Below are 72,089 nucleotides of genomic sequence, written 5' to 3' on the forward strand. Positions count from 1 at the left end.
TTCTCCTTACCTTTCCTGAATATCACAAAAACTATTTTACTTTCTTATACTCCAGATCTATGATTGGCAAAGTTCTTTATGTCCCTAATACCCTTTAAAGTTCTTTTCTTTCTCTTCTTGGTAGTAATTAATCTGAAGACATCACCTCCTTCTAGACCTCTCAAATGGAGGATGCTCTTTAAATTATAATTATTATTCTCTTTATGGTCCTGCAATGTGTAAAGGTCCACTGCCTCTTCCAATCCATATATCTTCCACTTTCAAAAGCTTCAGATTTCCTGAGTATATTTCATCAGATGCAGTATCACCCATCTAGTCTGTCAATGCTATTGCCTTCAGGTTTCCTGCTTATTTTTGCACGGTTATTGCCAATCACTGAGCCCTGCTTTCCTCTTCATTTCTACCCCCACAATTCTTGCAAATCTGTCATCCATGGACATGACTCATTAAGTAACTAGTTATCTCAGGTCCTTGATTTCGCTTCCCACTTTCCTTCAGCTACTCTCATAGACACACCCAGAGACCTGCTATCGTAAAAACTCCACCTCTTTCAAAACTTTGCTTTCTATAGCCTCAAAATCCAACTATCTCTTCCACCATTCTAGTTCATTTATCCTAGGAATCATATTTTACCATTTTTTCACCAGATTATATACCCTAGGCTTCTAACATAAGGTCTTTTTTCTTCCATTAGTGATCATTATTCTTTTGCTTTTCATTTCCATTCCTTCTATGAATTTCAACAATCACTGAATTCAAATATTCACTCTCCTAAAGTTTCTGGAAATAATCATACGTTTAACTAACTGGTTTCATTTTAAATTCAAGAAAATAAACCTCAAGTGGGTAACTTTACCAAGCAATCCAACTGTGTCTCAATTAAATGTGTTTTGTTTTGTTTTGTTTTGTTTTTTTTTTAAAGATTTTATTTATTTATTCATGATAGTCACAGAGAGAGAGAGGGGGGCAGAGACACAGGCAGAGAGAGAAGCAGGCTCCATGCATCGGAAGCCCGACGTGGGATTCGATCCCGGGTCTCCAGGATCGCGCCCTGGGCCAAAGGCAGGCGCCAAACCGCTGCGCCACCCAGGGATCCCATGTGTTTTGTTTTGAATTCAGATAACTCTTTTGTATCTTCAGGTTTCTCCTCAAACCATCTGAGTCTCTTCCATTCTTCATTAATAGGTGATAAACTTGCTTCAAAATTCGTTTGAAAATGGATCCCATCAGATAAGACTTCCATCATCATGTGATCATGTTATTTTTATTTACATGTGGCTCCATATACTTCATCTAATTTTACTGTGTAAAATTGTTTGGTAAACAGCTGTCAAAGCCTATTTCTTTCATACTTGCTCTGGAACTCATTTTTTCTCTATTACTCATAAACTGTACTCTAGCAGTTACTGGAAGTGTGCAAATGTGTATATTTGATCACATATCTCTCTTGATTTTCTGTGTCATTTCTTTTCTTCTATTTACTGAAAAAAACATTTCACATGAAAAAGTGCTGAAACTGCCTTTCCTTCCAATGACATTTTAACTTACCTAATCCAGTTTCCACCATACTGTTTAGAATTCTTGTGAAGGTCAGATATGATTTTCAATGCCCAAACCAATGGAAGTTGCTTTGTTTGATTGATTGATTGATTGATTGATTGATTTAGCTTTGTCTTCCTTTTAAGCTACTGCTCAATAGTGTTTTATACAATTGATCTTGAAACAATTCCTGATATTCTTCACTGGATGCTACTTTTCCATATTCTATAATTCTAAAAATTCTTTTAAAAATAAATATTTAAAAAATAGCTTTTGAATAGATTGAATATACTAGGAAACATCCCTGGGTCCCTTTTTATGTATTTTCTTTTTCTTTTCTATCTGCATTCTTTCCCTAGATCATTTTACCTACATTTAACTTCAACCGACATACTTGTGACTGTCAAATATATATTTTACCTCCAATGTTTCTTAATGATCTAATTATATATGCAAAACTTACTGCATAATTGTTAGAGTTTGATGTCTAAGTCATCACAAAATAAATGTCAACAATTTTTGAATTTATGTACCAAATTTTATCCTCCATCATTTTTTTTGCCATTTTATGTATATGACCTAGCTAAGTTCTAGGATCCTTCTCTCTTCCTCTCCAATGATATCACCCTAATGCAAAGGACTTCGTCTTGTGGATAAGCATATCTAATGTCAGACGCAATAGATGGTACGTGATAGTTACTACGTAAATATTCTCAACTAAAAGAAAGAAATTCTACAGGGTTTTTTTTAGAGCTGTTATTTCCTTAAAAATAAGAAAAATTAAAGAGTTGAGAGGTTTTAGTTTTTTGTTGATATTCATTAAGTTGCAAGAAATAAACTTGGATAAATCTTTAAGAACGCTTTTGATAACAGTAGGTCAAAAAGTACATACTGCAAGGTTTTGTATAACAACCCAGTTTTGATATAAAAAAATCCAGGTTTTCCTTTTCCTTTAGCAATTTTCAGTGTGTTCTTTTTATCATTGTTACAACTGTCATAATTCCCAATATCACATCCTTATGTAATAATTATCCAAACAAGAAGCAAAGAGTGATGCAATGTTCTTTCTCCTTGCACTATTATAATATGAAGAGCCCGCTGGTCTGTGATATTCAACAGATAACACAACACCTTCGCATAAGTACCTTTGACCCAGATCCTCCTATTTGCCTCCCTTCAGTTCCCTCCCTCCTTAACTGATATGCTAGACACCCCACATGTGTTATTTGATTAAATGACTCTTTCAACATGCTGTGACAAATTTAATGAAACAATTTTTGGGGCGATATCTATGACTGTCAATTAGATTTCATATGCAATCAATTAGTTGAACTCCTACAGTTATGTAGCCTCTTTCTAACAAACAAATCCTTTTACTTCTATAATTCTGCTGCTTCTCCCATTACTTTACAAGCACCAAACTTTAGTTGGTGAAGCACTCTTCCCCAATGGTGTGAGCATTAATAAAGTATGATATATCTTTTTTTTTAAGATTTATTTATATTTATTTAAGAATGAGAGAGTGAGTAGGGGGAGGTAAAGAGCAAGAGGGAGAAAGAATTTGTAAAAGACTCCCCCCTGAGCATGGAGCCCCATGCAGGGCTCCATCTCAAAACCCTAAGAACATGACCTGACTGGAAATCAAGACTTGGATGCTCAACCAACTGAGCCTACCCAGGCAGTCCTAACCTATGATCTCTTATGCTTGCTGCTGGTCATAGCATTAGTGAAGCCATCCCTCTTTGTGTAAGGAACAGTGGAGCTGGATTTGATTCCTTTAGGGTCAAAAAATACAGCTACTCTCAGTTTTTCCTTCCATAATCAAGAAGAAAAAAATTATTTCAAGGGTCCTCAGTAGCTTCTCCTTATTTTTCATCAGCTATATCAAATCATCACTCTTTGTCAATAATTAGCAAGGGGAATGAGATTGCTGGAACTGAGTTTGGTCATGATTAACCTTTTAGGGCTTACCAACTGGAAGGAAAAAGAATTCTGCTAAGTAATCAGCAATGTCTGATACAATTACCATCGAATAGGGATTCCGAAATTTAACAAATAAAAATACAGGATAACCAGTTAAATTTGAATGTCAAATCAGCAACAAACATTTTTTTTTTTTTTAGTAATAGGTTTAAATGAAATTATTTAAGACAATTATGTTTACATATAATTGTACAAAAATTTATTCATTGTTGATCTGAAATTCAAATTTAACTAGATTTTCTGTATTTTTCCTAATAATCCTACATTTAGCCAAACTGTGAAAAAGCAATTTTTTTTCTTATATCCCAAATGATTTTTAAAATCCCTTTCATTCTATAAAATATTTGTCTCCCAGATAAGCCAAAGACTTCATACTGACACTAGTCAGGACTTCCTCTTTTGCCCCCTTTACAAGCATTTCCTTTGCTCTTATTATTTTGTATACAGGTTTGTTTTTATTTTTTTCTATCAAAAGCAGTGTGATGTTGAGAAAATCATTTAGGAACTAATTTCAGAGCTAGAACTAATTTCAAACTTAGTTGAACTGTTATCTATGTAACCAGGGCTATGCCACTGTTAAAAAGTATTTAAGTTGATACGAGATTAAAGTCATCTAAGATACCTTTTAGAGGATACCATAGGAATATATTATATCATTATTATACAATAAATACATACCAAGGAACCATTCATTCTGAAGCTTGAGAATCAAGAGTTCATTTTGCACAGTATTAATTTCTCCACTCACAAGATGTATGTAAGAGCTTCATGAAAAACAATATTGTTAATATTGTAACAGAAGGAGTTTCAGACTTCATGGTAGCTTCCAAGTGGCAATGCCATCAGCCATTTCATCAGCTCTTAAAACACACAAAGTTCAGAGAATTGTCTGCTCTGCTTATACAATATATTTTCTACCACCTGCTTTCCAAGAAATAATACAACCATTTAACCATTATAAGGAGAATCAATGTAACCAAATTCACATTGCTATAGAATTTCCAACAAAAACAAAAGGAGCAGTGACATCAAAATTTTCAGATGTTTCTAACTCCACTCTGCAATATTTTGTAACAAGGACGGCTTTGCAGGGCTGATTAACATTCCAGCTAATATTAGCAAACCTATCCTCTCAGGATATGATATTATCTAAGTTTATCCCCAACAAAAGTGTAATGAGCATGCTGTTAAATCAAGGAGCTCTCACAGATGGCCACCAAGGGCACTAGTATTTTTGCTAAGTTTATGTTATTATAGCCCTGCTGCAGGAAGGCATGATGAGCCTCTATGATTCACCTCATCAGGAGGCAGACTACCTCTAATTTTTACAATTTTTAAAGAAAAAAGAAAAGTTAAGAGAGAGGGGACACAGGGGAGATAGTTTCCTTTCTGAACCACAAATAAATTTGATCTAAGAGTCAGATGATTTAGGTACAAAAATAACATTGTGGAAAAGCAATAAACATTTGACAAAAGGGAAATATAGTCATCTAGAAAATGTTAGCTTACATTTGTAGTTTTATGTACCTTGAGATTTTCTACTTTCTAGTTTTTTTTTAATTTATGTGGTTAAAGGCCATATTAAACTTTTACATACTTTTATCTTACACACACAGCTAAGGGCAAAACTATATTAGCCATTAAAAGAAGATAATAGGCCAACCAGAGAAGATGTTATGGAAGGGAAACTACTTAGTATGATATTATGATGCTGGATTTATGTCACTGTAAGTTTGTCAAAACCTATGGAATATATACCACCAAGATTGAACTTTGGGAGCTAATGACGTGTTAGTGTAGGTTCATCGACTATAACAAATGTACCATTCTGGTGAAGGACATTGGTACTTGGGGAGGTTATACATGTATGAGGCAGGAGATATATGAGAATCTCTGTAGCTTCTACCTTATTTTTTGCTATGAACCTAAAACTGCTCAAAGTCTATTAGAAAATCTATTAGTGTAAGAAGTCTAAAAAACATCTAGTCTATAACTATAGTCTTAACTTTGGCATATTTGATAAATATGACCTTAATAACCCAAACTGTCATACTGATATTAAATGTGAAATTTTTTCTCAAAATTTTAAGTTGAATATATATGTATATTAACTCATAATATATTAAAAAATAAAGTGCATGCTTCAACTTTGAAACAGAAGATCTTTGAAAAAATAAGTTAGCAGTAGTGGGTAGGGGCAGCATACAATCTTTATAGAATATCATAAAATAAGTTCATTTTTAGAAGTTATACAAAATGTCACTTATAGTTTGCTTCTAAATATTATTTCCAAGGATAATGCTTGAAAATTGAATTTTAATTTGGGTAAATGTTCACAAGGCATGTTTTTCCATGGATATAAACACCATTTAAATTTAGTGCCAGTTTGCCATTACTTTCTATTCAGAACCAATAAAATGAGTTGGGGTCAGTCCCTTTCAAAAAGAATGAAAACTCAAAACATTAATTTACTTTCTTATTTATTCTTCAAATTCAAGATTAATAAAAAATGACCCTTTGCCTTCATTAAAGTTGGCTTATTTAAATAAGTATTGCAATTAAATTCTAACCAGCGAATATCAATTACTTGCAGATTAGGAATGAATTTATTTAAATCACTAGGGAAATTGATCTTATATGTCTTCTCAAACACGATAAGATTTTCAGCGTTTATTTCATTTGGATCAGATGAAGATCTGGCCAGCCACATTCCCTTTACTAATTTTCTTTCCTAGCCTTGAAAATTACGTTATATTTTTGGCCAGGTGTTTTAATATATTTTAATATATATGTACTGCTTTAGTAGTCTAAGCATAAATTAAAGCATAATCACATTTCTTGACACTTCTTTACAACAACTTCCTGATAATGCTTTATCCTTAGAGAGTACAATGATATTAGAGTTGGTTCATTTATGGTTTAATAGAATTTTTTGAAAATGGCTTTAAAATTATCTTTAATGAGTTGATATTTTCATGAGGCAGTTACAAATAGAATATTTTCTTTAATGTAAGTAAAAAAAATCAAAATCCGATTTCTTAAAGCTAATTATTTTCAGAAAATGCCTTAGTATGTGTCATGAAAGTTGTATTAAATAGTGAACAAAACACAATCCCTTTTTGCTGCTATAAATTGCTTACTTTATAAAAGATTAATATTCAGGGAGTTCTAGGCGAGTAAAAGAAACAAGAAAATAAGAAAGAGTGGGATGGAAAATGAGAGTCAAAAAAACAGAAAAAAATAAACTAGTTCACTTGAGGAATGGTATTTCAATTGAGAAAATATTTTCTGTGATAATTTGGTATTTTTAAATTCTGTATATCAGTACATATTTATTATAATATTTTTAGTTGTCTCTGTAGATATGATTTGTTATATAATGTGTGTTTCCTACAAATAACTAAAAATCTAAAGTCAAAATACCTAAATAATAAAGGTGTTTATTATCTCACATAATAAGCTCTGCTGGCAAGTTCACATCCCAATCACATTACTAAGAATCCATGTTCTCTCCATCTTCCAGTCCTCTCAGCCTTAGTAGGCTTTTACTTTCCTCCTGGTCCCTCAATTGCTACAGCAGCTCTGAGGATCACAACCATGTGCACTATTCCTTTCAGGCAGAAACAAACAAAACAGTCCTTCCACCTTCTTGTTAAAAATCAAAATATATTTCCTATTTGCCCAGAATATTTTTCTCCAATGCCTCATTGATAGAAATTTTGTTGCATTAGCTACCTAATTTAATAATTGGAAAGGGAGATTAAAATTACCATCATTGCTTTAGATTAGTTAGGATTCACTCCAGTGGCTAGGGCTATAGATGACATTTTTGTGAGGCATGCAAAAAAACATGGGCACATAAAACAAATCAAGGGGCAATTATTGAGAGAGAAGAAAAAATTGCCATTAGATAATCAACATCAGAGTCTACTGCCGTGCAAGTGTAACTCATGCCATTTAAAAACACTAAGAAATAAGTTGAAAGTATAAATGAAAAAAAAATACAGGTGTTACATAATGTAATTATTTTCATCAGGGCATATCTTAATAATCAAATCTCATTTTTTAACTTTAATTTATGTTATATAATTGAAGCATGACGATTTAAGCTATGATCAAATAAGAATACTTTTCTTTCTCATCACAGCTTATCTAAAGTAGTCGATTATTTGAGATGTGTGGACCAAAATGACTTTGACTCTTTAGAATTCAAATCTTAATAAGCAAGAAAAAAGAGGGAAGGAAGGAAGGAAGGAAGGAAGGAAGGAAGGAAGGAAGGAAGGAAGGGAAAACTAGAATCCTTCTCTTTCTACAGCATAGCACTTATTTCTTCCTTAGTTTGTGTTCTATGCCACAATCTCTTTATTTATTTTTAATTTAATTTTATTCTATTCTATTCCTTCTGTTTCCATGTCCTCTTTTACTCTCTTTTCTTCCTCTCTTCTTCCTTTTCTAAGGTATTTTTTGCCTATGAATGTACAAGCCAGTCTTTTTATGTATAACACTGGAGCAGTACTTAGTTAATCAAAATGATAATAATTATAATGATGGCAACCTGATAGGAAGAGGAGAATTATTATAATAATTTATGTGCCAGAGATTATACATGCATTATCTCATTTAATCCTACAAGTGTTTGGATAAGTTGATATTTCTCATATTTACTGGAAAGGAAAATTATAGGTAAGGGGATGTGACATCCTGCCAAGAATTACAAGGTTAGTATTTCAGGGAGGTATCCCAAAGCTAATATTCTGGTCTACTATACTTTTGTGACTTCCATGGTAGGTGGTCAGTTGAGGATACACAATTCAAATTAACTATGAACTTTTTGGTAGGCAAAAAGTATAGGATTGGAAGAAAACTGGAATGGAAACATTTTGCCCACTTCTGTTCCCACATAGATACTCCTTCTTAGTTAAGTCTTTTGGGATCCACTGTATTAACTGACACACAAAAGAACTACTTCCATCAACATGGTAGTTGTTTTTCTTCCCAATTGCCAGATAGGGAATATTCCTCTTTAGTAATTTCCTACTGCAATAAAAGTGACTTCTCATTGTTAAAGGCCACTGTCATGAAGCAAACATGTCTTCTATTTAAAGGAAGAAATCTAAGACTGATGAAATTCTGGAAGCAACTAAACATCAAACATAGTTCCCAGTATTATTCATATCAGTAAAAGTGAAGACCTTTTTAACTTGAAAGCAGGATTTACATATTTTAACAATTAGTTTACTCTGTGTGTCTTGAAAGCATATATGTTCCATTCATATTTGAGACACCTGGGGCTTACATAAAAATTAAAATGGACACTAAAAATTGTTAATGGAAGTAGTGACAACAATAAAGCAGTTTCCAGTAGTAAGTGTCAAAAAATGTGGACCAGTCTATCATTAAAGGCCAAGGTTTAAAGCATAGTTTTTGAGTGTGTTTTGAAAGTGAATTTGCTCATCTCAGACCATAGACCTTTCTCGGTTAAGACTTGGTATGGAAATTATTCTGGTGAAATAATAATCATTATGATAATTAATTGATTGCTTAATATGGGGAAGAGACCTAGTGAAGTATCATGTATCATTATTACACTTCTTTCTCACAATAATCCTGTAGGATGAGTAGGGATATTTCCCTTATTTTAGAGGATAAAACAGGAAAAAGTTTAGATAGAATGGTTTTTGGCAAGAATCACAGAGGTAAATTGTGTAGCAGGAGTCAGAGCCCAAGTCTGAAGTACCTAAGATCTCAGTATCTTCAGGTTTTTGTTTTACAAAAATAGGATTTCTCACATTCTCATCAGATTTAGCCAGAAATTCTTGGTTTTTATGAGAAAAGAAAAGTCAGATTATCAGCAGCTCTGGCTTCACCTCTGCTTATCTCCATGTCTGTTTTTCTCCAACAACTATAAGTGATTACCTAAAGCTTGCCAACGCCTAATATCCTTCTCAGCAAAGTGTTTATCCTGTATTTAGAAGTAATATTTCAAATACAAACACAAATGATTCAATTTACCAAGTGCCAGCTATTTGACATATGTGTAAGGTGTAATTTTATCTTTTAAATAGGTGAGTATCAGTACCCCTTTTTGATAGAAAAGTAAAAAACAAGACTCATTAGAATTAGGTTGCTCAAGATTACATGGCCTCATTCAACATTTAAAAATAGTTTTGAGGGTCTACCTAACTCCGGACTAGTTTGTGAGATTTCATTTACTGCACAAGGGGCTTTGTTTCCTTTCACTTTGAAAGGGTGTAGGCAATCAGGCTTATTCTACCTCTTTCCACTCAGCCATTTTCTTCCCCTACACTAATAGTCCTTGAAATTTCACACACAGGCATAACTGAAGTATGTGAGATGTTTTTCTTGATATAAAAATACGCCTAGTGGTAGGTGAAGAGTTTGTGCATCTAGAAAATGCAAGTTGGTTCAAGAAAGAAAAGTAATAGCGAATTTTTCTGAGTATTAGTTGAACAACCATCCTGTATCTTCCTTGGGGATACACAGTAGCAAAAGCACTGCTGTGTTTTGTTTTGCTTTTAAACAATTTCAAAGACATTGAAATTGAAAACAAATTTAAACTCACATAATAACAAGTGAGGTTGTTTCATATCATTGAGTTTTAATGTTATTAAAATAACTGTTTAGGTTGACAATGACCTTGGCAAAGTGCAAGAGTAATTTTGACATAAGGACACATTGATAATGTGTCATTCTATCAGTTAAGTCCGTAATTTCTCTTGATCACCAATGGGCAGTTCATTAAATTAAATGATGCTGCAGTAGAATGAAGCTGTTGAAAAGATGAAATGTTCTAAAATTGTATCTTGGTCTAATATTGTGAATACAAAGTTCATATTTTTGCATGTAAATAATCCAAGAACTCCAAGAGGGAGAATAAAAAAAAATACCTCCATTATTTGAATAATTTATATAAGACCAATCCATTCAGCAATTGAAATTTAAAATTGCATATAGATATTGAGTGGTATTGTCAAAGAAATATTTATTTTCTGTGTAATTAAATACCTGCATATCCAAATTAGCTTTTTTTGTTGTTGTTTTAATTTTTGAGACCAGATGCTTAGTACAAAATATTTCCTATTCTATTAAACAAAGTGTGAGTGTGATTCTTTTTTTTTTCTTCCTTGTCTTTTTATTTTCATTATATTGGACCACACAAAAATGTCTTAGAAAAACTTGTGTCTTTTGGTATTTGGAAGTGCTTTCTCTCTACGCCTCATGGATGTGCCGTAAATGACTCTCAATGATGAAGGAAATACTCTCTGTGTGCCATTCAATTGGATAGCTGCTAGCCACATGTAGTATTTCAGCACCTGAAAGAAAACTAGTATAACTAAGGAAGACATAGTCACATGTGGCTAGTGGCTATTGTATTACAAAATGTGAGTATAGATGACGATAAATATCCCCTTGAGACATATACATACCCTTTATTTACTTCCTTTATGCCCTGAATTGTGTGTGTATGCATGTGTGTGTATATATAACTTTGTTTTCTCACTACTTTCTTTGTATCCTTTAGTATGTCCAACAATGATTCCAAGCTCCTAGTATTGACACTTATGTGCCATATTATGCCAGGGTTGATCTGTATGATTAATGGTATATGATAGAACCTATGGTATGTCAATTCTGAGATTGATTTGGACTGTGACTTCCATCTTGGGCTATTTGCCTCTCTATTTTTCTCTCAAATAGCTTGTAAAGAACTGAGACTGACCAACAACCACATTAGTGAGCTTAGAAATGTCTACTTCAACCCTAGTGTGATCCAGAGTTGGCCATGGACCAGGCTGACAGCTTGATGGCAACCTTCTGTGAGACACGAGGCTGGGATCACCAGCTAAGCAGCTTCCATATTTCTGGCTCTCAAAAACTATGAGACAATAAATGTTTATTGTTTTAAACTGTTATGTTTGGGCACATTTGTTATGAAGCATAGATAAATACAGCAAGCCACCTGTTAATCTATGTATGTTTGTATACTGTGCTTAATGAATTACTTTATTATTAATTCTAATATCTTTCACAAGTAATTGCTTTGTATTTCCTAGATAGGCAAATATTTGGTCTTTCAAAAGTGGCATCTACTCCGCACAATGCTTATTATTTTTATTTCATCTTCTTATTATATGTTCAAGTAAGTATCAATGAATACAGTGAAATAATAGGGATGACCCTAGCAATGTGATTATGCAAAATATAATATCCAGTGCAATAAGAAATAATCAAAAATGAATTTGAGATATTATCAAATGTATTTTGGTATTCATTGAAATAATAGTTATTTTTAATCCTTACATTTGGTACATTGAAAGACCTATGAGTTATCTTATATTTTTGGAAAAAAAAAAAAAACTAGGTTTATTTTTGGCAACACAAATATCTGAATATTTTCTGTTTAAGCAAATGAAAGTCTTTTAATTTAGAAGTTATTATTGCATCATTAAATAATATCAATATTATTACTTCTAAAATTTCTTGAACAAGTATGCTTAGCAGGTGGTTTTTTTTTTTTTTTTTTTTTTTTTTTTTGTCTTTATGGTTGACACAAATGAATCCATTCTACCTGGAATTAAGGACTATATTTTCCATTCTTTCATGCACATACTTTTGTTATAGCATCAACAACAATGTTATATTTACAAAAAATTTTAACAAATGCTTGGACAAGGAGCAGGTTTTTGAAGGACTGGATTGTTATTTGAAGATATCATTTTTGTTTATTTATTTTTTTAAGATTTATTTATTTATTCATGAGAGACAGAGAGAGAGAGAGAGAGAGAAGCAGGCTCCCCACAGGAGCCAGATATGGGACTCAATCCCGGATCCCGGGATCATTACTTGAGCCAAAGGCCACTGCCCAACTGCTAAGCCACTCAGATATCCCAATATCTCATTTTTAGATCATTCAATTTTACTATATATTGGAGACTATCTTCCAGATTGAACATTTAGTTATCTTTTGAAGATCCTTTTATGATTCAGAATCATAAATCAACATTGGAAAACTTTCTTAAACATTGTTCCCTTGGGAAATAAGATAATCTATTCATTCATTCATTTATTAATTTATTTATATTTGAGTATAGTTGACACATAATTTTACATTAACTTCAGGCATACAACATAGAAGTCTGACAATTGCAATGCCAAATTATGGAATATCTGTCTAAACAGTTTCACAGGTAAATTTAATAAGACTGAGGTCAATAAAAGAAGTAAAAATGTCACCATTTTACTATCACAGAAAAGAAAAATCAAGTTCCAATCAACTAGTAAATGAATTTCTTTCTCCAAAGTACGCGGTATTGAATTAATAAAGGCAGTGTTTTTACAGAATGGGGTAAGAATTAAATCTGCCCACTATCTCGTACATTTTAGGGAAAAAAATTTCCATTTTCCCTGTTCCTTAATTTCCTTATTATATATTCTTTCTATACTTCCACCAGATACTCATTTGTTCTCAGCCTTTGGCAGTGACTGGAGTGCTTGTGTTCATAGGCCATGGATTGTATTTCTCCATTTCCACTTTGTTACATGACTCAGGTAGAAAAAACTATGTAGGCATTGGAGATTAGAAATGATAGTTCCCCAAATCCTATGTACTCCATAGTCAAAGTTCATCGTGTAGGTGGTGATTCCCACAGAAACAACAGATAATAAACATATCTGTGTCAATGAACTTGAAGTGAGCAGAATCAGCTGTTTGGAGTGGCTACTTCCTCAGAAGCATGATAGCCATGCAAAAAAAGTTCATATAACTGAGGATGCAAGAGTTTCCTCCAAATATTAGTAAATTGATACTATTTCTTGAAAAGACTAAATTTTAATGTGATTTTTAATGCACTACTTTGATATTTTATGCTATTCAGGATAGACTCCCTTCACAAACAGAGACATTTTTAAACTTCCAAGTAGGGAGTGAACTCTAAATATAGTTACTATTTCCTGGTGAGTTCCAAACTAACATCTTTGATGTTATGGTCAGCTCAAAAATATCACATTCCATGACATTTTAGCCAATTTAGAAGGCAGTTAAGGGCAGCCCGGGTGGTTCAGCGGTTAGCGCCACCTTCAGCCCAGGGCGTGATCCTGGAGACCCGGAATCGAGTCCAGCTCGGGTTCCCTGCATGGAGCCTGCTTCTCCCTCTGCCTCTCTCTCTCATTCTCTCTCTCTCTCTCTCTCTCTGTGTCTCTCATGAATAAATAAATAATTTTTTTTAAAAAGAAGCCAGTTAATATGTTTTTGCTTCTTTTCTAATTAACACAAAGGTACTTTATTTTTATTATTTGATGATTTCATATTTTACCTATTCACAATACAAATACAAGACTTAATCATCTAAAATTTCGACTCTTTCTATTAAACTGTTGAAGTGTGTTCTTTTTAATTTCCATGCAAGGCATAATTTAATGAGTTAGAATTAGTTCACAATTATTTCGGATCTAAGGAATAAATAAAAATTTCATTTAATCACCAATACAGGGACGCCTGGGTGGCCCAGTGGTTAAGCGCTTGCCTTCAGCCAAGGGCATGATCTTGGAGTCCTAAGTCCCAGGATCGAGTCCCACATCAGGCTCTCTGCATGGAGCCTGCTTCTTCCTCTGCCTGTGTCTCTCCTTCTCTCTCTCTGTGTGTCTCTCATGAATAAATAAATAAAATCCTTAAAAAATAATAATAATAATAATAAATAAAATAATAATAATAATCACCAATACAGCAATTCTTATAAAAAATGTATAAAGAGAAAAAGGGGGAGGGAAAGAGAGAGAAAGAAAAAGAGAGAGAGAGGGAGAGACTCTGCATTCATATGTAGAATATAATAAACCTATGTGATAGAAACTTTATCTGCCAACTTAGCTGGGCCACTGGGCAGCTAGTTGCCCAGACATGTGCACAAACACTATTCCAAATGTTTATCTGTGAGGGATTTTATGGATGAGATTAAACTTTGAATCAGTATACTGAGGAAAGGCTGGCTCTCACCCAACTGAAGGCCTAAATGGAATAAAAAGCCTAAGAGAGGACTCCTCTGATCTGATGGCTTTGAACTGAGACATCTATCTCTTCTTAGGAGGTCTTAGGAGTAAATCTGAAACATTGGCTTATCTTGGGCCTTGAACCTGCCAGCTTTCAGACTATAATTCACACCACTGGCTTCTTGGTTCTCAGGTCTTCAGACCAGAGCTAGATACATCACCTATCCCAGCTCTACAATTTGCTGACTGCAGATCTCATGACTTCTCGGCTTCCATATTGTGTGGTCCAATTCCTATCATGAAATTCTAGGATATATAGGATAAGAAGAAGTAGGAAATATAAGTTCTGTTTCTCTGGAGAACCCTGATTAATATAACTTATTTAAATGAAGTATCACTTTATACATAAAATATGATATGATGTATTTTGTTTTAGCATTTTTGTCTTAGGGTGGTGCACCTTCGAGGCATAAATGATTTTCTTACATATGATATTTATGTAAATTTATATTCAAATTTGCTTGGAGGAATTTTAAGAACATGTCTAGGGTTTGTTAACAATGGGTCAACTTTTTTACACTACCATCCTTCCTATCCGCACTAAAGCCATAAAACTCCTGTTGAGAGAATGCTGAAGACATATTTTGTTCACAGTATGAATTACAGTATGAATTACTCCACAATACTTAAAATATAGGAAGTGTCAAAGTCCACGTTTTTCAAATCAAAAGAAATCTTTCCCCCGGTTTCTAAAAATCGCTATGACAAGTAAATAATACAATATTAGTTATTTCTTTAGGATTCTTCACTTTGGATTGTCACAGGATCTAGATGTTTAAGCAATTCTCTATGCTGAGGGAAGAAATTTCTGTTCACAAAACCCTTGAGTCAGGTCAGCTATAGGGACTGATGTAGGTACAGTAATGATTCCCAGCACTACAAAGCTTATTAACCAGCTTTCATAGACAATATAGCCAATCAAGCATCCATGACTTACCACTTTCAGCGTGCTGGCTGCACCTGAGAGGTTGTATTTTAAATAACGTATCACATCTTAATACTTATTTCTATAGAAGCCTGCTTATGTATCTCTCAAACTCTTTTAAAAAATTGGGATGAAACAATTGTTCTATTTTTCCATGTAAATTATATCTTTCACATGTAATATTCTAAAGGCCCTAATTTACTTCTACAACATTTTTATTTCTCAGCAAAACTCAGCATACAATTTTCATTAGAAATTGTTTTAGAATTTATCTAGTATCATGTTTTTTGATAAATTTTTGATAATTTTAGGAGATTTTAAAAGTCACTTCTTTTTCAAAAGTAACTGGAAACTTAATAATCTTAAACAAAAATACTGCCCATATATACTATCTCTTACGCATTATTCAGTAACTACCATAGAATTACAGTCACTCACATAGAAAACTTAAACCTAAGTAAAATGAGCATAAGTTAGATGCATATATGAAAATCTAGATTAATTAGAACATAGGAAAATAGTCTGTGTATTCAGATTTTAACATCTTACATAGTGGAGTACATCAATTAAGCTATTTTTTCTGATAAAATGGAAATTGGTGTGTAGGTTTGACTTTACATTTCCTACCTTCCATCTATCGACTTGAGAAAACTATATAGACAAAATGCTTATCAGTTTTCTAGTTCTGAGAGGACTTAAAATTCCTGGAATTGAGAACACAGAATCTCTGAACAATGTATGCATATAAAACCTTGGAAGGAAATAGTAGTATGTTGGTGGAATTTTTATATGCCTTTATATTTCATATAACTTTCAGACAAAGACATGGTTAAGAGATCTCTGAAATTTAATTTCAACAATTGTACTGTGATCTAATTAAAAAGCTAGAAACCACAGTGCATGAAATGCAGTTATTGCTCAATAAATAACAGTAGAAAGAATAATTTATGGTTCTCAAGATTAAACATGATCTGAGCATATTTGAAATATAATAGGGCTATTCATCGTTGAATATATTAATTAGTGCAAATCTTTTAATTAATAAGCCTTAAAATGAGGCAATTTAAAATAATGGTTTTTGGTTGGAAGAAACAAATAGAGTTATAAGATTTTCAAAATATCATTAATAATTTGGAACTTAAAACAGTGAAGTGTTTTAAGTATATGACTTTGGCAGTGCAAATAGTGGGATTAAGGCCAAATGAACTGCCCATCAGAAAAGATTAATTTAGATAACATGTGGATCAGAAGATCTGAGTTGAAAGGTAATCAAATTGTATAATCAAAGTACTCTCTAGAGACATATAATCCAGCTTAGTTATATCTTGATCCTTAAAGTGCATGTCTTGTCAATTCAATATCCATCTTTAGATACTAAAAGAAAGGAAGAAAAAACTATACATCCTAGTCTTTTGTGAAAGTTCCCAAAGAAAACCTTCTTTCTGAATCACCTCATTGGTTCTACAGAGAAAATGTAATTTGTTGATTAAAGGATAGATCGGTAGAGAGATGTATGTAGAGATATAGAGACAAAGAGATGGAGAAACTGGTTATGAAATTAATCCATCCCTCACTGAATATACTCAACAGGGTTAGTACATATTAGATAATGAAAGTATATAACTTTAGATTATATAATCATACAAACATCATACATTTTCCTTTACAACCTATATAAATTTAGTAAGTTTCAAGGGCTTATCAAACAACTATAAACAACAAGGGAGACAATTGAAATGTTTTGGGATAGACTTTAATAAATTTAATCTCAATCTTATGTTTATTTTTTATCATTTTAGTATAAAAAGTATATACATATGAATATATATATATATATATATATATATATATATATATATATATCTTCCTATATGTGATACTTCTAAGTAATAATTTAAGGTAATATTCCTTTATCTATTTTTAGATGCATTAATTCATTAACATATAGATTCAATTATTCCTTTATATATCTGTTTATAGGTTTTTTTTTTGTTTTGTTTTGTTTTTTATGATAGTCACACAGAGAGAGAGAGAGGCAGAGACATAGGCAGAGGGAGAAGCAGGCTCCATGCACCGGGAGCCCGATGTGAGATTCGATCCCGGGTCTCCAGGATCGCCCTGGGCCAAAGGCAGGTGCCAAACCGCTGCGCCACCCAGGGATCCCTTTTTATAGGTTTTTTAAACACGTTACATACTAGTTGTAGGAACAATGATTAATTCAAAAAAGTATAGTCGTTATCCTCTGGTAGGATCAGTTTTTATATTTTTGAGGAGGAAACACATACTTTTGATCCTGATTTAAAATCAAATAACATTAAGTACCACAAAGAACACAAATGGGCATTAACAATATTTATTTTAAAATATTTTTATGATATTAAAACTTAGGGAAGCTCTTTATTGCTTATCACAATTATTGTCAAATCTAAGGGTGTGATTCGTTTGTCTGATAGGATAGGGGAGGACATTGATCTGGTTGGGAAAGGAAAGGAGAAAGAATATAGAGCATAACAGGATATCTTGAACCAGGTGATATATGGCATCTTGCCATAGTGTGAACTGGAGAAATCACCTCTGCTAAAGAAATAAGAAAGCATCAGGTGCCTGGGTGGCTCAGTGAGTTAAACGTCTGCCTTCAGCTCAAGTCATGATCCTGGGGTCCTGGGATGGAGTCTTATGTGGGGCTCCCTGTTCAGCAGGGAGTCTGCTTCTCCCTCTTCCTCTACCCCTACCCCCTGCTTGCTCTCTCTCTCTCTCTCTCTTTCTCTCTCGCTGTCTCCCAAATAAATTCTAAAAAAAGAAGTAATAAAGGATCATTTCCTAGTTATAATTGCTCCTTCTAATACTTAGGAAAGATTCCAATCTCCATTGCTGGGCATTGTCTAGAACAGTGAAATAATTAAAATAAATATTTTCAAAACTTACTAAAATCTGTTTAAAATCATTACTGCATATTATATTATATATAATAATTATTTTTATTTAATATCATTCAAGTTCATTTTATTTTTTAAGAGAGAGAGGAAGTGGGGAGAGGCAGAAGGGAAGAGAGAGACAGAATCTTAAGGCTCCATGCTCAGCATGGAGCCCGAAGCAGTGCTCCATATTCCAACCCAGAGATTAAACCTGAGCCAAGGTCAAGTGTCAGACACTTAACGAACTGAGCCATCCAGGTGCCTCCAAATTCATTTTATTCTTTAGTGAAAATTTTATATTTTCTGCAATTGTTAGACATATATTTGTACAGTAACGACAGAGATTATGAGATTAATTCTGGATGTCTCATAAACTGCTGAGATTACTGAAGTCTTCAGGTCATTAGTTATCTCAAAAAGTGGCTTTAAAAATGTGTAAAGAAATTTAACCATTAAATGGGTAGTTTATGTGGGTGAGGTTCAGGATGTTAAATGTTTATGATTATTTGAGAGAATAAAAAGCAATTTTAGGAAAGCCATCTGCTGATTATAATAATTTTAAAAAGCATTGTTTATTTTTACTTGTTTCCCTAATTTAGACCTTGTTTTTAAAAAGAATTCAATTTAGGGGCCCCTGGGTGGCTCAGTTGGTTGAGTCTGCCTTTGGCTCAGGTGATGATCCCAGGGTCCTGGGATTAAGCCCCACATCTGGCTCCCTGAAAAGTGAGAGGTTGCTTCTCTGTCTCCTTCTTTATCTTCCCCTGCTAATTTTCTCTTTTTCTCTCAATAAATACATAAAATGTTTAAAAATTCAACTTATTCCTGATTTTATACAGACAAAACTGCTAAACTGCTAAACAGTCCTGCTTTCTACTCCTTACCTCTCCCTCCAAAATATTAAATCACCACAGGCCAACCATAAAAAGCACATGTGCAAAATGATTCAAGAAATTAAAAGAACAATTACTGCTGTTCAAATGGATTTAAAGAGAATAAATCTGGACATGCAGAGTTTAATCCTTGGATGAACTAAACCTTTGGGGTCCAGCTAAAATGTTTGTGATACAAAGGCAGTTTTTTTTGATGACGTTGTAGTAATTCAAATTTATTTAGGTTAGATTGCTGTCTTCCTAAGGCAAGATACTGTTTTTACCAGCTCTTCTCAAAAATAGACTGCATGTGTACATCCTTGATTAGTGACACATATTAAGTTTTCATTTTATTCTTTGTTTTTAAATTGCTCCTTGCCAGAGGCAGGCATTTACGAAAGATTTCATTAAATGACATTATTCCATCCAAATTTCATGTGGAGGCAAAAATAAACTACTTTTTGTAACAGAACAGACTTGAAGATAATTTGTTTGGAAAATTTTACTTTCTTGAAATATGAAAGAGTATATATTTCATTTAAATTTAAATGAACTTGTAATTATTTTTTCACATAGTTTTAGGGGTAAACTCTAGATGGCAAAATTAATTTGGTGCCTATTTTTGCCCATATCATGGAATTTTCACAATGGTAAATAAATACTCACTATACTGGTTTTCTTGATGTTTCTAGTTATGTTTATTGAATTTACATAACCTTTTAAAACTTTCTGTCAGTTCATAAAAACACTTTTTAAAGTACAGAACACATATAAAAATATTTCTTAAAATAGCAATAAAATAATTTTTCATAGGATATGTTCAGCTTCAAGGAACCAAATGTTCTTGGGTCCCAACTCTCATCTATTTTAATGAGAGTAATGAGGATAAAACTAGATCGAAAACTGAAATGATAGTTTAAAAAAAGACATGTTTTTCTTTTCTTATCCCTTTTTTCATTCCCTTATCCTCATAGATATCTGTACCATATAGAATATTTGAAATTTCCAGCAAATGTAGGTATTTATAGAACAAGATCGATAATACTATTGTACATTCCATAAAAAGCAACATTTTAGTATTGTGCTGCCTCTTTTACAAATGAGAATATTTAAATTTTCCAGATGAAATATATCAGGACCCATAGCTGCTCACCAGTAAAGGTCATGCACGTTTCAGGGATATTGTTGCTATACTTAGAAGATGTGTTTGTAATCCAGCATGACCATAAAAATATCAGAATATAAGTAAAGTACCTGTTTTCTTCTATTTATTAAAATAAATCAGTATTAAAATACATTTCTCAGTTCTATTCCCATACAACAATATTTCAAAGCAATTTTGGCAGTTGATGTCTTATTTATCTACTCCCTTACTCTGTATTTTCCCTCAGTAGAAAATATGCTCCTTGAGGCCAGATATCTTAGCTGTATTGTTTCTACAGATCCTATATGACTAGAACGGTCCCCACAAGAGGATGGAATCAATCACTGTCAGATAAAACAGTACAAATGAATGATTAAATTAAAATTCGATTTTAATTGAATTTGTCAAAATTCAAAATTGTCAAAATTTTGTCAAAATTTACAGTCTTTTCTAGTCAAATGCTATGGTACTATCATTGTGTACTATTTTCAGTTTGTATTAATTCCAATTATCTGCAAAATTGGAGCAAAAATAAAATTGCCTTTAACTATGAATATTAGTTTCAATTTTGTGTTCACATCCATACAATTCCCTGCTTCTACATCAAATTCTATTTATTCTAAGCAAATTATTATACCATTTTGTGTCTTGTATATTTTCCAAGCATAAGGTAAAATAATGTTATGTATTTGTCCATCACTTGTGATTCTCAAGACATAACTCAAATCTAGGGTTTTCTTTTCAAGCTGTAAATATTGACATAGAATGCTATAATTTTGAAAAAAAAATCTTTTAAAATGAATTTTGAGTAGTCTTTTTGGATCCTTGAAGAACTAAATAAGTTAACATATTCATAATTCTGAGTGTTTAAAAATGTGACAAATTCCTTGTAGAATGATCTTAAAAATTAAAGTTCTATATATGTGTGAATTTGAAGCATTATATTTGAAAATCATGAGTGAATTAATCATAAATATTAAGCACAAAGTCAATAGGAATATGAATTAATAAGTATCAATTAACAAAAGCTACAAATAAAAGGCAAGTACCAGAAAAATATGAACCAAACTTCCCAGCTGAGCTACCTTATATTAAGTGATCCCAAGCCTACTTGAAATTCATGAGTGAGAACATATGACTGGTGTTTTAAACAATGGAGAGTTCAGAAATTAGTGCTAGGAGTGGAGTCCTCTTTTCATTTCCTTTGAAACTAATGCAAAAATAAGCAAACAAAACAAAACAAAAACCACACACACACACACACACACACAAAACACAAATAACAAACAAACAAAAAAAAATGAGTGAAAATAAAATTAAGAAGCCAAAGAAAATTCTCTGCTGGTAGGGAGAAGGACTGAATATTTACCAACTGTAATTTAATCTATCATATTTTGCTATTCTGGGAGGAAATCTGGTTATTTTCAGATAATTTTTGGATTTTCTGTGTCCATGAGAAATTAGGGCAAACTTGGTTTTTCTAAGTGGTATCAAAGAAGAACAGAAATGTTGGGGAAGGATAGTAGAGAATAGCTATAAATTATGGTATAGTATGAAATATAGTGGAGAAGGGCTATTTCAATATTTAGATGTCTAGATTTCTAGTAATTCTCTGAATATAGCATCTAAGGATGCTTACTTAGCTATATACATATATATATACATATATTCAAATGAATGAATATATATTCATATGCCACTGGATGGATGAAAAACATGCAGTGTATGTTATAATGGCCAGATATACTATACATAAGGTCACAGGGATAATTTGAAGAGTATCAACTTTCCTCCCTTGTTCATTAATGGCTTTAATTACTTTAACGGGAAAAAAATATATTGGTTTCTGTTTTAGTTTGCCAGGGTTGCCATAATAAAACACCACAGATTGAATCTCTCAAACAAGAGATTTATTTATCACATCTATGAAGGCTAGAATTCCAAAATCAAGATGTAAGCAGGTTTGGTTTCTCCTGAGGCCTCTCTCCTTGCCTTGAAGATGGCCATCTTCTCACTGGGTCCTCGCATGGTCATCCCATGGTCTCTTGTCGGTGTCCTACTTTACTCTTTTTATAAGCACACCTATAGGTTGGATTTCACTTTGTCTGAATTACTCCTTTAAGGGTCTAGCTCTAAATATAGTCACATTTTGAAGAACTGGGGTTCGGACTTCAGTGCATGATTTAGGGGTGGAGCAAAATTCAGCCTAGAAGTTCTCTTTTAAAAATTCTGTGAAATAGTAAATAATTATGAGAAAGGTAATCTGCTGACTTACATGGAATATCAGTGGTTTTAGAAAATTGTACTACATCTGGGGGCAAAAAGCACCTCAGACTCAGAGTGTGTGAGAGTGTGGAAAGTAACACAAAAAAGCCCTAACCAACACATTCATTGCCATACACCTGGCCTTTTTAAATTAAAATGAAACAAAAGAGAAAATAAAAAACAAAAAAAGGTTGAAGATAGATATTAAATCGTCAGAGACACTGTGTGAACCAGAGCTATATTTATTAGAGACTTAAAACTAAGCTTCTCAAACTTTGCTGTACCAAGAATCATGGAAAAATCTTATTAAAGGCTCAGGTTTCTGCACTCTAATCTCAGAGCGTCTCATTGCTATGCTAGATGGGCCCAAAAAATCTGTACTTTAAGAAGCATCCGAGAAAATTCTAATAGATTTAATCACGGAGCACATTTTAAGAAACAGTAGCATAAGTGAAACGCTAACTTTGGCTTATTCATTTATAGTGTTAATGCTCAACTCTCAAAAAAGGGATATGGTCTCGCTACTTTAATGCTATTTGTCTGAAGGAGTGTCCTTTATTAGTTTTCTGGCATGTTATTAATCACTCTCTGTCCTTGAAATTTCCATCTGTAAAATGGGGACATTAATAACACCTGCATTATAGATTGTTAAACAACTTAAAATATATATATATATATATATTTTTTTTAAATATATTTCTTAAGATAATGCTTCACAAAAAAGAAGATAATGCTTCACACATAATTACTCAATTAATCTTAGCTATTATTATATGGAGAAAGGTAGGATAAGGTATCACAGTAAAGCAAACTTAGGATATAGAATGTCTTTATTACCAGAAAGAAACAGACACAGTGTTAAATAGTTTTGAATTAGTAGACTAGAATTCTGAATGAAGATATTGAGGAAAGGTAAAAATAAATAAATAAATAAATAAAAACAGAACTTGAGTGAGGCAGAGGAAAGCAAGGGTGGAGCTTGTAAGTGGAACTTCAGAAATAAAGGAGAGTAGCCTTCACTGAGAATTTTCCACGTACCAAAATCCTTAGCATAAAATTCTTGAAAAAAAAAGTGGAACTGTATAAATACATTTTATAGTCCGCATTTTACCTACCAGAGTGCTAAATCTCAGAACGATGAATACGTAAATGTAAAAAAAAAAACAAAAACAAAAACAAAAATCCTGATAAATAGGAAGTAAAAGAAATCAAAATTTTGTCTGATTGATGCAAGAACCAACACCATTACAATAAATTTCTAGGAAAAAAACATGCCACCAAAGATCCTCTTTTTCTTATAGAATCAACAAAACCCAACTAATGCATCAACAATGAATTTTAAGTGACTTTTGAGTAATTTCTGCTCAAAAATCTTGCTGCCAAACCCTGAGCTACCCATTGCTTCAACCTTCTCCAACAATCAAGATACATAAAGAGAGAAAATAAAAATGAACACAATTTCTGTGTAATATGGTTGTATAAAATGAATTTTATTTTTAAAAAATTGGTGCACAATGCATATTCACTTTCAAAATATCTTTTGCCCAAGCAGGGAACACTGGGATTCAGTCATTGCTAGCTTTCAAAATAGTTGTTTATTTGAGTGCTACAGTCTGAGTGATGCTTGTAAATTTCACACAGCAAATGGTCCCATGATATAAAAATGAACCGAGCAATGGAATTATTAAAAGTTAAACGATTCCTATATATCATTTCTTGAACTTTGAATGGGTTGCTCCACTTCACTTAGCAACTGCCGAATCCCTTGTACAATGAACTGTAGAGGTAAAATTAGGGTATCCAGGAGGTAGAGAGTGCATGTAATTCATCGCTTTTGTGATTCAAAATTGTATTAATAAGAAATCCCACAGCTGGATATTTTGAAGTGGCAATATAGTAGCCTTGCTACAGGTCTTTGCGTAGACAGGGTTCAGAGAGCAGTTTTTGCACCAGGTATTACGTGTTGCTGTTAAATGGTCAGTTGGGTCTCTTATGGTCTGAAATTTGAATGGGCTGGACTAATTCCAACATCTGGGGTGATAAAGTTCATTTGAATAGGGGACCTGCAAATGGAGGCAGCCCCAGTGTCCCGGCCTACATCACAAATCTACACCTGTCAGACTGCAGTTATGGGAAATGCTTCGCTGTCAAGGAAATCTAATATACACCAATCACAATCCTACATCTCAGCTTTAGCTAGTTTGCCTTACCCTAGAAAATAGGACCTCCTGGGCTTATAAAAGCCTCACCAATTATGCCTATTTCCGCCTTGCCTCTCGTTGTCTGTAACATTCTATAAAACTCACTCTTGCCCCAAATCCCTTGGGAACAGTGCTCCACTGCTTGTGAGACACTCTACTCCCCTAACCCACGGACTGTTTTCCTTTGAGTAAAGGACATCAAATAGGTTACTCAATTGTTTTTGTTTTTTCCTTTTTATTTGACAGGAGCCTTGGCTGGGAAGGCCGAAACAACTCAGGATGGGTTCATTATCGTTTATTCTCAACACTGCATTTTTGTATGTTAGCGTGGTCTATTGAACAACATGGAAACATCGGGGTGGTCAGAATCTTTATATGTAGACTGGCTTCCCTAGAGCATGAATTTCAAAAGAAAGGAAGCAGAAGCTACCAGGCCAATCAAGCCTCGAGCCTGGAAATGGCCATCACTTGTGCCATATTCTATTGGTAAACAGTCACAGACCTCACTCCCTGGCCTTGATTCAAGAGAGTAATTATCCTCACTACTTGATAAAGAAGCAGCGATTCATACTGCAGAAGAATATGAGGAACAGGAGATATCGTTGTGACCATCTTTGGCTGGATCAAATCAGTGAAGGAGAACAACCATTAGCATTTTGGATTAAGAAATTTATTAATGGAATCAGATGTTATATGACTGTGGATCCAGGGTAATAATGATACGAACATAAGAGTTGAAGAAATAGGAAAAACTGTAGAATTATCAAGGAAATGTTGAAGCTAGTTACAGCTGCCTGCTAGGGTCTCAGCATGAAAGGGGCTGGTATAACAGTCTGTGGAGGGTTTTGGTTCTTCGTTCTTTGTGGCTACCATTTGCGCTCTGAGTTTTGCAACAGAGCATTTGGGAGTGGCCTTGAGGTTGTTATTGTTTAGCATGGTAGCCATCATAGGAAGCAGGGTTGGGTGAGGGCAGAGAAGAGCAGAGACAAATTGGAAAATATCTGTACCACTTGTTCTCTCCTAAGACAACATGTCTATCTCAAGCTAATGTCTATGTCTTCCCTGTGCCTCCCAAATACTCATCATCCATTGCAACATGGGAGCGCATAGGTAAGAGCTTCCTGGGATAGATATTTCCTGATATGATTAAGTTGGCCATAGAGCAACACAGTAACAGATCATGGTTTACAAACATGTCTGTCAGGATCAATTATGTAAATCTTGACTTAGAAAAAAATTATTGAATGAGGTTCTTTTTTTTTTTTTTGCTTTTATTTTGAGATAGAGAACCATGTACTAGTGAAGTATCACAATAACTATGTAGGTGCATTAGGTATAATTGAGTATATGGTCCACCACTCTGATACATTTTTATCAAGTGGCATCTTAACTTAGAAAAAAATTATTGAATGAGGTTCTTTTTTTTTTTTTTGCTTTTATTTTGAGATAGAGAATCATGTACTAGTGAAGTATCACAATAACTATGTAGGTGCATTAGGTATAATCGAGTATATGGTCCACCACTCTGATACATTTTTATCAAGTTGCTTTGTATTATGCTTTAGTATTAGTCACCTAACTACCTCTTTCTTCACTTGTTCAACACACATTTATTGAGCACTACTGCATGCCAGATATTGTGTACCTCTGATGGCTCTATTTGCAAAGTTGAAATATTTTCCTTTCTTATTTTATGTGAATTGCACATTGTCAAAAGCCATTTTTAATCAAGAATTCATATATTTGCATTGGATAATAATTTAGGGAAGAACTGTGAAAGGTTATTCAGGCAAAACTACTCCTAAATCACTGGTTCTCTCCATATTTCCCTGGTGTAGCTGGCACAATCAACACCAGTGCAATGAACCAGCCTGAATGATGACATGTCAACTCTCATTAATAGCCGAATTGATATACAAAAGTTCTGGGGAGTGTCTACATTAGTAATGGAAGTGGATTCAAATATGTTAGAAAATTGTTTCCCATTTCAATCTGATTTTTTTAAGTATGCGATTTAACATCTTGTAAATGCATTAGTGCTGTGAATACCACTGAGAAAAAAAAAACACATTTGTAAAGATTTCCTTGCCTTACTTTGTCTTGATGTGTAAGTTGAAAATTATTTTCACTTTTAGGAATATAAATGGTTTGACATTTCTGCTTGTTTTTTTTTTTTTTTTTCTTTTCACCTTTAATTTCCCACCAGCAAATCCCTTCCACAAGCAAGACAGAGAGGCCTACACCAATACTTTCAGCAAACTGGAGTACTGCTTGGGAACCATATTAGGCACTTTTTCCTTCTCCATATTATTGATTATCGTAACATCTTCAATCAGACAACAATCTATTTCAACTTCACACAAAGGAACTAAATTTAATTAGAGAGTAGAACTGAAAGCAATAGCATGAGAGAGAAAAAGAGGGGGATGATAAAGAGAAGGTTTATTTTTTTTTCATTATTATCTGTCAATTAGATATTAAACCATTGGATCTCATATCTGACCTCAAGAAGCTATCTTTTCCATATACTTTCTTTAAAAACAATAGAGACTATGTGATATTCTAAATTTATCTAAATTTTGGTTACTGAGACAATAGACCAATCAATGCTGAAAATAATACATATCCTTTGCTTTTTAATCTCAAAATGCATTTTTAAAAGTTATAACATGACTGTAACATTAAAGAAATTTTAGTCTTTAGGTCAGCAATTCTGAATTAAGAGAACACAGTCTTAAGAGATTGTATCTTCAGGACAAGTTAGTCCAAGAACTGCCTTAGCAGACATTTAAATATCAACTTTCTTTTTCATGAACTATTTTCCTTATTTCCTCTTTACAAATAACCAATGTACCTAAGCTCTTCTTTTCTGTGATTTTTAATTAACATCTCATGTTTTTCTTCTAAAATATAACCAATGTACCTAAGCTCTTCTTTTCTGTGATTTTTAATTAACATCTCATGTTTTTCTTCTAAAATTCAAAATTTGACTCCAAGAAATGACAGGTATTATTTTTACTGTATATTAAATTAGCATTACTTCTTAATTTTTTCATATTACTAGCTGATATAATTGAAACCTTCATTTCATAGTACATTTATCATAGAATAAAAAATATGACTTAAATTCTTTTGCCTCTTTTCTTCATGTCCAATGTCACAAAATGGCTATTCTCTTAGTTTAGTCCTTGAATTTTATAATGTAGATGATTTTCACAACAACCTCTTAACTGGTCTTATCACCAGTCTCAGTTCAACTTTGCTGAACCCTTTAAATATATGATCTCTTCCTACATATCCATATGTGTGTGCACACACAAACACACACACATTCCAGATCACTTGACAAGCATGTAGCAGAACTTGGACTTGAATACAAGTCTTTCTAATTTCTTAGTTTATATTTTTTAAGCAGAACTCTTACTTTTGTCTTCACACAAAACCTTGACCTCTGTGAGGACAAGAACTGTATCTTAATCCCCTTCAAATACTCCAGGCTTATCCTAGAGCCCAGAGCAGAGTTATAACTCAATAACTATTTAATAAATGAATCTATTTAAGTAGAAAAATCACATTGGGCTTTTCTTGCCGGATTGAGACTATTAACATGCCAGATTACCTACCCAGGGTGTAACAGGCAAATGCATTTAGTATGTACATGATTGCTTTATGTAGTAGCCCCAGGTGATCTATTCTAGGGTCAAAGAGTAAAACTGTATGTAGAACATTTGAGCAATTATGAGAAATAGTTTGATGGTTAGAACTGCCAGTGATGTCGGCAAATTCCATTTGGGCAAAATGTGAACCAACCCTGTACCTAGCCATTAGGGAACAAACAAGAATGGGAAGGATTATTAGACTATACACTAGTTCAGGCCATTTTATACCCAAATAGTTTTTTTATCTTCTTTTATAACTAAATTCAGAAAATAACTCTACTTTTTACCGCAGTTCCACAAAGAGATTACAACAGAGAACACATTCATTAGATGGCACATCATCAATTTCTTTCTCTTTCAAGGATTAGTTTATTTCTTTAACTAATTTTATTCAAATAAAAGTGTTTAAAAGGTTTAGGGTGCTGATGACAAAATAGCAAACCTCTGGGGACAACTATGCATATTCTTGTCTCAGCTGCCAATGTTAAGACGTCCTAAAACATGGTCCAATAACATAACAAATCAAAAGTGACACAGTTAATTCAAGGAAAGGGGCCAGCGTACACTATGTAATCCTTTTTTTGCTGACTTGCACAAGAGCAAACATCAGTATGTAATGATGCATTATGACACAAAATAGCAGGGGTTAGGGGCAAGCACAGACCGAAATCTTTTCTGCAGCATTTATGAAAGATTCAGAGCCACTTACTGTTCTTTTTTGCTGGTCTAAGCATGAATCAGTTTAACAGCTCAATTTACAATGTTATTGCTCATGGAGGGGATAAAAAATATATCAGATGCTCTAAGAAATCTTTGTAAGTGAGAAATTAGTAATTTTCAATTGTGCACAGTGAGAACATTTGTTTTATTTTTTCAAAAGCGATTTGGTATTCTTTGAGAAAATGAATTTTTTTTTTTTATTTTACAAAAGGGCTAGAGCATTGGTAGGTGAATGTATTCAGACGTAAAAAATGAAGTAATTTCACATGGTTCTGAATTAGCTTCTGCAGAGTTAGAGTAATTTTAGGTTTATTTCCCTTTGTGAAACTGTAAACTACTTTTTATTCTTCTAGTGCAATATGTTTTAGATAGATTTGGGCATTTTAGAACAATGAGATTGATAAGTCAGGTGGTAATAATTAAATATCAAATAACTGAAGCAAATATTATTTAAATGGGTAACACTGAAATCAACTGAAGTCGATTTTCAGCCTGGTAAAAACAGTAAGACTTCTAGAAGAATCAGGTTACTTTAATTGAGAAGTACACAAGCACACAGGGCCCAATTCACACTCCAGTTTAAATTCCCAAGTTAGACAGGTTAAATTTGGCTCATTATTTTAAGGAGTGTTATACCTTAATTAAATAGAGCAGATATTTTTAAACTTGTACACGAACATAAAGAGATTGGTAAAATAACTCTTCACTTGTAGGATTACTCATAATACAATGAAGGGAAAAAAAGCACCACAGTAAGTGCTAGGGGACCTGGGTTTTAATTCTGGTTTTTATACTAATTAGCTCTGTTACTAGATTGAGACTCACTGTGAAGGATTTATTTCTCCTCAGTGAGGCTCTGCTTCCAAAGTCTAATGCAGATTTAAGGTTTCAGATCCAATGATATCTCAGGTCTCTTTCAACTCGAACATTCTGGAATTTTGTGATACTACTTTTGGATGCAGTTATTATTCCAAAAATTGCAGAGAACATTCATATTGGTCATTGCTTCAAAAAAGGTGGAAGAAAAAACAGGAGAGAAGTTTTGCATTCTGAGTTCGCAAACGTATTCGTATTTAAAGCCTCAAGCAGAATGATATGAAAAACATGCTACTTCTTGGGTGAATTTTTACAAATTCAGGTCAAGATATTTTATCTTGGAAATGGAAGACGCAGCAGGAAAACATTTACCCCTTATAAAGACTGGAACCTGCACGGTGGCACAGAATTGTCTGTTGAAGAAGGCCTCTCTCTTCTGAAGGATAGTTTTGGGTCCTAAAGTGGCCATGTCCAACTGGGTGGTGATGGGGAAGTGACTTAATTTGAGTGGATTTCATTTTCCTTGTTGTTTTTGTTTTTTGTTTTTTTTTTTTTTTCATTTTCCTTGTTTTAAAAAATGGAGGTACTTAGATCTTTTATTTATTTATTTTTATTTATTTATTCATGAGACACACAGAGAGAGGCAGAGACAGAGGCAGAGGGAGAAGCAGGCTCCCTGAGGGGAGCCTCATACGGAACTCGATCCCAGGACTTGGATTCATGACCTAGGCAAAGACAGACACTCAACCACTGAGCCATCCAGGTACCCCAGAGGTAAGTAAATCTAACCTACATAGTCATTTCAAGAATTATATGAAATAGAAACTAAGTGAGTTTTAAATAAAGAAACTAAAAAAGAAAAAAAAAAACCCTAAATGCCATGCACTACAAGATGTTTGTTAAAGGTTAATTGATTTTCTCTTGCAGGTCATCTTTACCTAAGTCACTTCATTGTTTTGTTTTTATTTTTTATTTATTTATTTTTTGAGCTATGTTATTAGAGCTGTTTGATGGGAATGTTTCAATGTCCTAGAAAGTAGAAACCACTTTTTCCCACTTCAATTCACCAAACCATTTCTTTCAAAGTAGATTCAGACAAGCCTGCATTTAAAAACTCAAAGGTGAGTGCACTGTGAACAGTACAGTATTTGGGAGGGAAAAAAAAATAGTATCTTCTTCAAAGAACTCTCAACACAATGTTTTGGTGCCTGCAGTGAAATTCAACTGAACACTGTTAGTAGACCTGTAAATGCTAATCACACTGAGAATTTTTCTGCATTGGAACAATAATACATAATTCTGGAAGCTAGAGGCAGTTAATTCTATTGCTCTTGTCAGATGGAATTACTGGAAAAGCAGCAGCACTAGGCCAAGTGGAAAATAATGGTTACAGTTAAATACATTGTATGTTTTTATATAATTTTTAATGAAGTGCTAGTGTTTATATCTTGATGGATTAAAAAATGCCTCTGCCAAGATTTCCAATTTCTCTATCTCTTCTTCCATTTCTATATTGAGTTTCTATTCTTCATCTAATAAAAGAAATCAAATGCACTGCAAAGATACATTAAAGAATCAAAATATTTAATAATTATATATATATATAAAACACATACAACTTTGTGTGTTTGGCAGTAAAATTTATTTTTTGCATTATATTGTTCATGTTTTCATATTTGGATACATTTTTTACACATTTTGCGTTTTACTTGTGACTTGGCTTCCATCTGACAAAAGGATTAGCTTGTAATGTTTATGGCTAAGCATCGTACTGAAAGGAACATAACTCAGCATATTCATATGAGTGAAGTGAGCAAAGGTGGTGATGAAGCAAAGCGAAGCTCTGGTCAGCATTATGATCATACTAATTTGTGTCATGCTGGTATCTTCCACTCATTGGAGAGGACATGTGTCAATGTTATTTAAAAAGAAACTGTTAAGAACAAAATAATAAATTAAAGATATGCCTTGCACACCCTCTTAAAATGGTGGTTGTGTTGTGACCAGCTCTATTAACTCAGCATCAATCTGAAAACACTGTCTCTGACCTCAAGGAAGTCATTCGGTAGACATAGACGACTTAACTAGAGAACATTTGAGGAAGCACAAAATAATAGAAAATAAATTATTCTCAAGTGCTCAAGGGATGACAGATCATAATATATGACAAATTGTAATGAGAAACCTAGGGACCAAATACAACCTCTTAACAGTGAATCAATACAGGAACCAAAGTCAGGCAGGAAAATGAGCCTGCCATGATCCACACTTTACTCAGACCACCACATTCAAAGTTATATATCATTTAAGAACTCAAGAATGGAGGATATAAAGTAGCTTCAGGCAGATGGCATTGCGCAGCATTTCCTATTAGGCACTTCTTTAGAGAATGAAATGATGTCACTTAAAAATCTGATTCTCTAATTATTCTGCATAGCCCAATTGTTTAATGTTTTAAAGAGAGGCATTACATCAGTGTAACTATGCTCAACATTCTAAATTTCATCTGTATTGGCATTTAAAGATCCATCCTCCCTCCAAATAAGGGTTTTTGTTGCTGTTAGTTTTTTTTTTTTTTTTTTTTTTTTTTACGTTCTTTGTTTTATTTGGTTCTTTTTTTAAAAAATGCTGATGAGGAATTCCTGATGGATGGAGATGGATGAGAAGTGAAGGGGTTTGTATTCAGGAGGGAATGAGAAAAAAATGTGAATGATTTTTGGAGATATGCCTCTGGAAAAAGTGATACAAACACATTTTGCTGTGTCTACAAGCAAAAAGTGGGAAGACCTCACCATATATGAGTCTTTAGCTTAATGCAAAAAGAACCAGTTAATGGAAAAAGAACCATTGCCTGGCAAACTACCAGACTGGAAGCTGAAGACGAAGTTGTTTCATCACGGATCTGCTATGTGGAAAGGATCTGTGCAACAGGAGCGTCTGTAATAAGTGGCTGTGACAATGGAGGATGCACATTTAAGTTTCTCTAGATGTTCAAGTCTATGCTAAGTGTTTTTTGGACATCATCTCATATTATTCTCTCACGGCATCTCCAAGGTTTAGGTACTATTAAGATCAGCCCATTTTTAGACATGAGGAAATGGAGACACTGAGTGACAGCCAGTGGATCTCAGTCTTGGAGATACATTAAAAACACATGAAGATGATTTAAAAATATTGAATTTGGACTCTCTGGGAGGTGGGGGCAGGAGGCCCTGTTGTTTTTTAAAGCCCCTTTTATGGCTCTAATATAAAACCAATGTTGATAAGCACCAAATTATGTAATTTCCCCAAGTTAACACACTGAGGGCAGAGTCAGGATTGGCACCTGGTAAGGTAGATGCTTCATGATACATCCAGCTGTTCTGTATTTGGGGAAGCAACAGCAGGCTGGAATTAATAGTGCAGTTCATCCCTGTTCTAGAATTATGGCAGTATCTTAGGGCAGGTCCTCAGCATCCTGATCTAGGACACTTCTTCCTCAAAAAGCCTCCTGTGGCTTCTCATTGCTCTTGCTGTGAAGAAAAAATTCTTTTCACTTGGTCTATAAAGATGAAAGCCCTCAGAACCTGGCCTCATCCTAGCCCTTAGAGATGCTCCTCAGGCAGTGGTTTTCCCATCCCTCTGTCTCAGCATTTTCTCAGAGGCAACGGGCTCTGCTTAGATTATACTTTCTTTCCTTCTGCCCCAAATTAATCCCTACCCCACCTTCTAATTTTATTTCAAGGGTCACTTCTCAGGGAAAACATGATCTTCATGACTAGGTCCAAGCCTTCACCTTCCCCATTCTCTCCATTCACCTTATGGATTCTCTTAAGCTTCAAGTTCCTTTATCCCCGTTTACAGCTTCACTTGGCAACTACACACATGAGACTGATGGATGGAATTTTCTCGCAGCCATCTCTGTCCCTGGCCCTAAAGCAGTTACTTAGTGGGCACATTTCTATTTCATTTTCTTATGCCATCTTAAACTCCAGCTGTCTTACAGCAAAGTTTATCTTCTTGCTCTATAATGTAGTTCTCCTTAAGTTTTTATTCACTTTAAAAATGTCAGTATTCTCTTCATTGCCAGGGCTTGGGTTGTTAGAATACTCATGGGTCCTCTTTCATTCAGTACTTATGCTTACTTGGTCAACCTGGATAGTTTAACACTAAAAATATCTTCTTAGTTTCTTGTCTTCTTTCATTCCCACTGCCATCCCCAAGTTCAAGGCCTCATCCCTTCTAATTTAAACTACTACAACACTGCTCCACTATGTTGGGCAACACACATTGGAATCACTAGACTCATGGGTAGAGCTCATTGCAGTGATATCTGTGCCTTATCCCAGTTCAAAAGAATCTGAGCCCCTGGGGCTAAAGCTTTAGGGTTTGAAATTTTAAGAAGTTCCAGAAGTTCCCACATGATTCCTCTGTACACAGATTCCTCTGTTTGAGAATCATTAAACCAAAATAACTGTAAGCATTTTCTAATCCCAATCCTTTCCTGCTTCAGTTGAACATAGATGTTCCTTCTATATTAAAATTCCAAGGAATTATCCCAATAGCAACATACTCAAAGTAAAACAAATAAATTCTGAAACTTCATTGTAGGGTTATAGAATTAAGGATCCATTTAAGGTTTAGAAAGGATATTTTACTTCCTCTGTGTTGTTCCAGCTTATTTTTGTACATATATTCCACTCTTTCCGAGACACAAATTGCAAGACATATTTCTGGAGATTTTTCTCTTTATCAGGTTAGCACTTTTACACCTTTTTACAAATCAGCTTGCTTTTTTTCCCCACCTAAAATATGCTCACTCCAACATATGCCTCAAATTACAAACTTCTCTACTCACCTCAAATGAAATCTTTTAATTACTCCTTGGTGATCTCTTGAGTGGTGACAGCCAAGACTTTTACCAGGTATCTAAAATATTAATGACAACTTTTCCTTGTTTTTCCAACCTAGTTTTATCACATTTTCCAAAATATCATAGAGACTCCCAAAGTGACTCTCATCTCTCCTTTTACCTCATGTGTCCTATGGTTCCCAGTTCTAAAGAGATGTATCTTAATATATTTGAGTACTTGGTACAACTGCTGCTGCTAACTAATCCATCTAGCACCTTTCATGTTGGGAAAATTCAAATGCCACGGTCTTGGAGAACTCAATGAAAATGTTGTATCCATGGAACCCAAATGCCTCCCATGAGTTAACAATAATGTCCTAATCTGGAGAGCTTTCTTATTGAAGGATAGGAAAACTTCCTTCTTTTCTCTTTCAAATGACACTTTCTGCCCCCCCCCCCCCTTTTGATCATTCATGCTTTCATTTGGTTAAGATTTCAATGATTACTGAGTAATACCTCATCCCAATTTATAAGTGACCAAGGAATGAAAAGTCAGATTAATATAGATTAAACAATCATTATTGATTAAACCTGAACTCAAAGATGGAGTTTAGGTGCATGGCCAAATGGCCATGTAGCATTCACTTGAACTAGAATGACTAACTCAACCGAATAACTTCAGGTCTTCCCAATAGAATAAACTCCTTATTTGGTGGCAGAAATGCAGACAAGAATGGAGTTGCTGGACAAAAAATATTTCTTTCTCAGTCCTGATGTTCTCTCCTATTTGGGTGAATTCCCCACAAAATACTCCAAATTGATCTGTACCCCTCATTCACTTCTTTCATCTGATTAGAAAATTTGGAAAGAAACTACTTCTCAAGATGCTACCTCCTCATTCCCACACTCTCTTTTTCATTTTTTCTTATAATCTGTGTGTCTAGTCTCCCAGAAAGAATATGCATCCTATTTGCTTCCTCACACACAGGTATAAGTGGAAATTTCCTTTGGAAAGCACTCTGTGGACCAGTTTGTCCAGTGTTCTGCTAGGTAAGTCTTTAAATCTGAGCCACATTCTCCAGGATTTTATCAGGAATAAAGGCAATCTTACTAAAAAATGTTTGTGAAAATAGGCCATTTCTCTAGTAAAGAAGAAGAAGAAGAAGAAGAAGAAGAAGAAGAAGAAGAAGAAGAAGGAGAAGGAGAAGGAGAAGGAGAAGGAGAAGGAGAAGGAGAAGGAGAAGGAGAAGGAGAAGGAGAAGGAGAAGAAAGAAGAAGAAGAAGAAGAAGAAGAAGAAGAAGAAGAAGAAGAAGAAAAAGAAAAAGAAGAAGGAGGAGGAAACTATTTCACTCAGAATAAAGGCCAAAGCACACAAAGCAAGAATGGTCCCTGCCAGCTGTCTATTCTAATTCCCTTCTTACCCCAATTCTCTTCCGGGCAGTCAGCAGTCATCCAGGCCTTCTTCTTTGTCTGCAAACATGTAAGACGTTTATTTGACCTGCTCCTCCATCTAGGAATCTCTTCGTCTCAATAACTCCCTCAAGCCCTTAACTTTGCTGAAGCCTCATCTTCTCAGGAAGGCCTATCCAGAAACCCTACTACCCTATTTAACACGGCAACCCTGCCCTACCTCTGCACCCCCAAGTTTATTTCGTGTTGTACTCTTTACTTTTTTTTTCACATTATCATCTTCAAATACATTTTGCACTTCACTTATTTATTTTATTATTCATTAAATCTTTCTGCCAACTGAAAGTTACACTTTCAGGGTGGCAGTTTTGTATCTTTTGTTCCATGACATATCCTAAGCACAAAGAATAGTCCCTGGGAAGTAGTAAGTACACTGGTACTTACTTTTCTAAAAATGAGATCCAATTGTTTAAACAATGCCTAGTACAACAAGTCATTCCAAATGTAACAGTTGTGTGTATGTGAATTGCCAATATATTTGCTATAATTAAATCTATATATTTTTATGTCACAGAATGAATAAGTTAAGCTTCTAAACTCCCCCTGATGACTATTATGCGTTTGACAGAAATTTGTTGTACTATTATCATTATTGTTGGAAAGTATACCTATGGGTGAAAGGTTTTTGCAGATGAAAAATCAAAACTGAGAGTTGCATATTTGGTGGATTGGTCTGTGGTATCAATCAACTTTCTTGTAGTCTATTTACCTGTGCCAATTGGAGGTGCTTACTGAAATTCGAGGTGCTGAATGTAAGAAAGAACACTATTCTGCTAATGTCAATGCTGATGATAGGTTCTTTACTACAGTGTTCAAGTGTTCACTCACTCTCTTCATGGATGACAGACAGCTGTTATCGTGTCAGTGGTTTTCCGATTTTGGGTTCACACGTATAGTGGTGCATTTTTTAATTCAACAATCCTTCCTAATTCCTACCATTCCTGGTTAGTGCAGATATAGAAGCTCCTATGTTGCTCCAGCTTCTAGGTGGTATTGTTCAGCAGTTGTTCCTTAAGGACGAGCCTAGGCTCTGCTCGTCTAGCTATTTCCAGGATTTTTCAATTACCTAATTACTTGTAACAAAAAAATGTTATATTTAAAATATCTGGAGAAATTTCTGCTTCCTTCCTCCAATCTGGGATTTATTATCACATACCGTAAGAATTCTCAAATCATACCTCCTATTGTATTATGCATATATTGTGCTTTTGGCCCAAATGCAAGTTTCTCCTACATTAAAACTAAATCATTTCATTTGCATCCCTATAAAAGTCTTGATCATTCTTATTTTTTTAAGTCTTGATCATTCTGAAAAATAGTGGGTGCATAGTAAGCATTTACTTATTTCAATGAATGCATTCCAATACTCATACTATAATTGTATTTAAACAATAAATATTTATTAGCTACCTTCTGTGTTCTAGATACTATTCCATGTATAGAAGTAATGAAGTGGACATGATTTCTCTTCTTCAAAAAATATATGCTACCTAAGATTATTTTACACTCTATTTCAAAAAATGCTGTTACAGATACCTTCACTTTTCTATAAGACCTTTATAACAAAGCAACCCCACCTGTAGCATGTCCTTCTTACCACCGTGTGGGACTAAATGGCCAATAAAATGTAAAGTGCAGCATAGGCAATCATGTAACCTAAAAAATTTTCATGATAACTTATTGCAAATTTCACTTGACAGTTCACCACAACAATGAAAAACTGGCCCCTTGTTGTTTCACACAGTTCTTGAAAACCAAACAAAGGCATCGATAAAATGATCTGGATAAAAAGTTTGCAGTTCTGCTCAGACAGTAACTTTACCTTCCAGATGTGAGTCAGCCTAGGACACTACTTTGTCCTGCTCCTTGTGGGGCTCTAATTCTCAGGCAGGTAGTCAGGCAGTTCTGTATTCTGTTCTACTTCCACAGGTGTGTCTGGGAATGGGATCAGTATCTCTTCTCCACTTTCACTTTTCACAGCTTGCTGAGCCTTCATAACCTGGATCGATTCTAAAGCTGATGCAGAGCTTCTGCTTCCAAAGCTCAATGCATCCATACCACACCTCTTTGAACAGCCATTTGAAAAGTAGAGTTAATGGCACCTTTATTTTTTTCTTCAAGTTTTTATTTAAATTCTAGTTAGTTAACATTTGTGTAATATTGGTTTCAGTACTAGAATTTAGTGATCCATCACTTATATATAACACCTGGTGCTCAATACAGCAAATGCACTTCTTAATACTCAGGACCCATTTAGTCCATCCTCTGTCCACTTCCCCTCTAGCAACCTTGTTTGTTCTCCATAGTTAAAAGTCTCATAATTTGCTTCCCTCTCTTTTTGTTTTCCTTCCCCTATGTTCATCTGTTTTGTTTCTTATATTCCACATGAATGAAATCATACAGTATAGTCTTTCTCTGACCAACTTATCTCACTTAGCATAATACCCTCTAGTTCCATCCACATTGTTGCAAATGGCAAGATTTCATTCTTTCTAATGGTGAAATAATATTCCAATGTGTGTGTATGTGTATATATATATATACCACAACTTCTTTATCCATTTATCAGTTAATGGACATTTGGGCTCTCTCCATAGTTTGGCTTTTATTGATAATGCCAATTGGAGCGCATGTGACACTTGAAAAGAGCATAGAAGAAACCAGAGAGACCCTTACCACAGAGATAAAAGACCTAAAAGCACAGAAATAAACACCTTTACTTTTTAACAAACCCTCTTCACAGAGATTTCTCTGAGATGTAGCATCAATACCATCTAAATCCAAAACCACTGTTTTGGAATGTTTGTAAGTAGTCCCCAGAAAAACAAAACAAACAAACAAACAAAAAACTGAGCTTTCCTTCCATGTGATTTCATTTCACTGAAACTATCACCATTTGCCATATTGAAAGACTGAAGAATTTCAGAAGGTAGCAGTTTTGTTTCTCCTGGATTTGTAGTCTTCTCTACATTTTGCAAACTTAACATCATCATAAGTTCTCCTTTCATCTTTTCTGTTAGCACAGCATTCTTCCAAGTACAGAATGAGCAAAGCTGAGTGGATGGAGGAGTGGTTGGGATGGTCCATAAATAAAATAAGGCCAGATAGACATTCCTGATCCTGGACAATGGCTCTTCTATTTAATGGATCTGCTGCTAGATCCCATAGCTAACTACTGAGAGAGCAACAGGCTCTTCATTTGCAGTGGTAGAGGAAGAATTCAGCTTCTATGCCATACATAAGTAAAATCTTCTTAAATTCATGCCAGAGCTTTAGGAGTTTGTCTGCTGCACCATCAGGACCACACAGAGGAATGAGGTAGAGGGACCCAGTAGGCCCAGAGCTGGTCCCACCATTCAGAATTGCAGCCTCAGCAATGACAAATGACCAGGCTAACTCTAGGAGCCAGAGAGTGAGGACACTGGTGGGAAAAGACTCTACAGACTCTCCCCCCATGACCCTGCAACATCTGTTAGTTCTTGACATTTTTCTTATGAGGGCATATATATACAGATCAGTGAATTTTTAATTAGTAAGATATAGCCCAAAAAATGTCTTTATTTGTTCCTGTTGACACACGGTTGCCTTAATTTTACTCTGTACAATACATTTTTTAGCATTTTGGGTTTTTTTTAGTATCTAGACTCGTATCTTTCTCTAAGTCATTTTCATGGCATTCTTTTTTAAATGGTGATGATATGGTAAGTGCCAATATATTTTTTAAAATATTTTATTTATTTATTCATGAGAGACATAGAGAGAGTCAGAGACATAGGCGGAGGGAGAAGCAGGGTCCCCGCAGGGAGCCCAGTGTGGGACTGGATCCCAGGACCCCAGGATCATAACCTGAGCCAAAGGCAGATGCTCAACTACTGAGCCACCCAGGTGCCCCTCCAATGTCTTATTGTCTAACACTTTACTTATCAATCCTAAAATATCATGTAAGATCATATGTTAATACATAAATATATAACTGGTTACCCTCTGTGTTTTAAGTATTCATGGATTCATAACTAAGCATTGATGTGTTTTAATACTAGAATCAAATTCAAAAAGTGGTAATTAATTAGTTTCATATATTAAATGTTCCATTATGCATTATATCCCATTTTATTAGCTAGAATAATTGTTATATATATTAAATAATTCCATTGAAAATAGGAGAATTTAATATAAAATTGTAGTCAAAAATAGTTTATCTCATCCCCAGCGTTCTACCATTGTATTTCTTGTTTACATATGTATGTAAAGAGAGAGAGAGAGGTTGAGAGAGAGAGAGAGAGAGAGAGAGATATCAAGGGAGAAAGTATTTTAATACCTTTCTTGTGAATCTTCATTATGACACTAAAACATTCTTCCCTACTGGTTGCAGACAATTGAATATATCCTGTATGGCTTAATGATTTAATATTTTTGAGGGATCAAGGGAATAAGCAGGACACTTCTAATGCCATTAAATCTACGATTATTCTTACAGACTTTGTCTTCATGGTCATGACATCTTGATACCATGATCTTCAGGCTTTGGTATCATAAAAATACCAAACTGTTAACTCCTGAGTCTTGAACCAGATTCTCTCCTTCATCTATCATTGAGAGCATCAAGAAAATCATTGGTTTTTCTGACCTGTGTTGTCAATCGTTAATTTTCATACCTATTTACTGCAGAAGATCTTTTCAAGAAAATTCAAATATGACGAGCTTGGCCATTCTAACTTCAAAACTCACTTCAAGGTTTGTTGTTGGTTTTATTTATATATGTGTGTATATATATACATAGATAGATGATAGATGATAGATAGATAGATAGATGATAGATAGATGATAGATAGATAGATAATAGCTCCCATATACCTTAAGGTAAATATCGTCTTTCAAATTTTTTCCTTTGTTGACACCACCAAAGTTTCACTAAGATTAAATAAATTTTTACTTTTCTTGCACAATTTCAAATATTTCTGCTGTTTTCTGGAGCAGTGGGAAGAAGCTACAATTGCTTTAAACATATCTGAGTGTTAGCAAGACCACCAATAACCTTAGAGATTAAGGAACAATAGTCCTTTTAAATTGACACCAACCGTTTCTACTGTTACTATTAATGTCACCACCACTACACCTTTAATTTATTGCTACCTTTTTATACACTCTGCCTCAGTCCTTTGGGGAATTATCAATGTCAGAATATGTCTTGCCTTTTTTTTTTTTTCATTCCAGTTCCAATTCTTTATGAACAAGTGTAAATTTCTACAATTTCCACTTCCCCCTCCTAGTTTTTTCTTCCTCACCTTGTCTGTCTCCTTTTTATAATCCTCTGACTCCTCTTCTGTAGCTTAAAAGACCCTGTGTTTGCTCTGATAAATTTAGAAAGACTCATGCCCTTAAGGAACTCATCATCTACCAGGGAAAACCCAGTGATAAACAAGCAAATGTAATATATGTTGCCCACTGATGTCACCCAAAGGGGAAGTTGTCACCTATCTAAGAAACTTGATTGTTTCCAGGGGCAAGAATGTGACAACTTGTTTTCTCTGGGCTCTCTGCCTTGATGTCATGCCTGACATTTTCAGCATTCTGAAAATGGAAGAAGTATACGAATATTGTCCAGATTACAGAGAATGGAAAATCCTAAGAGGGCCATATCTGAGAAAATTGAATCTGAGTCAAGGGCTGAGCAAACCACAACAGAGAATTACCTAATAATTGTTCAAACTAAAAGCTAATAGTAGTAGAGCTCTAATCATACATTAAGCAAAGGTCTAACTATTCTAAGCTTTATATGTGTATTAATTAAATTATTAATGAAAATTATTTCCATATGAGGGAAGGGGGCCCTAAGAAGATAAACTTGCCCAAAGTTATATACATAGTAAGTGGCAGAGATGTGACATGAACCCAGAATGTGTGGCTACAGAGACAGTGCTCCTAAATCCCACAGTATATAATTTCTTCACACAATCTAGAAAAAATTTCTAGGATTCTATAAAAACTAATTGTGTCCGTACTCATATACCTAACATACATATGTTCACACACATAGAATATATGTATGCATGTAGTGTGGCATTCATATAGAATTCAACAGTTTATAAAATATTCTTGCATGTACAGTCTCAATCACAGCTACCACTCTTGATGTTAAATAATGTCACTATACATAAAAAAACTCTAAAACTTCTGAGTGTGAAGAAAGTTGTTCAAATTCACATGGTTTATAAGATTTGCCTCTAAGTCTTCCAGTTGCATAGCTGGACACTCCCTATCACTATATTAATATTCCTTGAAAACCTGATATAAAACCCAAATCAGAAGATGTAGCTGAGACTGATTTATTTTATGGATGGTTTTTTAAGTATTTGATTGAAGAAACTTGTCAGTTTTTCTCAGTTTCATCTATGCAGTGGAAATAGCTTATAGTAACTTATCTTAATTGAAACCAATTAGATTTTCAAAGATATTGTGGTTGAAATTATAACCACACTGTGATCCACAAATTGAAAAACCAAGTTCACTTGTATCTATCATGGCATAGAATTAGAAGGCTTCTAATACATAAAGACTTAATTGATCTAGTTTCTTCTCAAAGAATTCATATTGAAGAGAATTTGAGTTTTCCTTTTTATAAAACATTTCTGTTTAAAAGATACTTTAGTAAGCAGTATTTCTGAACTATTTATGACTCTTCTTTTGTGGCAATAAAAACAGAAATCAAACTGCAAATTTGTAGGTTCATTGAAAGGAAAACATAGGGTTTCAGCTTTAGGAATGACAGGTTCCAAGAGTTCAAATTTGTCTGCAGGAACTGCATTTTCTCAAATCTTAGGTTTACTTTTACTTATATCGCTTTTAGCCTCAAGTAGGCAGAGGCCTCCTCTATTCCAAGTTGGCAAGATGATCTCCGAATCTCTGTCCTCTTCATTTCAAAGCTACAAACAGAAACAAGGGTTCTCTTTCTCCATATTGCAGAAAGTATTTTGAAATTGAATCTTGCTGGACCACCTTCTGATCCTTGAATCATGAGGAAAATAGGGTTTGGTGGCTTTGGAAAGGAAAACGGGAGTATTTCCAATAGAGAAACATAATGTATGTATGCTGAGAAGACAAAACATATGTCCAGTATTGTGGTTAGCAAAAAGTGACCAAGGTCTTCTATTACACTGAGTCAAGATATAATGAATGATGGAAATGGTTATAAGTGAATGCATCTGCTTGAAAAAAGAAATTCAATCCAAGTTAGAAAGGCTTAATTTCTTAGTGTTATTTGATAATACAGTTAATTCATGACAGGATTTTTTATTTTATTTTATTTTATTTTACATATTTTAAATGATTGATTGATTGATTTTAGAGAGAGAAAGCAGAGAAGGAGCAGAAGGAGAGGGAGAAAGAGACGATCTCAAGTAGACTCCCTGTTAAGCATGGAGCAGAAGCGGGGCTTGATCTCAGGACTCTTGAGATCATGACCTAAGCCAAAATCAAGAGCCTGGCACTAAACCAACTGAGCCACCCAGGCATCCCTCATGACAGGATTTTTTTTTTTAATCATTCTCTTTTTTTAAGATTTTATTTATTTATTCGAGAGAGAGAGAGAGAGAGAGGCAGAGACACAGGCAGAGGGATAATCAGGCTCTCTGCAGGGAGCCCAATATGGGACTCGATCCCGAGACTCCAGGACCAAGCCCTGGGCCAAAGGCAGGCGCCAAACTGCTGAGCTACCCAGGGATCCCAAAGACAGGATTTCTTAATTAGCATTATGTATATACTCACTTTTTACATTCAGGGTATACATGTATATAGTAATATAATAGCAACATATCTGAGTTGATATGAAACAAATGTGTCTTTTAGAAGAATTCATGAATACAGTGGTCCTCCCTTATTTGTGGTTTTGCTTTTCACAGTTGTAGTTAACCACTGTCAACCATGCTCTCTTCAAAAGCAGATGATCCACCTACTGAGATATGGTCAGGTCAAAAGTAGCCTAACACTACATCCCAAGAGCCACGTCATTCACTTCATTTCATCTCATCATGTTGGGATTTTATCCTCTCACATCATCACAAGAAGAAGGGTGAGCACAGTACACGATCTTCTAAGAGGAAACCAGATTCCCCTAACACTTATTACAGTATACTTTCATAATAGTTCAATTTTATTATTTATCTTTTACTGTGATAATTTATAAATTACACTTTATTGTAGGTATGAATGTATAGGAAAAACAGTATATGTAGGATTTGGTACTACCTGCGGTTTCAGGTATCCACTGGGAGTCTTGGAACATATCCCACATGGATAAGGAGGAAATATTGTACTAGTAGAAGTTTCTCCAGAACTGAAGTAGAATATTTCACACAAGTTATAATTTAGCATAATTTTGTGTTTTACTAAGAAGTCATAAAACATGTATTAGTGATTATTCCTTGCACTTTATATAATATTTAATATGTGAAATTCACTTATATTGTGTTACCTTATTTTTAAAAATAAATACTTAAGCAATTACAAAATGTCATAACCCAATGATTTACTTCTAATGAGTTAATAACTTACTTTTCACATGGTTCTAAAAATATACCAAAATAAAAACTGTGTTCTATCATTTCTAATTGGCAATATAAAATTCTAGCATTCTTAATAAATTTAAGGTATTCTTGTAGAGAGAGCATCACAGCTATTTAATATATCATATAGTAATATACTATTGTAAGGGTAACTGCATTCTATTATACAACTTGGAATTTCAAAAAACAGTCGTTTTCAGCACTTTATTTCCATAGTAAGTTGAATTTAACTGATGGCAAGTATAGAATCTACTTGGCGTACAGGGTTCTGCATGAGCCTAAATTTCAAGGTCAGTCTTCAAATATTTACTTACTTTATTTTAGAGAGAGAGAGTGAGCGTGCATGTGAGTGAGGTGAGGCAGAGGTAGTGAATCCCCAATCTGACTTCCCGCTGAGCATTGAGCCTCATGTCTCACACCCCATGAAATCATAACCTGAATATATTCACTTGGAGACTGAGCTTCTCACTCTAAATTAATCATACAACAAGTTGTACTTAGAGCAGCATATAAAATTTTGATTTGTTACATCATTTCATAGCTAATATATCTGAATGCATATTTGCAGCAAACAACACAATTCTATTTTCCTTGCCATATTTGTACTACTCGAAATGATAAAAAAATAATGGATAATACATATATGGCACTTTATATGTGCCAAGCACTTTTGAGACACTGTACTTACAGTAACTCATTTATTCCTTACAAGAATCCTTTGAGATAGCTATTATTATATTATGATATTATCTTTATTTTATTGGATACTAAAAGTAAGGTACAGTTGACCCATGGTCAGATTATACAGTTGATTATTTCTTTAAATGATATTTTTGTCTACTTTTGGTGAAATATGTCATTGGTATAATGTTGCAGTTTTGCAACATCTAACAAAAAATACATTTTTACCAAATCGTTATAAATGTAAACACTCCTCAATGGTTTCTTGTGTCTCATAACTTATTTGGAACTTTTGTATATAATACTGCCACTGATTAGAATCATTTTGCCATTTTGATTACCAAACAAAACATTATCTTATGCTTGAAAATATTTGTATTATAGCTATGGAAATGACTTTCAGATACATTTTGAACAAAAAGAGTTATGCTAAACAAGCAAGAATAGGAAAATTAGCCAGCATTCATTCTAAAGAAATTACACAAATTTCTATTAAGTATTTTCAGCTAGATTGCAAAGGCTTCTTAGGAGAAAATTAATCTTATTCAGAGCATACATTAAAAAATGTAAGCAAAAGACTTCAAATACATGGAGAGTTATTGATGTGCTGTATGCTTCATAAAGTTTATTCGTCATATCTGTTCTGCTATTAATATAAAAGAATTATATATTAAAAATACAAGAGAGTTTTTAGATCATTTAAAATCCATTAAAAGCTGAGATATTCTTGTAATTAATTTTCTGCTGAGATGAGAATTCAGAACCTTGAAATAACTTGCAGATGGGCATTGTCGTAGTGAAGAGAACCTTTGTCATCTTCCAAGAATCATTTTACTCCCTAGTAAAAATTCAAGGTACATTTATGTCTCACAATCAGGGTTGGTGGGCTGGTTCTTGGAAGGAACCTTTCAATGCAATCAGGTGCCTTTCAATGCAATTTAATTTTAAATGATATTTATTGAAATTAAATTGTCTTTCCTATTAGCTTTTTCTTTTTAAATGGAAATGCCCCTTAGAAAGAAGATATTTGTCAACTCAATTTTTTATACCTTGATTCTTTTCCTGATTCCTGAAATAGTGACATAGAGAAAGGCAATTTATTCCATGGTAATAATAATTTGGAAACCAATTTTATCATGGCACATCATGATGAACATTGTCACTCGAATACGTATTTTCATTAGGACAATTTATTAGTTATTTACTGTTGTGAAACAAATTACCCCCAAAATTACAGGTATAAAACAATACACATGTATGACCTCCTAGCTTCTGTGAACCATGACTCTGAGAGCAGTTTAGCTGGAGTCATCAAAAGGTTAGATTGATTCCACCTTACAGCCTAGTCATCTGACCATTGTCAGGATTTAGCTCCTCCTGTTTTCACGCTGAGATGTCAGCCTATCACAGGCTGTTGTATGGAAACTTCCCTCAGTTCCCTGCCACACAGACCTCTCTATAGAGCAATATGCAATATGCAAATCACAGTATGCAAGACAAGGGAGATTGCCATCAGAAAGAGAAGGCTAGCAAGCAGGAGTCACAGAGCTTTATAACATGATTATGGGAGTGATATCACGCCACACTTAGCATATTCTTTTCAATAGAAGCAGGTCACTAGGCCCAGTACACTCTAACAAGGCTAATAATACCAGGAAGATGACTTTTTTAACTTATAAAATACATGATTTATTTATTTAAAAACATGGCAAAATTTCACTTTTTATAGTATACCACAGAATATTAATTTAATTTCCTGCGATCAACTGCAGTGCTTCCTTTGCCATTTAAGTGTCCAAAATGGAAAAGAAAACATGGCATTCTTATGGTATGATCCTCTCTCTAAAGAGAGAACATTCTTGACAGAACATTCTGCATTCAAGAGGTCAGGTTTGAATCAAGTCACCCCCCAAGCTCCTCCAACCACACCACCAAGTCACTGCTTCTACAGTTTTCCATGTCCATAAATCCAAAGGACATTGTTCAGCCTTTATTATTTGACCCGGTATCATCCTTTTACATGGTTGATCCTCCTTCTCTTGAAACAGGGCTTTATCTACACAGCATGTTCAACACCATGTCGCCTATACAGTCATAATATGGTGGTCACAAGGGATTCACTGAGACAGATGCATCTCTTTTTTCTTCTGTGTTACTTAGCGACCCTAAGTACTGTGGTTACAGAGTATTCTCTTTGCAGCACGGACACATTCCTGAGGGGCAGCCTCTTATCCTTAAAGCCAAATCACTGATGAAAGCTCTTCCAAGAAGGAAGAGGCTGCGGGGACCAAGAGATGCATCTGCTCCAAAACTGCCTTCCTGGATCCATTCTGCCATTTTCTCTTTACCCCAAGGGAGCCAAATGACTTTAAGAGAAGAACATCTGAGGAACAATTTATTTAATGAAGAGTGATAAAAATTAATTATTAAGAGCCATATATAAAGGTGCCTTCCATAGTCTTACATATTTTCTGTCCCGATGTATGGTTTGTGAGAATTCCTTCAGACATGATAAATGTATTGTCTTTGATAAAAAAATAACACATATTGCCAGAAATGACTTTATTACCAAATGTTGACTTTAGTATTACTGCCAAGCACACTAGTTATAAAATTACACATATTCTACTAACTGCTATTTTGGGACCACGCTATTTGAAACAGGTGATTACTAAAGGTGTTGCGATTTTTCTAGCATATTGCTTATTCAATATTTGATGAGTGTTACTAGCAACTATTTGGAACAGAAACAGTGAAGACAGGTATGAGATATTTGGCCAAACTTTTGTGATTACATGTGAAATATTTTGACAGGAGCTATGCATAGGGAGAAAGCTTCAGAGACAAAAAACAAGATTTTCTAGTGGGAAGCTAATGTGGCACATCAAGCTGACTTATTTCTTTAAACAACTAGATAATGTGAACATATTTCAAGTTCTGGTGAGCATCTTGATCTCTATTAACACCAAAGACATCACTTTGGGTACCAAAGTAGTAATTTCAAAATAATATAGAAGTGGATTTTGAGTCACTTTACAGAAATAAAGTTTTATACACACATAGCATTATTAGTACTTTGTGATAACATATAAACATTAACCCTTGTATCACAGTTTGGTTTTTACTATATTTTTTAATATGTCTTTTTTCTTCTGCTATGCCAAGGCCCAGGATTTGGAGATTCTGACATTTGTTCTTTAATTCACTGGTCTTTAATTTCCTGGTCTCTAAATGTGAGTGTTGGACTCAATGCTGTAAAATATCTCATGTAGATGCATCCATTCTATGATTTGATGGGCATCAGTTCCTCCAGAGAAAGATTTGTACTGAGAAAGATTCTTTTGCTTATTTTCTAATGGCATTTCGTGTATAGTAGGAGCTTCATAAATATTTGAGAACAGTGATCAAATTAATGTATGTTAACATTGTTCTATATTAACACTGTTTAATATTTATTGAATCCCATTGTGTATTAGATAGGATCCTGGAAGAGAAAAAAAGACATTAGGTAAAAACTAAGTTAATCTGAAAAAAACTAGATACTTTAGTTAATAATAATACATCAATCTTTGTTCATTATGTGACAAATGTATCCTATTTTGTAAAATATTAATAATAGAGAAGACCGAGGGGGTATATGGAAGCACTCTGTAATAACTTCTGAATTTTTCTATAAATCAAAATCTGTTCTAAAAATTAAAGTTTATTGAAAAACTAACAAATTTTTAATTTTATTCATATAAGTATGAAAGTCATTTCCATAACCTTTATTTTCCAAATAATCCTTAAAATTTCATCAATTAATTTGTCCTGAGAACTTGTTACGAAATATTTTAAACAGCAGAAAATTACCTACTTTTTTCGTTCTATAATTAGCACACCTGGGAGGTATAAGTTTATCTTTTAAACTTCAGACTCTTTATTTTTCCTCAGATCAAAAACAAAGTTGAAAAGCAAACCCTATTCTTATATATCTTTCCACATCAGCACATTTTTTTTACTTAAACTTACAAATATGTCAAGATTCTAAAATATCAAATGATATAAAAGGCAAATCAGCAATCAAGATGAATTCTTACACTCAGTAGAAACAAACGTGTCACTTTATACAACTGCCTTAAGAATTCCAGGTCAAAATATGGTGTCTTTAATTATTAAGTGCTGTCAAATATGATAAAGTAAAAATTATGTCAAAAATTATGAAAATATACTTCATATACTAGCAAGCTTAACCTCTCCAGAGAATGCTGGGTTGCCAAATGACCTCAACTTTTCTAAAGAGAAAGAGGCACTGGTTTACACTAGTGTTTTTCTAATTCTTAGTCATACCATACATTGGATTATCTACTCCAAATGATTTCATCCTATTTAGAGTTAATATTATTTAGAGTTAATACTGTGATTTTTCTGAGGCACTTGGGTGGCTCAGTGGTTGAGCATCTGCCTTTGGCTCAGGTTGTGATCCCAGGACTCTGGGATCGAGTCCCGCATCAGGCTCCTCTTGGGGAGCCTGCTTCTCCCTCTGTCTATGTCTCTGCCTGTCTTTCTGTGTCTCTCATAAATAAATAAATAAGATCTTTTTAAAAATTATGATTTTTCTTTAATAGTTATGCCTTAAAATTTATCTACAGATGTATATATGTGTGTGTGTATATATATTAACATATTTTTCATTTACAGTGTTCTTAATTCTTTTCTATAAGTTTATAAATTAAATTCATACCACCTTGGGTCATTTCCCTTCAGCTTGAGAAAAGAGTTCCCATGTTTTTTTATAGTATATTTCTAAGTAATATGTTAATATTCTTTGCTACTGTTCTTATCTCTATTTTTTTGTATTGTGCAAAGGAGAGATAAGAGACACAGTGAAATAGCAAAGATCAATGGTAGATGTGTCCCAGGTAGGGAGCAGTTACAGCATACAAGATTGTGGCAGGTCAGATGTTGAGAAGGAATATCTCCTGCTGAAGGAATTGGGTCACGTCAAGTATTTAGGCAAACGGCAATAACATAAGACAGTGTTACCAGAAACTGAATACAAAGTAGGGGCCAGGTTGTTTGATCATGGCTATGGTCTAGTTGGTAGAATGAAAGGATTAGATGAAAATATAAATTTAATAATTTTGAAAAAATACTATTTTGAACAATAGTTTTGAATCCACAGACAATGGCCAGAGTTCAGCATTTGGAGGTTAAGTTGCCCTAAGTGAGAAAACTGAAGGAGTGTAAAGGCAGTTAATGATATGATTTATTTCTTGAAATAAACCATTTTATGGAAAAGATAAACTTAGATAGATATAAAATCAATTTCAAGTACTTAAATATAAATCCTGATATTTTGCCTGGAAGCTGAAAGAAATTAAATGATCCTACTTAGTTAAAAATTAAATCTGTTTATCAGTGTAAGTTAGAATCCTTTTATCAATGAAGAAAAATTAGAGCGTGTAATGTATATGCCTAAATATAAGATGACAAAACACCAGTAATCAAAGACATGATTAAATAGAATAAATAGTTAAAGCACCTTGTTAAGTAAAATGGAAACAAAAAGTAAATAAATCTGTAATGCAGTGTGAATCTTGTTTGTGGATTATTAAACAATCTAATTTTACAAAAATTAGAGTCATTAAACACCGAATACAATGAAAATAATTCAATAAACTTGTTCCTAAACCTCAGATGAAATTAATCAATTTCAAATGTCGTAGGAGGATGTAGTAAGTAGACTTAATGTCTAGAGTCCCAATAAAAGGCATGCATTTATGTGAAATGATTACTATGTAAATAGATGTTTTGTTAAATTGAGCAATTTTAAATTATGCTACATATTTAATCATATTTATATATAAAGAGAAGCATAGGGCAGGTAAGACACTTTTTCGGAGAACTGAATACATTAAAAGTATTTTAAAGTACATACAAATATTGACTATATCTATACAATAAATGTATTTCTAATAAATGTATTTCTCTACATATATACATTGTTCTACGTTCTTCAGTGTAAACTATGCTCTATATGTTACTGCACCAACTTCCCTAAGATATGATTTTTAAGTCTGAAATAATCATTTGGATATCTGCTGTGAGGCTTTGACTTTCATGTAATGCTTATAAATTGTGTTGGTGTTTTATAACCAACCAGAATAATTATTTATTCTTTTGTGCTCTAGTTTACAATACTTTAAAAGCCCTGTGCACATAATAGGTCAATAAATATATGTTGCATGAATGAATGGATGAATGAATGGCTTTCTGAGATACGAAAGATGCACTATGTATAATACACTTGCCCCGAATCATTACTAATTAAATCCCCATGCATTTTTTTTAAATTTTTGTTTATTTATGACAGTCACAGAGAGAGAGAGAGAGAGAGAGAGAGAGGCAGAGACACACGCAGAGGGAGAAGCAGGCTCCATGCACCGAGAGCCCGATGTGGGATTCGATCCCGGGTCTCCAGGATCGCGCCCTGGGCCAAAGGCAGGCACCAATCCGCTGCACCACCCAGGGATCCCCCCATGCATTTCTTAAGACCTGTTTTAACTGGTAATTCTTCTGTGAAAACTTTTCTCCCCTTCCATACACTGCTTCACTTTTGTAAACTCCATAACACTTTGTAGCTTTCTTATATCACTCATGTATTTCTGCTTCATATTTTTCAGTCCAATGTAACCTGGCCACTCACTTTTAGAGAGCCTGTCTTACTCAGGTAATGCACGTAGGAGCATTTAAAAAGGTAACACCCCAAAAGTTTCTACATATCAACTGTCAGCCCTGCTCTCAATTCTTGCACCTCCTTTTTAGCAATATCTTTTCTTACCCCCCTACTTTCATTCCTGTTGCAATACAAAGTACCATCTTTGTATTGATCATTCTAGAATCCCTTCTTCTTGCTTGGCTATGGCAACCTCAATTTACTTGATGGTGCAAATTTCAAGATCTGTTCTTTAGTCCCAGTCTCTCGGCAATGGGTCAGATGCACTTCTCAGCACCCACTCTCATTCTGACTCCCTGAACACGTTGGATATAATAAATGGATACTCTCTCCATCTTTTCTTGTTTGTGTTCTTGTCTCAGATTGTAAACTGTTTCTACTCTCCGTAATTCCAATTTCTATATATTAATTTTCTCCTTGGCAAAATAGTGAACAATTAACAAAACTGATAAGAGGACCTAGCCATTTTGAGTAGTAGTATCTGGCACACATTAAGTGCTCTGTGGAAATCTGCTGTGATTAATATTTTAAAGCCACATACACACTCACTTCTACTTTATAGAAAGTTTCCATTCAGGCAAATACCAAAGAAATACATTTAGTTTTCAGAAAATGTCTATCATAACTGGGTATGTGCTTGATAACTCTGCCAAACTATATCCATCTCATAGTAGTATTTTAAAAATGATATATTTATATTCTCTATTTGCAGTTTGCTTTTTCCTTTTCTATCTTCAAGTAAGACTTCTTCCACATAGTTTTACTGAAACAAGTTGCAGGTGGGCGTCTTCATGCTTAAGCTAATGTCTTGTGTTCATTTTTTAATAGGCTATTTTTCAGAGGAGATTTAGGTTCACAGCAATATAGATCAAAAGGTACAGGGATTTCCCATATTGTCTCTGATCCCATGCATGCATAGCCTTCTTCATTATCAACATCACCCCCACCCCCAGCAGTTCATTGTTAAAACTAATGAGCCTACTTTGCCACATCCATAAGTGCAGAGTTTATATTTCTGTTCACTCTTGATGTTGTTCAGTCCAGGGAATTGGATAGATGTATAATGACATGTATCAACCATTGTAGTATCATACAGAGTAGTTTCACTGCCCTAAAAGCCTTCATTTTTGTAAATATCTCAGTAACATTTGAAAGGATTATCATCTCTAACCCTCCCTCCAGAAACATTCTTTTCTTTGTCTTCTAGGACACTGTATACTTGATTTTTTTTTTTTTTCTGATCTCACTATTCCTTCTCAGTCTTCTTTGCTGGCATTCCCACCCCAGTAGTCACCAAAATTCTGCCCCCATATTATTTTCATTGTATTTATCCTTTATAAGTATCTTCAAATTACCATGTCCCAAAAGTACTATTTATTTCTATTAAAAAAATCTTCCACCAAAATACAGACGATTAATGTCTTCTCCAGCTCACCTAATTCTCAAGTGTAACCACTGATCTATCCAGTGGTATGGCTAAAAACTGGAGTCATCTTTGATTCCTCTAGATCTTCTCTAGCTTCAAAAATATCTCCAATCTGACTGGTTCTCTCTGCTAATATTCAACATGTTGTGATGCCAACCTAAGATTCAAATTCTCTCCCTTTAAATTAACTCTAGTATTGTGTATATATTGCAGCAACTCTGACTTTTTGTTTTTTGAATACTCCAAGCATTTCTTTTTTTCTTCTCTAATAATCACACTTGATAGGTTGTTTCTTCTATAAGTGCTCTATTTCCAAAATTAAATGCTTTATACTCAGATCTTATACTCAGGTTTCCAATCAAGTGTCTTCTCAGAGAACATACTTTTGGAAAACTGAATGAATATAGCTCTACAGCCACTGACGATATTACATCGTCTCCTCCTCATAACAATTCTCAAAGCCATAATATTATATTACTTTCTTTTCCCCACAAATATGTTATTTATCTGGTCTATCTGGCATATAAGATCACTGAAATGTAAGATCATCCATTTTCTTCACCTTCTACTTCACTGTGCCAGAAATAGTGTCTGACACATGACAGGTGTTTAATAAATATTGGCTGACTGACAAAAAAAGAGTGAGCAATGGATTTGAGTGAATTATTGGTGGAAAAGTTTGAGATTGAGCAACTTTCTTCTTGAAGCCAGTCATTTCTAAAACAAGTATTTAAAAAAAAAAAAAAAAAAAAAAAAAAAAAAAAAAAAAACATTGAGCAATAGCATTTTATTACCTTAGAGGATAGTGAGGAAAACAGGTGTTTAAATGAAGTTGGACTTCCTAAGTATTTGTATGCAGTCCCTGGCAAAATAAGAACTGAATAAATGTTTAGATTTGCTTTCTGACTCAGATGCTGTTTACTTCCCCATCTATTCACCTGTAAACTGGAATGCTTCTCTTTCACCTCCTACTAGACTTCATATTATTAAACAGTTCATTTTTCCCATCTTCAAATTTTCTCTCTTCTTTGATCCTCCTGTCCACAAACATTTTCAAAAGTCTCTCATGCTAAAAACAGAATAATAATCTGCCTTCTCCCTGAGTTTACCCTACATTCTTCTTTCTGTTCTTTCTAAGCTCTTAAAGAAACAATACTATTTCCATTTTCCTCATTCATGATCAGTCCTCAATAAAGTGGAATCCTTCTAATTATACCTGCCTACTTAAAATCCCAGTAACTTCATTCACAAATCTAATTTTTTCTCTGTGCCATCCTACTTCTAACTCCATAGTATTTATTTAACACCATTAATTGTTATCTTGCCTTATATATCCTATTCCTCCAACTGAGGTTTTAAAATTCTATCTTCTTTTGATTTCCTTCTATATCCATTTTCCTACTACCTGTGTCTGTCTCTAAAATCAGCAAATTATAAAGTTAACCATTGCTTTCTCTGAACAGTGTGGGAACCCCCAGATATATTTATTCTCTGTTCTCTTCCTTTTTCAGTTCATATGACGTATACTTTCGTAGATGAAACTAACATTCTTGCACTTAAACTCTCAGTCTTAAATCTTTGTTTCCTAGCTCACTGAAATACTGCATATGCAAAATATAAAATCCCAAGAGGATATCCCTTCACTGATGGATAAGGATCAGACTAAACAGTCAAAATGCCATATTCAATTTTTCTGTAGTTTCCTTTATTTTGATATCTATTACTTTTCTTCTGAAATATTTTAAAATGAGTTTAATATTTACTTTCTCAGGAAAAATATCTATATTCAATAAAATTTTATTGTAATATCTAATTGCAAATCATATATGATTTAATCATTAATCATACCCATGACTGAGAAGGCTGTAAGGAATTTGCAGATACTGAAGACTTTATTTCAACCCCAATTAGTTTCCAGAATCATGGTTTGCCATAAGCCACTAGGGAGTGAATTTCCTGAAGTGGAACATGCCTAATTATTTCTGCTATATCCTCGGTATCCATTAAATTTTGCAACAACGACATCTATGAATTCTACACAATTTAAGCATTTTAGATAATATCAAGATAAAAACAGTAGAGTCATCTAATCATCAAGACCAGGAAAAATGAGACATGACTTAATGTTACGCTAAAATCTCAAGTTGATATAATGTTGGAGTTTTTAAAAGTGTTTTCATGATAATATATTTCAGGTCTGAATCATTATGAAATCAAGATCTCAAAGTATTCTCTTGTATTCTGAATCACGATCAGGAACTTACCTGGCTTTACATTGCTGCCTTTAACATATATAATATGTGGAAGTTTTTTCTATCTGTAGCATAGGTCACTGTTTATTAGAGTAATACACAAAACTTATAATGGATCAATTTATAATACATGAACATAGAGGGGGAAAAGGAACCCCATATAACTATTGCTACACATTTTCACCTTTTCTACTGTTCTATAATGGTCCTGATCTTTTCCTGCAGAGATGAATTACATTTAGTTTTGATTATAGTAAAAATTTCACTGAGCTCATGTTAAAAATCAGTCACACACCGGGGAAAAGAAGAGTTTTTTGGAAGTAGAGTTCACTTCTTCACATGACTGACATGGTAATGAGACTTTTCAGTGGTAACATTTTAGGCTATTTTGTTTTACAAGTTCAATAAGCTTTGATCTCCTCGCTCTTCTTTAAGACCTTTATTACACAAATAATGTTGAGACAAAAAAAAAAAAGACAGTTGCTTATTCAAAAGTAAATGGAAAAGTTTTCATTGTAATTTGAGCATTAAAGATAGGCTTCAAAATATTCATGTGCAGGAATCACTCTATCAATAATTGACAGACAACTACCTCAAGGCAGAGACATACTTCCTTCAAAAATGTGATTATTTATTCATTTATTACTTTTTATTATTAACTGGGGATGCTCATTGATTTTGCTTCTAGGTAAATATACAGAAAGAAACAGCTTTAATCACTCCTCTACCTGATTGATCCTTTCACGTCATTCAGATAAAAGACTGAATAAATAGGATGGCTTTATGCTTTGATTCATAGGTCAAGGCTCACCTTGTGTCTCTGGAAAGCAATTTCATAGTTATGAAGTCATCAGGAGAAACAGCTTGGCCTCCCTCTAGTACACATTTAAAGTTTTGGGGGTTTTATTTTTTAGCAGTAAAAAATATCCTTGATACTATTAGACAAACTTTGAGATGATTAGGTATTTATTAGATATTTTGGGGGGGTAGTAAATCAGAAGAAAGTATTACTACTAAATAAAATAATAACAATAATAATAATAATAATACAACAAAACTATTACCACTCTTGAAGATTTACTGTATGCTAAATTTGCTTTAAAATTTTTTTAAGCTTAAATTGTTTAATCTTCACAGACGCCTTGTGAAACACTATTGTCATCTTACAAATGAGGAAAATGAAGAGCAAAAAGGCCATTGAACTTTCCCAAATTTATTTCACCAATAAGTGAAAAGGCTGGGATATGTAGTCAGATAGGCTGCTTCCAGATTTTACAATAATCAATAGCAACTTCTAGTTTTAAATCTCCGTGAGGTGTGCCAGGGCACTCTGCATATGCCCGTATGGAACTTAGACCCAGCACCTAAAACTCAGTTTAGTTGTGTTCTGTGCTTGTTTGTTGGGTTCAAGCATTGATTTTGGTGTCTCCTTTTAGATCCAGTAGAGAAATAGTCTGACATTTTTAACTCAAAGGTCATTTGCATTAAATTTTATTTTTCCTTAACTTTTTTAAAGAATATTACACCATTTTATTAAGGATTATTCAAGCAACTATTGTCTCATTTATATCCACATTGTAATATAAGCTTCATAAATTATTTTAAGAAAAATGCTGATACTTATATTTAGTTACAACTCACAAGAGCACAGAGGGGTTAAAAATGGAAAGCATATTTTAATTTTCAAGTATATAAAGGATATATTTGAAAACTTTAGTTTTATGGGACATAAAATTCAAATCAGATTTTCACTTTCAAATCTGGACAGGTTAGGTGTATTTCCAATTTAGAAACAGAAAATTTAATATTATTTATAGGTAACTTATTGATTATACTTTATATTATAATGCATATGTTAATGTTTTAGGATATGAGGACGGAGTAAACTATTAAGCACTATATATAAAATTTATAAACCTTAAATTTACACAAAAACATCATTACTTAAACACATTTACTTCCTAAATTCTGAAGATGAATTTTGAGTAATGGTTTTTGAATTTAAACTTGGCTGAATATTATATAATTTTTTTGTCCTAATAAATATGTCATTTCTTTATGTTTACTAATTTCTCTGGTTAAAACTTCCAACACCACATTGATTAAGAGTGACTAGACTGGGTACCCTCGTCTTATTCCTGATCTTAGAGAAAAAGCTTACAATATTTTACTGTTGAGTATGATGTTAGCTTTGGATTTGTCAAATATGGCCTTTAATATGTTGAAGTACGTTCCTTCTGTACCCAATATGTTGAAAATTTTTATCATGAGAAGATGTTATATTTTGTCAGTTATTTTTTCTGTGCCTACTGAGATGACTATATGATTTTTCTTGTGCATTCTATTCATGTAGTATGTCACATTTATTGATTTGTTCATGCTGAAACATCCTTATTTCCCAGGGGTAAATCCCACATGATCATGGTGTATGATCCTTTTAATATGTGGCAAAAGGTATTTAAATCAGAAATGAAGAAGTAAAATTGTGTGACTATTATATGATCTTACATATTATATGATAGTGGTGTTGTAAGATTCCCCTGTAGTTTTTTCTGTCATGGATCTGGACTGAGCTGCACCACCACATCGCATCCCAAGTGTGGGGTCATGAGGCACAGCCTCTCCTGACCATACAAGGTCTGGCATCTGGCATCTCACCTGGTCCCGTCTCCTAAATGCACGAGGTCCTTCCCAACATTTTGGGGAAGACTTTGTATATTTTTTTTCCACTTGGCTTTTCTTTGCCAGTTTCTGGCTTTTATTCTTAATATATTTTGCTAAACTTGTTTCATAAATTAAAAAAATAATAATAAAATAATTATAAATAAATTTAACCAAGGAAATCAAAGAACTCTACCACAAAAACTATAAGACTCTAACAAAAGAAACTAAAGAAGATATAAAAATTAGGAAGATAGCTTGTGTTTATGGATTGGAAAAAATGATACTGCTAAAATGTTCATATTACCCAAAGAAATCTACACAGTTCAATGCAATCCAAATCAAAAAAACACCAGCGTTTTTCACAGAACTAGAACAAACAGTCCTAAAATTTGTATGGAATCAAAAAAGATCCCAAATAGACAAAGTAATGTTGAAAATGAGAAGCATAGTGAGAGGCATCACAATTCCAGTCTTCAAGCTGTATTACAAAGCTGTAATCATCAAGTCAGTATGATAATGGCACAAAAACAGACACATAGATCAGTAGAACAGAAGAGAGAACACAGAAATGAACCCTCAACTATATGGTCAACTAATTTTCATCAAAGCAGGAAAGAATATCCGATCGAAAAAAGATAGTCTCTTCAACAAATGGTGTAGGGAAAACTGAATAGCCACATGCAAAAGACTGAAACTGGACCATTTTCTTACACCATCCACAAAAGTAAATTCAAAATGGATGAAAGACCTAAATTTGGGACAGGAATCCATCAAAATCCTAAAGGAGAAGAGAGCAGCAACCTCTGTGACCTCGGCTACAGAAACTTCTTACTAGACACAACTCTGGAAGCAAGGGAAACAAAGGCAAAAATGAACTACTGGGACTTCATCAAGATAAAGGTTTCTGCACAATGAAGGAAATAATCAACAAATCTAAAAGGCAACCTTTGGCATGAGAGAAGATACTTGCAAATGACATATTGTATAAAGGGCTAGTATCCAGAATGTATTAAGAACTCATCAAACTCAACACTCACAAAATAAATACTCCAGCTAAGAAATGGGCAGAAGACATGAACAGATATTTCTCCAAAGAAGACATACAAATGGCTAACAGACACATGAAAATACGCTTAACATCATTCAACCTCAAGGAAATACAGATCAAAACCACAATGAGTATCACCTCACACCGGTCAGAATGGCTAAAATTAGCAACTCGTGGGATCCCTGGGTGTCTCAGCGGTTTAGCGGCACCTTTAGACCAGGGCGTGATCCTGGAGTCCCGGGATCGAGTCCTATATCAGGCTCCCTGCATGGAGCCTGCTTCTCCCTCTGCCTGTGTCTCTGCCTCTCTCTCTCTCTCTCTCTCTCTCTCTCTCTCTCTGTGTCTCATGAATAAATAAATAAAATCTTTAAAAAAATAAAATGAAATTAGCAACTCAGAAAACAACAGATGTTGGTGAGGATGAGGAGGAGAGAAGGGAATCCTCTTGCACTGTTGAGGGAAAGCAAATTAGATGCAGTCACTCTATGGGTGGGGGGTTCCTCAAAAAGTTAAAAATAGAGCTACCCTGAACCCAGCAATTGCACTACTAGGTATTTATTGAAAGGATACAAAACTGCTAATTTGAAGGGACACATGCACCCCAATGTTTATAGCAGCATTATCAATAATAGCCAAATCATGGGAAGAGCCCAGATTTCCATCAACTGATGAATGTGTAAAGAAGATGTAGTATATATATTCAATATAATATAACTCAGCCATCAGAAAGAATGAAATCTTGCCATTTGTGACAATGTGGATGGAACTAGAGTATAATATGCTAAACAAAATAAGTCAGTCAGAGAAAGACAAATATCACATGATTTCACTCATATGTGAATGTAGGAAACAAAACAGAGGAACATTAGGAAAGGGAAGGAAAAATAAGATAAAACAGAGGGAGGCAAACCATAAGAGACTCTATAGTTAAGGGAACAAACTAAGGGTTGCTAGGCGGAGGTAGGGGAGGGATGGGCCAAATGGGTAATGGTTATTAAGGAAGGCACTTGTTGGGAGGAGCACTGGGAGTTATATGTAAGTGATGAATCACTAAATTCTACTCCTGAAACCAATATTACCGTATGTCTTAAATACTTGAATTGAAATAAAATAAATAAATAATAAATAATAAGAAATTAAATGCAATCTCTACTGAAATTCTAATGGCATTTTTCACAGAAATAGAAAAAACAATCTTAAATTTTTATGAAGACATAAAGGACCTCAAGTAGCCAAAGCAATGCTGAGGAAATAACAACAGCAACAACACAAACCTGAAAGCATCACACTTCCTGATTTCAAACTATATTACAAAGCAATATAATGAGCACAGTATGGTACTAGCATAAAAATAGACATAGAGACAAATGGAATAGAAAAAAGGGTCCAGAAAGAAAAATCATATATATATATATATATATCAATTTATATTTGAAAAGGGAACCAAGAATATTCAATGGGGAAATAATACTCTTTTCAATGAATATTAGGAAAACTAGTAACCACATGCAGGAAAAGGAAATTGTCTTCATTCTTATATCACTCTTGAAAATTAACTTCAAATGGATAAAAGACTTTAAAAATGGATAAAAGACTCAAACATAAGACCTGATGCCATAAAACTCATAGAAGACAGGGAGGAAGCTCTTTACATTGGGGTTGGCAATGATATTTTGAATATGGCACCAAAAGCACAAGCAACAAAAGCAAAATCAACAGGTGAAGCTACTTTAATTAAAATACTTCTTCAGGGCAGCCCAGGTGGCTCAGTGGTTTAGCGCCTCCTTCGGCCCAGGGTGTGATCCTGTATTATATTTGTGTAAGCTAATATATCAACTACATAGCTTTTATTAGAATATAATTGGGCTCTCTGCACGGAGCCTGTTTCTCCCTCTGCTTGTGTCTCTGCCTGTGTCTCTCTGTCTCTAATGAATAAATAAATAAAATCTAAATAAATAAATAAATAAATAATAAAATACTTCTTCACAGCAAAAGAAACAATAAAATTAAGAAGCAACCTACAAAATGGAAGAAATTTTTTGCAAACCATATATCAGGTAAGGGGTTAATAACCACAGTATATAAACCACCCTTACAATTCAATGACAAAAGACACAATCAATTAAAAATGGGCAGAGGAACTGAACATTTTTCCAAAAAAAGACATCCAAATGACCAACAGATACATAAAAAGTGCTCAGCATCACTAATCATCAGGGAAAGGCAAATGAAAACCATAATGAGGTTATTACCTCACACAGATTAGCTATCATCAAAGAGATAAGTGATGAGTTTTGGAGAAAAGGGAATCTTTGTACACTATTGGTAGGAATGTAAATTGATTCAGTCACTGTTAAAATACTATGAATATTCCTCAAAAAATTAAATATAAAAGTAACATATGATCCAGTAACCCTGCTTCTGGGTATATATTCATAAGAAATGAGGACAGTATATAGTCAACATATGGAAACAACCTAAATTTCCATTAACAGATGAATGAATAGTGAAGATGTTCTATTCTTATCACAAGAACTATTCGACCAAAAAAAAAAAAAAAAAAAAGAACTATATGACAAATATTTGATGTGACAGTGATATTAGCTAACACTATGGTGATTATCATATTGCAGTATATTATTGTATCAACATGCACCTAAAAGTTAGACTATGTTATATGTCAATTATATTCTAATAAAAGCTATGTAGTTGATATATTAGCTTACACAAATATAATACAGTTGTGTGTGTGCAAACATTTGAATATCATTATTTCATCACTATTAATCAATTTAAATTTGACCTTTGTTATTGAATCTTAAATTTTTTTTTTCAATATAGAGGCTACAGATTTAGGTAATCCCATGATTAGTTTAGCAGCCACTAACAGACTTTATGTTAACAAGTAACTTCTAAATTTCTAGATTAGTTACAAGGATAAAATTTATAGTGATTCCATTTCTTTCTGATTTAACAGTACACAAGAAATATTAATAACTCTTAAATTTGTAGCTCCCACCTTGGTATGCTACTATACATTTTAACTGCATGTCTTCTCTATGTCTCCCCCTTTTCTTATGCCCCACTTTATTTCAATAAATACCTGACATTAGGTGTCCTAAATTTGTCATGAGATAGTTGCATTAAAGTTATCCTAATTGATGTTTTTATCTCTTATTCTCACTTTGTAATTCACATTACAGGATATATTCGTTTGCAAACATATATACATGTATATATTAGCTTGTATTAGAAAAATATTCAGGCTTTGATAATTAAGTGAATACATAAATAACAACCTCTATGTTTTTTTTTTTTTAAACATACTTGCTTGCACAGTCGTGGGCATAATGAGCACACTATAAAAGCACACTATCAACAATATGCTACCAAAATATAATGTCTAGCTATTTGGATGATGTGATTTTTTTTCTAAGTAGTTTTTTGTATATATTTATTTGTTTCTTTGTTAAAAAAAAAAAGAACAGGGGCCTTTACATGCCAGACATTTTGCTATTTTGTCAAAAATGGAATCTATATTAATCACTGATGACACTCAGCTTCAGTTTTTATAAGCTACCCACTGTGCAACCACAAAAATGAACACTGAGAATCAGTGTTGACATGAAAGGATCACAGAGAGAAGATGATAAAATATACTGGATACACAAAAGCATAGAGTACTATATCCTTGCAAAAGCACTATATCCTTGTAAATTAAAACCAACACTGAAACAAGAGTAATTCTAGAATGAATATTGTATCCAAAACCTAGTTTTTGGTTTATATCTGTCTGTGACATTAAGCTCAACTCAACAAATCCATTTCAATCTTATCCAGAAACTTAGCTCAGTTTCTGTTTTTGTTGTTCATTACCTTGCACTTCAATGCAGTAGAGTCCTACTGACCTCTGATCTCGGAGGAATCAGATTATTCAACATTTTTTTTTATTAAGACAAATTTTCTAGAGCAATTTTAGATTCACAGAAGTATTGAAGGACAGGTGTAATATTTTCTTTATAATAATATATAAGTATATTATTTATATATAACATATTATTTTTATATTTTATATTTATACCCTGCCTCTACTCATGTGTAGCCTTCCTCGTGGTCAATATCCTTCAGCAGAGTGGTACATTTGTACAAATGATGAACCCACACTGACACCTCATAATCATCCAAAGTGCACAGTTTGTATCACCATTCATTCTTGGTGTTGCACATTCTATGGGTTTGAAAAAGCATACAATGCAATGGATCTATCATTATGCTATTATACAGAATATTTACTTTCCCTTACAAATCTTATGTGCTCTACCTATTTATTCCTCTGCCACCCCTAATCCCTGACAACCATTCATCTTTTTACCACCTTTTAGTTTTGCCTTTTCCAGAGTGTCATATAGTTGAAATCTTATTGTATACAGACTTCTCAGATTATCTTCTTTCACAGAGGAATATTTCAGGTAAGTTTCCTCCTTGACTCTCCATTCCATGGCTTAATAACCCTGCCTTTTTCTCAGGGAATAATATGTCACTTCCTGGTATACCACAGTTTACTTATCTATTCTTTCACTTCCAAGTTGTGCAATGTACAGCTGCTATGAATGTGAGTGTGCAGGGTTTTGCATGGATGAAATTTTCAACTTCTTTGGCAAATAACAAGGACCACAATTGCTGGGTTGTATGGAAAAATATATTTAGTTTTGTAAGAAAATGCCAAATTGGCTTCCAAAGTGGCTTTACCATTTCTCATTCCCACTACCAATGATTTGGTTTCTGTTGCTCCACATCCTTGCCAGCATTTGGGGGTGTAAGTGTTCCATATTTTGGCCATTCTAGTAAGTGTGTAGTATATCTCAGTGTTGTTTTAATTTACATTTTCCTGTTGACATATATGTGAAGCATCTTTTCATATGCTGATTTGCCACCTATGTATCTTCTTTGCTGAGGTGTCAAAGTCTTTGGCCCATATTTTCATCAAGTTGTTTTCTTGTTGAGTTTTAAGAATTCTTTGTATACTTTGGATAGCCATCTTTTATTAGATGTGTCTTTTTTTTAATATTTTTTTTCAATTTTTATTTATTTATGATAGTCACAGAGAGAGAGAGAGAGAGGCAGAGACACAGGCAGAGGGAGAAGCAGGCTCCATGCACCGGGAGCCCGACGTGGGATTCGATCCCGGGTCTCCAGGATCGCGCCCTGGGCCAAAGGCAGGCGCCAAACCGCTGCGCCACCCAGGGATCCCTAGATGTGTCTTTCACAAATATTTCATCCCAGTCTGTGGCAGGACTTCTTATTCTCTTGATGTTGTCATTCACAGAGCAGAAGAGATTTTGTTGTTGTTGTTGTTCTTTTTTTTTTAAAGTGAAATCCAGTTTTACTAAAGTATTTAATCGATTAAACTATTTCTCTCATGGATTGTGCCATTAGTACCGTATCAAAAAGTCCTTGCTATACCCAAAGTCATCTATAATTTCTCCTGTTATCTTCTGATTTTATGGTTTTGCATTTTACATTTTGGACTATGATCCATTTTGGGTTGATTTTTGTGAAAGGTATAAGATCTGTGACTAAATTATTTTTTATTTTTATTTTTATTTTTTTGCCTTTGGATGTCTAGTTGTTCCAGCATAGTTTGTTGAAGAGACTAACTTTGCTTCATTGCATTGCCTATGCTCCTTTATTGAAGATCAGTTGGCAATATTTATGGGGTTCTGTCTCTGGTCTCTCTATTCCTTTCTATTCAGATATTACATTGAAATATTTATCTATTCTTTTGCTAATATCACACTATCTTCATTTCTGTAGCTTGATGGTAAATCTCGAAATTGGGTAGTGTCAGTACTCTGATTTGTTCTTCTTCAATATTGTGTTGGCTATTTTGGGTCTTTTGCCTCTCCATATAAACTTTAGAATCAGTTTGTAAATATAAATAAGATAACCTGCTAGGATATTGACTGGAATTGGGTTAAATCTATAAACAGAGTTAGGAATAACTGACATCTTGACAATATAGAGTCTTCCTATTCATGAACAACACAGAATGTCTCTAAGTTTATTTAGTTCTTTGATTTTGTTGATTAACAGTTTGTAGTTTTTCTCACATATATCTTGCATATGTTTTGCCAGATGTATGCATAAGTATTTAATTTTTGTGCACTAATGTAAATAGTATTTTGCTTTTAATTTTAAATTCCATTTGTTCATTACTAGAACATAGAAAAGTGATGGACTTTTGTATATGAACCTTGTTATAATTGCTTATTAGTTTCAGGTATACTTTTATCTTTTCTTTTGGATTTTATACATAGGCAATCATGTCATCTATAGGCAAAAACAATGTTTTATTCCTTTCTTCCCAATTAGTATGTCTTTTGTTTCCTTCATTTGTTTTACTGCACTAGCTAGAACTTCCAGTACTATACTGAAAAGAAGGGATGAGAAGGGACATCTTGTGTTGCACATGATCTTTGTAGGAAAGCTTTGACTTTGTCACTATTAATTATGATGTTAGCTGTTGATGTTTTATAAAGTTATTTGTAAAATACATTTTTAAGAATATTCTTTATCAAGATAAGGAAGTTTGTCATCTATTCCTAATGCACTGAGAGTTTTTTTTTTTAAATCACAAATAATTATTGGATTTTATCAAGTGCTTTTTCTACTTCTGTTGATATGATCATGTGATTTTTCTTTGGGGACTACTGATATAACGGATTACATTAATTGATAGTCAAATGTTGAACCAGCCCTGTATATCTGAAATAAATCCCATTTGCCCATGGTATATAACTTTTTTTATGCCAGCATCAGAACTCGCCTGAGTCCTGTGCTGTTTGGGGAAGTTACTAATAATGTTCAATTTCTTCAATAGATGTAGTCCTATTCAGATCATCTATTCCTTCTTTTTTTTTTTTTTTTAAATTTGTGATAGTCACACACAGAGAGAGAGAGAGAGAGAGAGAGGCAGAGACACAGGCAGAGGGAGAAGCAGGCTCCATGCACCGGGAGCCCGACGTGGGATTCGATCCCGGGTCTCCAGGATCGCGCCCTGGGCCAAAGGCAGGCGCCAAACTGCTGCGCCACCCAAGGATCCCCATCTATTCCTTCTTGCATGAGTTTTTTTTTTTTTTTTTTTTAGATTGTGTCTTTTAAACAATGTATCCATTTCATCATTTCATGATATCTAGGTTATCAAATTTGTGGCCATGGAGTTATATATAGTATTGACTTATTATCTTGTTAATGTCCATAGAATCTGTAGTGGTGTTTCCTCTTTCATTTCTGTTATTAGTAATATGTGTCTTCATCCTGTTTTTTTTGTTGGTTAACTTGACTAGAGACATTGGTTTCATTGATCTTTTCAAAGAACCAGCTTTTGCTTTTTTTGATGCTCTCTATTGATACCCTATTCTCAATTTCATTGATTTCTGCCCTAATTCTTATTATTTATTTTCTTCTGCTTCTTTGGATCCAATTTGGTCTACTATTGCTGGTTTTCTAAGATGGAAACTTTGATGATTGATTTTAGTAGATCTTTCCTATTTTCTAATACGGGTTTTCAATGCTGTACTTTTCCCTCTAAGTGCTACTTCTACTGCATCCACACATTTTGATAAGTTGTATTTTAATTTTTCTTTGGTTCAAAATATTTTTTAATTTCTCTTGAGGTTTCTTATCATTTGTTATTTGGAAGTTCATTGTTTAATCTCCAAGAACTTTGAGATTTTTCAGTTATTTCTTTCATTTATTTCTAATTATATAAATTTCTAATTCAATTCCACTGGGGACTGAAAGAAGAAATTTTTTTTTTTCTATTCTTTAAAATTTGTCAAGTTGTGTTTTATGGTCTATCTTGCTGAATATTCCATGTGAGCTTGAGAAAAATATGTGGTCTGATGTTATTGAATGAAATCATCTATAGCTGTCAATTATATTCAATTGATGGTTGGTGCTGTATTCTACTGTTGTTGGATGAAGTAGTGTATAGATGTCAATTATACCCAGTTGGTTGATGATGTTGTTGAGTTCAACTGTGTCCTTACTGATTTTCTGCCTGCTGGATCTGTCCATTTCTGATAGAAGTGTTTGGAAGTCTCCAACTGTCATAATGCTTTCATCTACTCCTTTTTGTGATTTCATTAGTCTTTTCTCACAGAATTTGATGCTCTCTTGTTAAATACACATTAAAAAATGTTATGTTTCTTTGGAGAATTGACCTCTTTATCATTATGTAATGCCCTTCTTTATCCTTGATAACTTCCCTTGCTTAGAAGTCTGCTTTGTCTGAAATTAAACTATTGTTTTCTTTTGATTAATGACAGCATGGTGCATTTTCTCTATCCACTTAATCTGTGTGTCCTTAGACTTAAAGTGAGGTTCTGTATACAATTTATAGTTAGTGCTTGTTTTTTTAATCTACTTTTATTTTTCTGTCTTTTATTGTTGCATTTAGACAACTAATGTTCAAACTCATTATTGATATAGTGGTATTAATGTCTAGCACATTGTTACTGCTTTCCATTTTATGGCCTTATTCTTTGTTCCTATTCTTTGTTCCTTGTCTTTCACTCTTCTCCTGCCTACTGTTTAATTTAATCATATTATATGACTCTATTTTCTCTCCTCAAATTTCAAATAACGCTATACGACTTCATGGGTGTATCTTTTAATAACAAAATAACCCTCATCCCTCCCTCCCATATCTTACATAATTGTCATTTATTTCACTTATGTGTAAGGATACATAAGCATCTCTCTATATATAAGTATCAAATAGATTGTCAGCATTTTTATTTGAAACAAAATGTTCTTAGCTCAATTAAGAATAAGAAAAATCAAAGGTTTTTTGAGGTTTGTTTATTTACTTTATTTTTTTTAATTTTTTTATTTATTTATGATAGTCACACAGAGAGAGAAAGAGAGGCAGAGACACAGGCAGAGGGAGAAGCAGGCTCCATGCACCGGGAGCCCGACGTGGGATTCGATCCCGGGTCTCCAGGATCGCGCCCTGGGCCAAAGGCAGGTGCTAAACCGCTGCGCCACCCAGGGATCCCTGTTTATTTACTTTAAAGCACATGTGTGCATGTGCATGCACAGGAGAAAGAGAGACAGAGAGAGGGAGAGAGAGAGCAAGCATGAATAGGAGGGGCAGAGAGAGAGGGAAAGAGAAACTCAAGTAGACCCTGCGCTGAATGCCGAGCTGGCCCCAGGGCTGGATCCCAGGACCCTGAGATCATGATCTGAGCCAAAATCAAGAGTTGGACACTTCACCATCTGTACCACCCAGGTGCCCCTAATTTTTTTTTTTATATTACCTTCACTTATTCCCTTTTATACTCTTCCTTACTTTATACAAATCCAAGTTTCATTCCTATATTATTTTTCTTCTCTCTTAAAGAACTTCTTTTAACACTTCTGGTAAAGCTGATCTACTGGCAACAAATTCAATTTTTGTTGGTCTGAGAAAGTTTTTATTTCTTTCTCACTTTTTAAAGATAATTTCTTAGGTTACAGAATTCTAGTTTGGTGTTTGTTTCTCTACACTTTAAATATTTTACTTCAGTCTCTTTTTGCTTATATGGTTTCTGAGGAGAAGTCAGATGTGATTCCAAACTATGTTTCTCTCTATATAAGGTATTTTTCCTCTGGTGCCCTTTAGGATTTCTTTTTAATCTTTCATTTTCTACAAAAATGATATGGTTAAGTGTAGGAGGTTTTTCTTTTGTTGTGTTTGTTTTGTTAGTATTTATCTTGCTTAGTGTTTTCTGAGCTCCCTATGTCTATGGTTTTGTGTCTAATGTAAGTTTGAGGGAAATTTTCAATTCTTATTATTTAAAATATCTCATCTGTTCCTTTCTTTTTTTCTCTTAGTATTCCCATCACATTTATATTATTCCTTTTATAACATTTTCCCATAATTCTTGGATATTCTCTTCTGTTTTCTTTTTTTTTTTTTTCTGTTTTCTTCAGACTTCCTTTTTGCTTTTGCTTTTCCATTTTGGAAGTTACTATTGTCATGTCCTCAAGCTTAGAGATTCTTTCCTCAGCCATATCCTGTCTACTAATGAGTCCATCAAAACTACTCCTTATTTCCGTTGTAGTGTTTTTGATCTATAGCATTTCTGTTTGGTTCTTTCTTAGAGTTTCCATCTCTCTGCTTACACTGCACATCTGTTCTTGCATGTTGTCTACTTTATCCAGTAGAGTGCTTTAAAAATACTTATTTTAAAGTCCTATTCTGGTAATTCCAACGTTTTTGCCATATATCTGCTCTGTCTCTTCTGTGTTTTGTTTTTGTTTTGCTTTTTGGTATATACACCTTCTAATTTTTGTCTTCATAGCTGACCCTAATGTATCTAGTAAAAGGAACTGCTGTAAATAGGCTTTTAGTCACATGGTGGTGAGGTATAAGGGGAGGGAAAGTGTTCTATAGTCTTATGATTAGAAACTTTGCTAGTATATCTAAGTGTTTTCTCCCTGCTTAAATGGGACAGGATACCTAAAGTGACCTGGAGTTGGTTATTTTATTTCCCCTAGTTCAGTTAGTCCCTATTACTACCGCAGCATGTTAGGCTCTGGTTAACCAGCTCCCCCTGAGCGCAAGCCTGATTAAAGCAGAGTTCTCTGGTGTATTACAACATGGTTTTGCTTCCTCTCCTCCTGATGGATGCATTAGGAGATTTTTCTTCACTTTTACTGTGGAAACCTGGTTGAGATCCTATAGGTAAATCTCAGAATTTTGTGGGTGCTCCCCTATGATTTGTCATTCACAGTTCAGAGTTTCTTGTCCTGGCACTGGCTCCTTTTGTGTTTCCCCTTATGAATCTCTGCTCCAGTAAGCCGTGACTCCCTGTATCCCCCTGTCTTTCTCTTCAATCTTGGTGACAGTAGTTTGCCCTGTGTTCTGCCCTCTATTATACATCTAGGAAGAGTTGTTGATTTTTCAGTCTGTTCAGGTTTTTATTTGTCTTTAGGACAGAATGGTGACTTCCAAGCTCCTTACAAGTGGGATTAGAAACCATAAGTCTCCCTAATTTTGTTGCTGATAAATGAGATTTGACTCATGGAAGTTAAGAAGCTTCCTCTGTGTCACCAAATTTAGAGATGATAGAATTAAAAAAAAAAAAAAAAAAACAGAAAAGAGTTCTCAGAAAAAGGCAAAGAGAAATGTATAGGCAAAGCTTCCTGAGGAGGAAGTTGCATTTGAACTAGGTTCTAAGAGATGCGGATTTTGATCAGGTGTTAGCTGATAGATTTTTGGCAAAGCAATGAAATATATCATAAAATATCCCATAGTTTCTGAGGATAAAAATGAAGGATACAAATGAAGGAAGGGTTTTTAGATACTTACATGTTGAACTGGAAACCAGGAATCTTTCCAACTTTGAATTTTTCACTGCACATCTTTTTATACATTGACACTATGCTAGTTTCATTCCCATTTCTGTTTATCTATTACTATTAACTAGACCCTAAGTATAATTCTGCTCATGTTTGTATAGACTGTGCACCTATCGTGCTTGACCAGCCCTAGTTCTGACCCCATGAATTTACGTTTGACATCATGTTATGTCCATTCCTCAATTCTGGGACTAATTATAGAAACTTTGCTTTTCAATTGTCAAGAAAATATACTTCATTTTTTACATGTACTATTTTTTCCATTATCAAGACACTGTGTAAGAATCTAAAACATATTGAGAGCTATTTCAAGTTGAACATTAAACTCTTGCTAGTTTAGCATTAAAATATTCCCCTGCTACTTGTATTAAGTGATGATCATTGGTTTTTTTGCCTTTAACAACTGTTCATCTCACATTAAATAGCTATTCCTAGGGAAACTCTCAAACTACTTTCTTTTGAGTCATTTATTCTTTGATCTTCATTCTTCCAGATCAAATATGAAATAGAAGAATGTCAGGATTCTTTTCTTTCTTTTCCCATATGTTTCAATATACTTGTCTAATTTAAAGTTAGATAGACTCAAAGTTGAGTGTTTTGGGGTAAGGTAGTTTTTTTTTTTTTTTAAAGATAGTAGTACAAAGGTCCAAGATTGGATTGCTGAGAATGTTGAAGAAGATAAGGCATATAATATACCCAGAAATGTCATACACATTAGCTACAGGGTGTTGTTTCAAATGGGAAATTGTAGAGTTCAAGAAACTAACATATCAAGAATTTTTTTTTAATTTTTTAATGGGAACACAAAAATAATAGTGTGAAAACAGTATGTAGGAAAGTGCTTTAAAAAAATGATCTCAAGTACAAACCATTCCTTACATTTAACTTCTTTGGTTTCAAGATTTTCTTTTTCTACTTAGATGAATCA

The 72,089-nt window shown here is 33.9% G+C and overlaps 1 long non-coding RNA gene and 1 pseudogene across 1 annotated transcript in view; one reads left to right on the forward strand and one right to left on the reverse strand.

Moving 5' to 3' along the window:
* Window positions 1–11,450, forward strand: part of LOC144291063 (uncharacterized) — a 14,713-nt gene extending 3,263 nt beyond the window's left edge. Inside the window, exon 2 of the long non-coding RNA XR_013358480.1 lies at window positions 11,242–11,450. This is a non-coding gene — a long non-coding RNA (uncharacterized LOC144291063). The remainder of the gene's footprint in view (window positions 1–11,241) is intronic.
* A 26,653-nt stretch (window positions 11,451–38,103) lies between these two features.
* LOC144289934 (armadillo repeat-containing protein 1-like) lies at window positions 38,104–47,981 on the reverse strand (annotated as a pseudogene).
* Window positions 47,982–72,089: the final 24,108 nt, after the last annotated feature.

Source organism: Canis aureus, chromosome 2 (genome assembly GCF_053574225.1).
Source record: "Canis aureus isolate CA01 chromosome 2, VMU_Caureus_v.1.0, whole genome shotgun sequence".
NCBI lineage: Eukaryota > Metazoa > Chordata > Mammalia > Carnivora > Canidae > Canis > Canis aureus.